Source organism: Homalodisca vitripennis, unplaced genomic scaffold (assembly GCF_021130785.1).
Source record: "Homalodisca vitripennis isolate AUS2020 unplaced genomic scaffold, UT_GWSS_2.1 ScUCBcl_910;HRSCAF=3854, whole genome shotgun sequence".
Classification (NCBI taxonomy): Eukaryota; Metazoa; Arthropoda; class Insecta; order Hemiptera; family Cicadellidae; genus Homalodisca; species Homalodisca vitripennis.
In genome coordinates, this window is record NW_025777042.1 from 43,247 (window position 1) to 104,194 (window position 60,948).

Consider the following 60,948-nt stretch of genomic DNA (forward strand, 5'->3'; position numbering starts at 1 on the left):
GATGATAGCAGTTAACTTCTTAAACATTTGCCTAATTGAAACTAAAAAAATTACCAAAGTGTCATCTGATTCATCTTAAACAGTTTTGCAACAGTTACTTGTAATTAGTACCTCAATTATGTACATAAAAAAATATAAAATAAGACCTGGCACGAATGTCCCACTGTAGCACTAATAAATCATTACTTTTCCAAATCCTTGTCTCGAGTATAATATTTACACTATTATTTAGAATAATTATTTTTAATGATAATAAATAATGATGAAATAAAACAATCCATTTTTTATACATTTTTTTATTTACATTTTTAGAACTTTTGTACATACAGCTTTAAAAAAGTATTAAATTTAATCAAGAAAACATTGATTTAATCATCTTCATCACTGCTGTTCTGGGCTATTGAAATGACCTTTTTTGAGCTTTGTAAATTACAATAAAATTGGTGATGTCCTTTAGGAATTAAGTTTTGCTGAACACAATGATAATAGATCCTTTTTCTTATTATATGAAATAAGAGGTGCTTCGGTATAAGCTTTCTTGAAAACTAACTCCTTTGCACTCTTTCTAGATTTTTTTCTTGTGTCAATTTCTTATGAAATGTTCGTCTTTATAAGACGTCTTGAAAATCAATGAATATTCATTTTCTTTTCTCATTTTTTACTATCTTTACATCGTTCCATGTACAATTCTCATCATCCTTGTTTATAGAAAAATTTTTGCCTACATCTTCAGGAAGCTTCTTCCAATCGTATGAGTCTATAGTTTTCATTTCTTTTACATTATAACGGTTCCCCTGACTTTTTGGAGGTTCTAATAAGCATGGATATTTCACTAGGAATATAAATTGGACCACTTTTAAAAATTCTTTGTTTTTCTCTTTCAATGCAGAAATGAATACTGTCTGCTACATTTTCCGTATGACGGACTATTAGGTATTTATGTGTAATACTTTCCAATATGCATGGTTTGAATGCAAAATAGGTACATGGCAAAGACATACTGTATTTGTTCTTATTTTGTGGTACAGTGTTTATCACTGTAAAATATTAAATTCTTCTTGTCTTACAGTGTTCCTTAATGAATTCATAAACGCACCTTGCAATTTCTTCATACCTCGTTTGCAATACCATCATTCCATAAATAACAATAACCTTTTCTTTGTGAAGTATCCTTATTAGAAATGTCAGCTATTGTAAAATTACAAGCATTCAATTTAGAATTGTAATAAAATAGTGATGCTTTAACCCTGTGGCAACTGGAAAACTGCCTCTAAATCGTACACTGCTAACATCAGGTTTTTGTCACTAGCACATTTTTTCCTTATCCTTTTATTTTCTCCATTCTCGAAAGTGAAAACTTCTTCTCTGTGCTTTTTCAGATGATCTTCCTTTTCTATTTTTTCTTCATCGTTCAAGGGTTTGTACTCCTCGCATTTTAAACATAAATCCTTCGTTAGCTTAAAATAACTTATATTAAACTTGGTATTGAAAATTGGTTCATACAAATATTTATTTACGTAGTTCAAACCTTTAGTCTTGTTTTCTTCTTCATACATCCTATACATCATTGATAAGTTTAACCCACCTCCAAGTATTCCTTATTAGTTCTTGCCGTACAGTAATGGGATTCAATCCGTGGGAAATTATTTATGTGTTCCATTACTGAATTTACTAATGCATCTTCAGTTTTCTTTCTGTTTCCCATGCTTTCCTCTTGGGTCTCCCCCCAGTAAAACCATTAACATCACTCTTTTTTTCAGGACAGTAGGTTATAAAATTGTTAGAAATAGCAAATGTAGATTTAAACATTAATTTACAAACTAGCTCTCTTCTACCATCTATCTCAAGATAAAACGATGCGTTGCGTTTACGAGCTGTAAGTGGTCGCTCATTATTGTTACTGGAAAAAGAAATGAGTTTTTGATAAGTAGTCTCTTTTTCTTGTAACGTCACACAGATTGTAAAATTTATCAAAGATTGTCTTGCTACATGCATTTGAAAATTTCAAATTACGCTTTTAATGCATTTGTCAGTACATGATACTCCTATAATTACAAGGTCAAAAGCATTTACCTTTCACAAGACTGACTTTTGTTTCTTCAATATCACCCAACTTTTTGGAATTATTAATTATTTTTAATGTTCTGGAAGAATCATTGCACAAATTGTGCTAAAGAAAACACTTTTATCATAAGAATAAACTAAACAGTAAGATCTTAACCTTATCTCAACACAAAAACAGCTGGTGTAATATTGGGACAACTTCGGTGCACTGAAGACAGAAACAAAGGAATAAAAGAGCAACACTGGGACAACTCCAGATATTCCACTGTTTCACTATAATATAATGGAAAAACAACTAAGTGTTCCATCAGGATATCTTTTTATATTGCTTTAATTGTTAGATATCTTGGGAAACCCACTGAAGCACTGAAATCTACATCTCCAATAGAATCAAAACCTATCATTAACCTCAAAACACTAAAAATCTCAGATGTCCCACTGTTGCACTGAGGTAGCGACATGATATAAAGGTGTTCAACCACTAGTACAAATATGCAAGGATTGTACAGCTGACACAGAGACAAAAAAAAACATATGTTGTTATATTTTGCTATCACCAGTAAATGAACAACCCTGTTCATTCACTATAATTGCAGACCTTTCTTGCTCCAGTACTTGAACAGCAAATAATTAAACTATACCTTTTAGGTTAGAGTAGTTTTATGAGTTTTAAATGAAAATTTAAACCTTAATTGCTTAATAAACATAAGGAAGGATGTATGCCTTTCTTATGTCTTTTAAATGTTACAAAGCTTTAAAATAAGTCGTGTTAGGCTCTTACCTTAGTATTTCCAGAGAATAACGTGAACATCTGAAACCATGCTGTCTTAAACGATATCCCACAGCCTTTCTGATCAGCTGAGAATATGAGAGAAGAAGAGGAACAAACACAAAGACAACAGAATGGTGTTCATTCACTGGTAGCCTAGTTTTTACCTAAAAAACCTCTTAATATTAAGCAGTATATATGGAAATATTCATTCACTGATGGGTGTTCATATACTGGATCTCTTACCCTAAAATGTTTTCGCTTTTCAATCACTGCAAAATCACGGTCGCAGTCAAGAAAAGTGTGTCCTGCTACAAGGAACTTGTGATGTACTTCCCTGTATACTCCGATTGATGTAAGGTATATCCACAAGAAAAGCAGCATCTGGTTCTTATTTTGCCCAGCGCAATTATCACTCCAGGCAATCAGTGTCTGTGATGGAGTGATTTCTTTCAATACTCTCAATAAACACGATGCTACTTCATTACCGCCCCTGCAAGATTGGCCAAAGTCATCATCGAAAACCCACTGTGAAAATGAGTGCCTAGATTGTAGGCGGACAACTGGCGCAGATAATACATGTTGCTGTGGGTAAGTGTTGGTAAGGAAAACACTTACTTGCTGAAGATCAAGAGAGAAAACATTAGTGCTACTGTTGATTGTCTGAGCATTTTTGCAATCTTCTTTCAAATGTAACCTAGCTTTCTCTACTTTTAAATGGTACGCTTGAGTTTGTTTTGGTAATGTGTTTTCTCAACTCCTACTGAAGATGCAACTTTTGCCGTTAACAAATCACAGGTTGCGCATGTATCAGTCCTAGGCCTATGAAATGAAAGTTTAGGGAACTTCTTTTTGAAAGTATCAAAGTAGTAACGTTCCGAAATATGAGATTTGGGATATTTTTGCTTAAATGCTTTGAACAGCCTACTGATGTTCAGGTCTTGAGACAAGTCCTCTTTTTCAGATTTATTTCGCCCATAATGGCTTACCTCACGTGGAATTGAATTAACATGTTCACACACCAAGTTTTCGTCCTCCAAGCTATATTTACGGTGTTCAGTCTTATTGCCCCTTTTCTCGGTATACATTGGATTACCAGTCTGTTTTAACTACCTGGACCCTTTTTGGTACTAAATCAAATATCTGTTGAAAAGTTGCTCTACATATTTGAACAACTTCACCTTCCCCATTAGGAACTGTATAAACAGCAGTAGTCTGGCGCCTACTCTGTTTGGGATCATTGTAGTCTCCGTGGCGTCTCCGTTGTACAGGTTTAACAGTAATGAGGCCTAAAAGGTAATTTTGTTGCTTAGAGAAATCTACTATGTAAAAATCTTTAAATAGTTGCAGCTTTTGTTGGTGTGAAATGTTTTTGCAATTATATTTACACTTACATTATACATTTTCAGGAGGTGGAGTTTTAGCAGCAACTAAAGTGTTGTTTTTTGTAGTGTATTCTTGTCCACTGTTTCTTAGTTTTTTCCTTTCATCACATTCTCTTCCTTCTCCCTTACTACGGCGTTTCTTTCCACTTTCATTCATTTTACCTTGGGCTGCAGGGCACATACACCTGACGCATTCTGTTGGCAATAATTGGAAGTAGTAGGAACATCTTTGGCACTTAAATCTGAATACACTTCAACTGGGTTTGTTCATAGATCATAATTCCGAGTATAACTCAAAAATGTAAAAAATGGCACTTAGACCTTTATTTACTTCAGGTCTTCAAGTATATATTTTTTCTTCGTCAGGACAAGGCAAACTCTACTATGGTATTGGAAATATCTTAGACCTGAAATATGTGATAAAGACTATAATTTAGACGCTTTTTGACCGAAGTATGTTTCGGCGACCTGTGTATTTATATTTTATTGATCAAAATAATAATGCAGGCTCAGCTGTGACATTGCAAATATAATTAATTAATTTGAACCAGAAATGCTCTTCCACGTGCAAAACATGACACATTAATTAAATTAAACTCTGTTAATATTCACCATGAACTTAAATAATATCTACTTGATCTATCCCTACTACCATCATTTTACATCATAAGTGCTTTTACTAAGTAATATAAGGACTTCGGTTCTAAACATTGCGTGCGAAGCCGTGGGTAACACCTAGTATATTTTAAAAAATTAAAAAAGGACCCAACCCAAGAATACACAAAACTTATAAATTCCACAATAACTAAATGCAAAAGTTTAACAAAAGCAGAACAATACCAACTCAAAATGATAAATCCAAAAGCTCCTACATTAAAAGGTCAACCAAAGACTCATAAACCGGATATTCCAATTAGACCAGTAGTCAACTTTCGTAACGCTCCTACTTACAAGGTATGTAAATTTTTAAATAACAAAATAAAAACCAACATGCATTTTGAAAACAGTTACAGTATATTAAATTCAAGTAATCTGGCAAATCAAATTAAAGACATTCAAATACCATTAAACTCATTCTTTATTTCCTTTGATGTTAACAACATGTACTTGAACATTCCAAAACAAGAAACAATTCAAATTTAAAGATAATCTAATAAAATACAGTCAACTTGAAATTAATGAAATTGACGATATCTTATCATTGACAAAATCTACTGTTAATCAAAATTATTTTCAATACAAAAAGGACTTTTACAAACAAGAAGATGGGTTGGAAATGGGTTCTCCTCTTTCAGGCCTTCATGCAAATATATACATGCAACATTTAGAAAACAACAAAATAATGAGTGGTACTAATCCATTTAAAGATCAAATAATTTACTGGTTTAGATATGTTGATGATATCTTATGTCTTTTCAAATGAGATGAGAAGCAAGCAGAACAGTTTTTAACATTCTTCAATTCTATATCCCCAACAATTAAGTTTTCAAAAGAAATCCAAAAAGTCAAAATTTACTTTCTTGATATAAGCATTTCTAATCTTAATGGAAACCAATCATTTGAAATTTATAGAAAAACAACCCAAACAGATCTTCTAATACCATCATCCTCTAACCATCCATGGAAACACAAATTAGAAGCATTTCACTCAATGATTAAGGGCGCGTACACATGGGCGCGACACGCCGCGCGACGTGCCGCGCGACAAGATAAGCAAGTCCGTACACATGGGCGCTGCAATGGTGACGTGTCGCGCGGCAGGAAAATATTACAACAATGATCAGAACTGAAATGGACGTTGAAGAGGCAGTATGTCTTTACATTTTGTATCGACGTTACAAGTCACGGAGACGAAGACAAAGACAAAAGTGGGTGCATCCAATTTTGAAAGATAGATTTAGTCATGGTGCTTTTTTTACTCTGTATCCGAAGCTGAGGAATTTCCGAGAAAAGTTTTTTAATTATTTTAGAATGTCAGTTGAATCATTTGATGGCCTTCTTAATATTGTTGAGGATGATTTAAAACCTTCCACAAACTTTGTGAGGGACTGTGTTTCACCTGAAGAAAAGCTAGTGATTACATTGAGGTAAGTGTATTTATTTAGGAATTTTAATTAATTAACAAATGAGATATGTAAATGTATGATAATGTAAATAAAGAACATAGTCACACTAAATGAAAAGTCTATAACACGTGTGTTGTAGTTGACATTACTCGTACAGTTCCATTAAACTTTCCTGTGACATGACACTGTCTGTAGGTGATGTAGCTTGTGTGGGATGTGGTTCGTTGAAGTTATGGGAGACTGGTACATGAGGGTTCATAAAGTTGTGTGCTGTACGTTGTAGGGCATATCCTGTCGTTGATGGACCTTGGCTGTACGGATTGCGGTTGTAGGGTGGGTTATGTGGAGTAGGAGCGTATGCTTGTGCAGGGCCCGATTAAGGTTTTTGGCGCCCGTAGGCTATCTTGTACTTCGCGCCCCCCCCCCCCAACGGTTTCCGGCCGGCTTCCCCTCTGTCAATATTTTCAATAATAAAAAGTGTTCTGCTGTATAGCGGCCATATTATATTTTTGTAATAAAATTTCAACTTACTTAAATTTAAAGACCATTACAGAGAGAGACCATTTAGAGTATTAAACTTTAGGAAAAGAACAACATTCAGCAACTAACTATAAACTTTTAATTATTGTTCAAAGGTCTAATGATACATGTATGTATAAAACTGCTATGTAATATGTTCAAATTCAACGGTTAAAAAGAACTATGCTGTTTGCTGTCATTTCCTAAAAACACACAAACAAACGAACAAAAACAGCAAAATTATAGAAAAGTGCAAACTTGCAAAGGGAAAGGATGCTTACTGCTGAGCATTTATTTGTACAGTATCTTTAAAATGGAATATGGTCTATTGTTGTAGACTTGTAGGTAACATTCTTTAAAGAGAATCAAGGGTTCTTATTTACCACTGGTTTTGTAGGACATACAAAAATGTGTCCTAGCTACAAGCCAAACCTTACATGAGTTTTTAATTCTTATACATTATTTTTGTAGATTACTATCATTAAATAGTCACAAAATTCAAAGTTCAGCACTTTGTAATGTTACTTTCAAAAAATCTGTAGGCTTATTTTTTTCAAAATAAATTAAAATGCATACTGTAATTTTAAGGCTGTTAAAATTATGTGAATTTTTAATCTCTTACTTCAGTATAAATGCTGCCATAATAATGGAGATTTTATTGTTGTCCATTTTAATAAGAAAGCTTAGTAGCTACGTATAGCCTGTTTAATTAGCGTTTTAACTGTAAAATCACTGAAAAGGATTTATAATAAATCAATGAACATGGTCAAATTGGTCATCAACTTTCTCTGGTTTATTCAAGTACATTATGTTACATAGAAATGACATTAGACTTTGGTATACAACTTGGTGACTTGAACATTTAATCACAATAACAAACAATGAGCTAGAACTATAAAATTATTAGGCCTACTGTTAACAAAAGAACTATTTTTATTTTCTCATGACGATATATTCCCTGATTAAACAAAGTCTTTCTTCCGTGCTTTTTGATGAGGCAAACGCATCGATCAAGTCATCAAACGGAACGAGCTGTACATAGTCACTTTCTATAAATAAGAGAGCGAGTGCCTGGAGTTTTTCTTGCCGTAGAGTCGACCTCAAATAATTCTTGACTCGAGTAAGAGCAGAAAAGGATCTTTCTTTCTCCGCTGCAATTAGACACCGCCATGCTCAAGAAGATCCGCAATGCCACTTCCACGTTCGGAAAAAGAGATTCAAGTTTTTAGGGTTTTTACATGTTTCAATAGCCTGTAGGCTTTAGTCCCGGTCGTTTGACTTTCTTCTTTTCCTCCATTCTGTCTGACAGTACATTTTCCTCTTCATAGAATGTATTATCATCTTTTAAAAATTTTTGAAGATACAAACACTCATCTGGAAAATGAATCATCTAGGTCTGTTGAATATTCATTCATTAGCTTTGTTGCCTTTTCCTTCAAGATTGAACTCTCAATTTTATTCAAATTCCATAAAAAGTTGAAGGAGTCTCGTAGTGTGACATAAATTGATTTTCTCCTTGTTAGTTGCCCTAGGAGTGTATCAAATTGCTTTGTAGTAACAATTTATCAGGAATGATTTCCGCCCATCAAACTCAGTGTGCCCCTCTTTGCTTTCTCCAAAAGGGATTTTTGGTTTCTTTTTCCTTGTATTGTCTTGTTTGTACTCTTGAGAATTGCACATAAGCTTTGCCTCACTTTCAAAGTTAGAAAATTGTTCCTCATTTCTTAATGAACTTAGAAAAGACTCTAGGAGCTTCGTACGAAAGTGCTGTCTGATCTAAGTCTCCATCTTCAGATTGAAGTCGTACACTGATGTCATGAAACTTCATGAGTACTTTATTCCAAAAAACAAATCATCATGGTCATTTCCAAAGACTGGAGCTTCTCTATCAGTTGTTTTGGCTTCAAGTCGTACGTCTTTTTTTATTTTCTTTCGTTTGAAGTGATGTCTTTGTAACGCTGCGATTATTTGTTTATATGACTTGTGCATGGCTTTACTGGCATCTGCTCTTGCACTCCAGCGAGTTTTCGAAAGGGTCTTGACTGTCAAACATTCTTTGTCATATTGCGACAAGAGAATTTCCCATCTGTGTGTAGTATGAATGGAAAAAGTTGTACATTTGCTGTGCCAGGGCAAAATATTAAACAGAACTACTACTACTTTCTGCAGCGGTCGAACCTACTAGCTGTAACGAATGAGCTGCGCAAGGAACGTAGTGAGCAAGAGGATTTTGCTCTTTGATTCGATTTTGAAAGCCCCTTGTAACACCCAGACATGTTACTTGCATTGTCGTAACTCTGACCTCTACAGTCACTGATATTTAAGTTCAAACTTTCAAGAGTATTTATCACAGCCTTCTCCATATCTTCCCCTTTATGGCCACAATTTGGGATGAACGTTATGAACCGCTCATTAGGTGACCCGTCAGGTGCTACAAAACGAATGACAAAAGTCAATTGATCCACATTGGAAACATCTGGAGTAGAGTCGACAATAATCGAAAAAATACTTAGAATTCTTGATATCTGACGCGATTTTGGATTTAACATTGTCAGCTAACAGAGTAATAAACCGTTAACGATCGTGAAGATAAGTATGAGGGCACTCCTTTACCTTTATTTCCGAAACGAGCAACATGGTCAGCCATGAAAGGATCAAACTTGCACAAAAAGCTCGATACAGCCAAGGAAATTACCATTACTGGTTGACCCCAAAATTTCATTTTCACCATAAAACGGAAGCCCTCGAGAAGTTAAATACTTAACTACTTCCAACAACTCTTGACAATACATCTCTCCAATACTTCACTTCTACTTGATGCTGCTCAAGTAGTTTTGCATCAATTCTCTGAGGTGCATTCATCCGGGTCAAATATTTGTTCACACATTCTCTGTGCTCTAGACTATTATCATGTTTCTTGAATTTTGTGTGAATTTTTCCAATCATTAAAGCCGCATGTAGCTAAGGCAGTCGTCCCCCCCATAGAGCTTACAAGTGAAGCACAGTATACATAGCCAGTTGATTTGGAATAAACTAAATGAGTTCTTTTTACAATCTCTCTCCATTTACAAGTTTTTTTGAAAAAACAAGCTTTGTGTTCAAATAACGGTTTTGGTCAGAATACTGCCGCTTTGATTGGGAAAAATCCCCACTGTCATTTTGATTGATGCTGTGCACTGCAAAGTATTCACGCAATGCCTCATTTACCAGCCATAAAGCGGGATCATCAAGATTATTTGAATCGGTTACCTCTTTATTTGCTGGTACACAATCTTGCAACTGATGTCCCAAATCTGCTATTTGCTCGGTTGATGGTGGTGAAGGGACGTGTACAGGTGCAATTTCCGTTGTGGTGTCTGAGACATCGGTAAGCAGTGGCACTGGCAGGCTGCTGAATCACTTCCACTTCCACTATAACACCGCTGTCCTCACTCACAACGTTTTCGTTCAGTTCCCGTGACGACCGGCAATGTCTCAGCAGAACAACTAGGGAGTTTCGGGTTTATTGAAAAAATCGTCTAGTCTATGAAATTTTATTTAGAAGAGCACTTTCCCGTTCGTTACGCTCCCGGGCCCGTTTACGGTATTCGGAACCACTTGGTTTTTTACTCATAATGTAGCCTACATATGTAAAACAAGCAGCAAACCACTGCTTCTTCTAATAATTTCAGTATCAAACACTCTACTCGACTTACGAATAAATGTCAGTGTTTTATAATAACGAGCAATGACACCAATTAATCACAACGAAAGTCCAAATAATTCATAGGCCATAGGCCTAAAACAAACAGTGCAGACGAGGAGACGACTGACTGCAGCTGCAGCTACACTCTGTCTTCTATCTGTCAGAGAGCGTCAGTGTTGCAAACGGCGAAGGGCGGCGGCCGGCGGCGCCCCTCGCGCGAAGCAAAAATTTCCCTTTTAGTTTCCCTACCGTTACGATAATTACTATGCGTTGTCACTAATCGCTATTAATTAATTTCTTTTTCTACTTAATAGTTTATTTTTAAGTTAAATGGAGTAAATCTAAGGTCTAGGTAGATGTGTAAATAATGTACAAAAAATGTATAGTGAAGTTTTAGACCATACCATTTTATTTACTACATATAAAAAGCACTTCATCTTGAACTCCGAAGCGCCCTCTAAAATCGTCACCGGTCTCGCGCCCTAGCTGCAGCCTTACTTAGCCTACTGGTTAATCGGGCCCTGTGCTTGTGGTTGTGTGTGAATGTCTTGTGCACGTTGAATTACTTCTAGTAGTTGTATCTTAGTCCTTATCCTTACATGCTGTGGTACTCTTTTTAGTTCTTTATACAAGGACAAGCAAAAAAGCTTATCTTCATCATCACTTTCTGGCAACGTCTGACTTTCTCTCAAGGAAATGCTCTTGGTCAAGATATCAGAGAAGTGCTTGTCCACAGGGTTCATTTTAGGTCTTTTAATTCCACTGCTAAGAGGTCGTTGAGGCATGGTCAAATCTTCATTGTCTGATCGTTCATCTACATCTTGCAAGACGGTGGTTTCATCTTCCTCGATGCTACTTTGAGTTTCCTTATTTCGCATGGTGTTTTCCAAAAACATCAATCTTTGAAAATATATGTAAGGTGTGCTTTTTACTGCTGCTGACCCTGACTTAGTCGTCTTTTTCTTTCTCAGCTCCCTTGCAAAACTGTCTCTCAAATTCTTCCATCTTTTTCGAAGTGAAGCACCTAAAAAAAAAAACACATACACTAACATAATTGTTTAGAAACATTTCTTTACTAATGCGAGTGTGTTTATTTTCAGGTATTTAGCTACTGGATGTTCTTTCGTTGAACTGCACTACAACTATAGATTGGGAAAGTCTACAGTATGCAGCGTGGTCAAGCAAGTATGTGCTGTAATCTGGAACAAACTCAAATGTATTTGCATACCAACAACCACAGAAGAGAAGTGGAAAGAAGTAAGTGACGAATTTCTCCGCTATGCCAATTTCCCTAACTGTCTTGGAGCTGTAGACTGTAAACACATTAGACTACAGCAACCTGAACATACGGGGTCACTTTTCTACAACTACAAACACTATTTCTCAATGATCCTGCTAGCTGTTTGCGATGCAAACTATAGTTTCTTGTTTGTTGATGTTGGAGCCTACGGAAAAAGTAATGATTCTTCTATTTTTCAAGAATCCACATTTTACAAAAAGCTTATACAAAACAAGTTGAATATTCCTGATCCGAAACCAATTTCAAATAGAGACGCAACACCTCTACCATATGTATTGGTTGGTGACGATGCCTTTGGTCTCAGCAAAAACATCATGCGCCCATACGTTGGAAAGATGTTAGAACACTCCAAGCGAATATTCAACTACCGACTTTCCAGGGCTAGAAGGTACATAGAATGCACTTTTGGAATTTTAGCAAACAAATGGCGAATTTTCCATAGGCCTATTAATGTGAACGTAGACTTTGCAGAAAACATTATTTTGGCGTGTTGTATGCTACACAACTATGTTCGTCAGCGAGATGGTTGTAGATACGAAGATACCTTGTATGCAGCACCGTTTGTCAATGTGGAAAACGTAGTACAACGCCCAAACACATACGCGAAAGAAGTAAGGGATAGATTTCGTCATTACCTCATCACTGAGGGAAGACTACCATGGCAAGACAAAATGGTGTAAATGACCTGTAGTGTAAAAATAATTGTGAATCATACGTTATATAATCACCCTTGCAGTAAAATGATGTTGCAACTAAAATAGGATACATTGTTTTGAGCCATAATTATGTATAGTTTCACCCGCCCGTTACCTATTACACGAATTGGCTTTGTGATGTTGTTAATTGCCATTATATAATCAACCTGTAGACCTTTTAATTTTAGATTACAATAATTATTGTTGTTCTACTTATCTTTTTTCATGAATCCTTTGATGTGCTAAACCTTTATTTACAGTTTTAATAAGAAAATTACATACATAAATACATTTGTATTCCTCATAACATTATTTTATCGTTAGACTAATTTAAATTAAGTTTAGGGATAGAATGCAGATTTTATTACAAATAAAAAACGTTAACAAGTTTGTAACTGAACATTATGGGGTTTAAAAGGTTTAGATGTGTTCTGTGTTGTCCAGACCTATTAACCTATGTACGAATAATCATTATAATAATCATCAAAAGTAATGATTTAACAACAATATATGAGTTTATTTAACAATATATGAGTGAAAAGAAACGCCAAATCAATACATTATATCCACCTCTCCAGGGTTAACTAAAAACCACTTACCGTAAATCTTCTTCTGTTCCACTGTAGCATCCTTCTCAAAAAACAAGTCCACTAACTCTACCCAGGCCGACCTTTTCAACACCCGATTTTTGTAATCTTCACTCTCAAAGTCCCAAATGGCACGCCGTTTTTCAACTTCATCAATGAAAAGCTCGGTATCAAAACTTTGCTGTAACTCCATCTTCGTTCAGGTCGCGCGACAGACTGAGGGCATGTGTACGTTTCCGTATGGAACAATAGAACTCGAGCCGCGCTGCAACCTAGCGGTTGACGCGGAAACCTAGAGTCGCGCGACGAGCCGCTCGTCATTACCGAATAGGCGACCGCATGTGTACGCTTCCATTTAAACTACGAGTATGTTTAGTCGCGCAGCACGTCGCGCGGCTCAAGTCGCGCGGCATGTCGCGTCCATGTGTACGAGGCCTAACAGAATGTTAAATATACCAATGAGTGATGAAAATAAAACTAAAGAAATGAAAATCATAAAGTATCTAGCTGTCAAAAATGGATATCAACCCCATATTGTAGACAAAATGATTCAGAAGAAAACAAGAAAAATCAATAAAACCAACACAATACGGCCTAATCCTAATAATAATGAAATTCAGAAATATATATGTGTACCTTTCAATACTAAAATAAACAAAGCTGTTCGAAAAACCTTTCAAAATTTCAAATTTTCCATCAGTTACCAAACAAGAAATAATACGTTGAAACTAATTGAATGCAAAGTAAACCAAAAAGATGACAAACAAGATTTATATAAACAATGTGGAGTATACAAAATTAACTGTAGTGACTGTGAAAGCTATTAATTCGGACAAACTGGCAGAAATTGTAATAAAAGGGTTAAAGAACATATACAAGCTTTGAAAACAAATAACATGTCTACAATAAAATCAAATTTCGCTGAACATTTATTAGAAACTGGACATAACTACAAAAGTATTGAAAAGAACATGGAAATTTTGGACATTGAAAGGAAAGGAGAAAAAAAATTAAACACGAAAGAAGAACTACATATTTATCTAAATTATAACAAAGATCCTTACAACATATTAAATAGCAATTTAAAAAATAAAACATATCCTATCTTTGAAAAAACACACAGAATACTAATAAAAACTACAACTGTGTCATATAAATTGAACATCTGTTTAAATAGTCGACAGGTGTATATTTATTTGTTTTGTTTATTATTTAGTTGGAGATTAATGTTCACACTGAAGATGGTTTATACCGAAACACGTGTCTGAAATAAAAGAATTTTAAAGGGTTTTAGTTTACAATTTATTATTCTAATATATATATATACAAGCTGTTGAATTATAAATTATGAATATTATATATATGGTAATTCTAAGCAATATATGGGTCAACCTCGATTTTTCTCATATTACAATATAATGTTCCAATAGTCAATTAGAAAAGGAAATGACTAGAATTTCTTGCCGGAAAGCAGTTATAGGGAGCAGGCAACCGCCAGACGGTCATATATTGCTTAGAGTTACCTATTAGTGATCAGGGGCACTGACGTGATCTGGGCTTCAAATTTGGAACTACTCGAGTTAATTTTTTTTTCTAAAAGAGCAAGCAGCGCGAAGCGCTGCGCAGCGGGCAGGCATCGTGCGTGATCCTTTTTTTTATTAAAAATTTCTGATAAATTGTTATTACATATTACAATATAATGTAGGTAATGTATGTAAAACAATTTTAAACACATAATTACATGCTGGAAAGCAAAGTAAACCAATATAATCCGCCCAATACAAAATCTCCGTAAAAATCTGGTAAAGGAATCTGTGTCATTCCTTTGGCCTGAATCAATTCAGTATAGATGAAGATCACGCACGATGCTTGCCCGCTGCGCAGCGCTTCGCGCTGCTTGCTCTTTTAGAAAAAAAATTAACTCGAGTAGTTCCAAATTTGAAGCCCAGATCACGTCAGTGCCCCTGATCACTAATAGGTAATTCTCGCGGTTGCCTGCTCCCTATAGCTGCTTTCCAGCAAGAAATTCTAGTCATTTCCTTTTCTAATTGACTATTGGAACATTATATTGTAATATGAGAAAAATCGAGGTTGACCCATATATTGCTTAGAATTACCATATATATATATATATATATATATATATATATATATATATATATATATATATATATATATATATATACAAGCTGTTGAATTATAAATTATGAATATTATATATATATATATATATATATATATATATATATATATATATATATATATTATAAACTTCTTAACTTCTAGCACAAAGCTCATGGGCCCTTAAGCAAGAGGAACAGCGTATCCATTGCCCCCGTGAATGTAATTTTTGAACGGTTCAGTACAAAGAGCACTCTTCATTGTCACTATCTTCGTCATCAGTACTTACCAGTGGAACTACAACATCGGATGAAAATTGAAACTTCTTCTTTTCTTTCTTTTGCATCTTTTCTTTGATACTTTTTTCTTTTGCTTGAATTTTAGATTCATATACTGTACAGCTGGCGTTTAACACAGCCTCTTTCAATTTTCATGTGCTCTTTTTCTCGGGTGTCCGTTACAATCATGGTTTTCTCACGTTTTCTCTTGTAGCTTTTCTAGGTTTTGCTTATGGGTAAAGGACGATCTTCTCAGGTATTAGGACTAATTTATTTTATCCCCCTTTTGATATGTTTAAAGTGTTTTAACCATGGCCACGGTAACCTTAAGTCCATACTGATCACTGCCAATGCTAACGTAGAGTTAATCTTAGATTTGTTTGCTAATAGATACAAATTTTGTATTACATCACTGGGAACATTCATCTGCATTTGTGCTAGTATGTTTATATTTTTGGCAACTCATTAGACCAATTTATTCAGAATGTTTTACTCAGTGTTAATACGTCTGGTATTTGTATTATCGTTATTTAACTGTTATATATTAATTCTTGTTATTGTTGTTGTTACTTATTTATTTGTTACAGATATCTATCGTGATTTGTCGTCAACTATTACTATTTATCATTTTACATCATCCATACACATTTTATTACATTGCTGTTGTTAATTTGTTGTAAAGTTATTAATCATTGTTTTGAGAGCGCATGAATATGAACTTTTAAATTGTTATTTTTAGTATTTATCCTCTATTTAATATATTTAGTATTACTTTAATGCTTCATTGTAATTGGGCAATGCCTGTAATGTAAGCATTTCTTCAATACACGAATTATGAATATTATGGCCAAAAGTCTTCTTCAGAGATGACTGGTTCCTGTCAAGAGAGACGATTCCAGATTTTCAATCCATTACAGATGTTAACTTGAGTAAAAGCTCGTGGATATGCTTACCAACTACTTGTTCAATAGAATAAATATCAAGTCTTGCCAGGATTGCCGACCAACCATCCTATTACTAACTGGTTATAGTTGCATTAAATGGGCCCGTAGATTGACAAGTCTAACGGTGAAGCTTATGAAATGTGTGAGGAGAATGTAACTATGACAACGCCACACTATGAAGTAAAATTACGTGTTTTTAAGGATAAGCGACTTTCATAATAGTCTATGAATAACAGTACACGTTCGGTTTTTGATAGTTTCAAACTTTTAATGAATTGAGTGATGAATTGGAAGAAGGTATCTGTATTTGACCACCCTGTTTTAGTAGCAGCTTCAATTGACCCTGTGGAGCACAGAGTAACATCCTAACTTTAAAGTTTACGTGAGGAAAGATATACATAGGACCTAAGTGATTTGCAATTGCTTTTATTGTTCTGATAACTGTAACTAAATTGCAACCTTCAGCGGATTTTACACTTTCAACTTGTCGTATTCCTTTAGGTGCCAAAATCTTTCCTGGCGTTTGTACCGTTCACGTACCAGTCTCGCCAATATTCCAGATCCGTTCAGCTGGAATGGGGTCACAGTAGTTATACACACTTTCAACATTATCAAAGAAAGCTTTTATGTTTGTTTGATTGAAACTGCTTGATCTGCTTAAGCTAGTTGTTTCCGGAGTCTTACAGATACCTCTGGGTGTCACTTCATTAATGCGCTCGTTCATGCCGTACCAGCACTTCGATTCTCATTCCATGAATCTGGGTAAGCTATATTAATCAATGCAGCGAACTTAAATGAGAGTTCCCTGAACTTTTTCTTTGACATACCATAGTTCATTTTTGCTGCTGTTATTTAATATTAAAGTCCCCAACGACAATAGTTCTCTGGTTTGGTTTCGCAAATGACTCCAGACATTCATTAAAATATTCAATCTATATATTCCCACTATCAACAGAGTTACGTAGAGGTCTGTAGACGGCAAGTCCTTCAAGCAATACCTTCAAAATTATAACTAATAGCTGACATTTCACATATGCCCCAGAACAAAATGTTCCTACATCAATAGTCTGGAACGCTAAGCTATCTTCAATTAAAATACGTACACCTTCTTTAGAGATAGAAGTGCGATAAAACCCAGAAGCTGTCGTGGACCCAGGGAGACTAAACATTTTTAATTCGGCTTCAATAAGGAAATGTTGAGACAGAGACTATTACATGAAATGAGCTCAATAAATACTTCAAGAATACTAAGTTTAGCTAAGACGCCTTGTATATTCGGATGTGCTATCCTCAATGTATTGGGTCCAATATTCCCAGAGGTATAATTCAAAATTGCCTGTACCTCGTTTGAAGTTTGGAATTAAAAAATACTCTGTACATGTGTTTTATGATATCTGGTGTTGTTATATGAATGTTTGTACCATTACGAGATGTTGGAAATGTAAACTGAAATATGTTGTATAAGCTCGGAATCAGACGTGGGCCTGAAAAAGTCAAAGAACATATCAGCGATCCGCCTCTCCCCAAACATATTATAGTGTAAGCCATGTCTTGTATAGAAATACGGCTGTTTAACTGATTCCGGTGACAAGAAACTAGCATTGCTTTCAGGTGTAACGGCTCGTGAGATCTCATTAATGAGCGCAATTGAATGCCCGGAAAGAAAAAGGGCCTCAGTCCAATTCATCAAACTTTCGGAAAATCGTAAAAAAACTGTTCACAATAAGTTTTTAGAGTTAAATAAAATTTTATTGCTGTTTTTTATTTATAAATGACTCCTTTTGATAGGGCAACACTTATTCTACTTTTAAATTTAATAATTTGGGCAAACAAAAAAATATTTCGCCTTATTTATAAGGTGGACTAAGGCCCTTTCTCTGTAAAACGTAATTTATTTATTTTATCTTTAATATATAGACTAATTTCTGTACCTCAGAGCCAGACGAACGTAGGGGAAAGGTGGGCATAGTGGCCACCCTAAAGGAAAACTTATTTTTTTCAAGCTGTTATAATTGTTCAAAAGAAATGAAAATTATTTTATAAGATACCATATATAGTTACACTCATTAAAAAAAAAATAATATATACCTGTATCTTAGTTACTTTTTTTAAACATAATTTTTTTTTGTCACGCCCTACCAAATGGCCACTTTGCCCGTTGGGGTAGGGCAAAATGGCCACAGGGTGGCTACTTTGCCCGATGTCAAAAATAATACTACAAATGCATTTTAAATACCAAAGTATGTATGTATTGTTACAAAATTTAGTTATTATTTACATTGTCTACATATTTTGAAACGTGTAAAGTAGAAAATAATACAATAAAAAATTACTTTAGGCCTACAACTTTTTGCGATTTTGTTGTCTTTTGTTTGCAGTCTATTTACATAGGTCACAAATGAATTCATTATCATCCTCTTCACATCCGGCACACGCTTCATGTGCCCATTTGTGGCAACCCGAACACCGTATCCACCCTTCATTACTTTTAGATTTTGAGAACAAGTTCTGGCAGTACAAAACAATCCGCGTCACTTTCATCACTATCTGATTCGTTCAGAAACAAAGCACGTTTTGCCACTTTTGGTTTCCTTTTCTCTTTGACAGGCTTCTTTTTTTTGTTCGCCAACTTCTTTTTTCTTCTTTTTTTCTCCAGTTTAAATTTTCTTCAGTCTTTCTTTGTTTTCCTTTTCTGCCTTCGGCTGCCTCAAGTTCAGCCTTGTAAGGGCTTGAGGTTAACACTGCAGCCGAACCCTTTTTCCTCTTATTTTGTCGTTTGATGATGTTTGTTTTAGGAATCGGGATAATTTTCTTGAGGGCTTACAACAAATGATGTACTGGGTATGGCGGTTGGACTTAAAGCAGATGAGGTAGGCCTACTAGGCATGGAGCTTAAGGCAGATGAGGCATTGGGTTTTAATGGACGTTCATTGCTTGAGGTATTTGGGCTTGAAGAGACGAGAACAAATAATGTTGTGGGGTCTCCCGGAACCTAATATAGGCCCTGAGGTTGTACTTGCATTGGGATCGGATCAACAGGCCCTGATGTTGCACTTGCATTAGGGTCGGATCAACAGCCCTGATGTTGCACTTGCATTAGGGTCGGGATCAACAGTCCCTGATGTTGCACTTGCATTGGGATCGGCATCAGCAGGTCCATCTTTATCAGGGGTCCGGTGGAAACTGGATTGATGTCAGCTGTTGGGTGTGACTGAGATGGATTGGGAATTTCCGTTGTTGTAGAAGCAACAAAATCTGCATCAGTGAACACATCCCTGTTGATTGGCACTATGCCACAACCTTCTAAATCCCTTAAACCGCAACAGTAGGAGTAGCAGCACTTAAAAATGATTCCCCGAGAAGACGAGACACTTGGTATTGAGTTACTTGCCTACCAGGGTTATTTCGTAAAAATCTCTCTCGATTGCTTGGACATAATAGGTGTTGAATGGCCCCATAAAACGCTACGTCTAACGGCTGGAGCTTGTGGCTGCAATGAGGGGGGATGCAAACCACAGTTGTATGGTTTTTTCCTAGCCTTTTTCGATAAAGTCAAGGTTTCCTTGTGTGAGTTGCATGTCCATCAAGTACCAATAAGACGGGGTCGTCTTTTGAAGGCTTAGCAAAGCGCAAAAAGTGCTCAAACCATTGAGTGAAAATGTCCGTTTGCATCCACCCTGATGGATGGCAGGCAAAAACTGTCCCTGGTGGAGAACCATCTTGCAGCTCAACTTTCATTCGCTGCCTTGGAAATATGACCATAGGAGGTATAAAAGTCCCTCCTGCTGACATTGAAACTACAAATGTCGAGAGAACACCTCTTTCAGCAGATGTGAGTGAGCCAACTTGTCGTCTGCCTTTAAGTGCAAAAACCTTTTGACGATTTAGTCTGGACAGTCATAAGTCCTGTTTCGTCGACATTGAAAACCCTGTGAGGTGGATATAAGTGGTTTTTCTGGACATCCTCTAAAATGTCAAAGAACTTTGTAACATTTTACTTTGTTTAAAAGCCTGGGCTCTTGCTGCCGAAGTAGCCTCTGGTACTCTCAACACCATTTCAGGGTGGCGCTGTCTAAAGCCCCTAAACCCAATCTTTCCCAGCTAATTTTGTTTCATGGTTGAAATTTATGTGTGATATTATTTTGCTCTGCAAGTTTGTAAGCAAGACTACGCAAATCATTTAAAGTGATTCCAAAAAATCGTACCTCCATTTCTAAAAGATATTCTACAAGATGCTGTTCTTGTTCTGCATTAAAAACAGGACGGTAGTGGCCAAGAACTTTGTTTGTTTCCTTAGCATGCTGGTTCTTATTTAAAACCCGGCGTTTTCAACGTATTTCTTGGCACATTGAAGTTTTTTAGCAGCTGTTTGCATTGGCAAACCATCTCTCACGGCGTTGATAGCTCGTTGCATCGCCTGAGGGTCCCAAGACTGCTGCTCGGTTTTCCGTTTGTATTTGGACACCATGACTCCAACTAAAAAAAAAAAAAATACGTTGTAGTTGCATACAAGTGAATACCGTTCTAGGTCACCTAAATTGGATTTGGGCACATCGACAATTAATATATTTTTAAATATAAAACTAAATACTTGCTTTAGGGCACCTAAACTGGGTTTCGGAACAAGGTAAAACAAATAATATTTTTGTTTTTATATTATATAAAATAAAGTATATTTTATATTAAAAAACTAAATATTTGATGTCGGGCAAAGTGGCCACGGCGGAGGGCAAAGTGGCCACGGCAGTGGCCACTTTGCCCTTTCTGACGCCATTACCAAAATAGCGACCTTGCACGTACATCTGTAAACACCCAGCTCTTACTCCTACACATGAATTGATAGCCTAAATCACACTCTTTTTAATGGTTATTGTCAGCATTACTTACTAGGGTCGTAGTTATAGTTATAACAAGTAAAGCAGACCACTTACCTTACATCAGCAACTTGAAAAACAACACATTTGATGATAAAATCCGAACACGTAAACTGACCACCTTCACAAAACGCTACAGAACACTAATGGAGGTCTCGCGCAGTAGTTGAGGCGTTGGCCGCTGCGTAGCAGCACTGCGTGGCAGAGAAATCGGCCGTGGCCACTATGCCCGCAGTGGCCACTTTGCCCACCCTTCCCCTAAGTCACACTTGGCCAACTTCTCAGGAGAGAGCAAAAACTAAAAAAAGTTACCTTAATGCTTACTTACAAAGCTGTCATTTTAATTTAGCCTCAAACTATTGTTTGTATTATTAACAAATAAGTATCCTTTATTAATTGTTGGTTTTCTTTACAAAATATCCCATTTTGTAAGAAATGGACTTAAGTTATTGTAGCTCCACACAACACCCGACTGTAGGACTTACTCCTGGACTTGCGTTATTTTGGCTCTACACAAAAACCTTGTGTAGGACTTGCTTATTATTTTGGAGAAGGTGTTTAGAAATAAACTTCGTGTGTTACGATTACAATACATGTAATTATTAAAAAGCATACATGAAAAAATAGCTTTAGTCAATGTTTTTCAATTAATTTTGAACATTACTGCCAAAGAGGTAGGCCTAAAAAGAAAAAAACTTTTTCCAGAGCAGTCGAGTTATCGTCAGGGAAGTTGCTTTCGTGTTCACCATGTGGAAGGTTTTGAAAGAAAGACTTGTATTCCTCAGGGATCCATTGCATCAAGTTCATGAGGTCGTTGTACTTCTCATTGCTTTTTTTGTGTGCCCGTATTTGTGGAAGTTCCAATGGCATAATGATCCTTTCTTGCCTCCGATTTCTTTTCAATTCAACACTTTTCATAACTCCTCAAACCTCAAAACTGGTTTTGTAGTACAGCTTACTGTCCCCTTTTCTTAGCTGTAACCACACCGCATTGGATATCAGAAATGGTTCATTGTTTATGTTTTTCTTCCTTGATATAAATGGGGCGTTTTTGTTCCTCAAGAAGAGAAAATCAAGAAAGTCTTTAATGCATATCCGTCTGACAACAAATGGATTTTTTTTAGCATGTAGCAATAAAATTTTCCCAATCATTTGTAGTGAAAATGGTGTTACTTTTTATTTGTTTTTTAGCTCTCTCTATTATGCTGTGTTTTCCATCGACCTCCATGTGGGTGTGGCCGGCCAATAAAAACTTGTGGTAGACTGTCTTTACAGTAGGGACTTTTTCCAAGAGCCACAAATACATAAATACCATGTTCATATTTCTATTTTGCCCACTGCAGTTGTCTGTCCAAATATTTAGTACATCAGTAGGCTGGTTATTAGTAATTTCTTCACTTGCCCATGTAAATAAGCAAGACCTTATTTCATTTCCTCCTCGACCCCCTGTAACTTCGTCCCAGATCATGCACCAAGTTTTATCAGTTCTTGCATCATAAATGGTACTATTTAACGTCCAGAGTTTTCTTGAGTAAAAACTTTGGGAATTTTTTAAGTCTGGTGTTGGGAGGCACTTTTGGATATCTGACATAATCACTCTTGATCCCATGTTAGCACGACTTTCAAGTTCGCCTTTTTTCTTCAACTCATATCTGTTTTTTTAAATATTTTTTTTAAATTTTAGTTCATTGAGTTGTTCATCATTTTTTTCATTTTTTATTTCACAATCTAGTCTATCACAAAAATCTCAGGTATCATTGTCTGGTGAATGGAAAGACAAGTTGAAATCTTCATTAAATCTTTTAGAATAAATCCACTTTTTTCTGGTTTTATTTGTTTTTTACATTCTTCCTCATACAATGAGTACATTGTTGAAATGTTCAGGTGATTTCCCAAATATTTTCGTTGAGACCTTTCCCTGCTATAGTGGCTTTCATAAACAGGGAACTTTGAAATATGATTTTTGATTTTTTGTAGGCTATCTATAGGTATTTTATTACCTGGTATATGTTTTCCCCTATGGTCTGTAGTTACCAATCCAGATGCACTGCCCTTTTTTATGGCAACTCTCATGAAGGTTTCTGAAATTGAAAGTGTATTTAAGACAAACTTCTTGCAAATTACTTCCTCTTTTTGATGTAAATTAAAAACAAATTTATGACTTTCAGATTTGTTCTTTCTTGTCCCATCTCTTTGACGTTGCCTTACAACTGGCTTAGTTCTTATACAAGACAATACAAACTGCCATTTTGAGTCCCAATTTCTTTCAGCATTCCAGTGTATTTTTAATCTGTCTTCATCTGTAAACCTCTGGTTGCATTTTAGGCGACACTTATCATGACAAGGAGGCTTTATTGATCTTTTATTAACAACCATATTTTTTGTGTTGACATATTCCTTCCCGGCTAGTCTATTCTTCATCCTTTTATTTTTTTCCAATTTTGTTCATGTCTTACTCGCTTTTTGCCTTTTTTCTGATTTCTTATGTTTGTATTGTCTTCTGTATCAGAGTCACTATAAGGGACCAGTTGAACTGCATTCACCACAGGGCTATTCAAAAGTGTAGGCTTACTTACCATGGATGCAGAAGAATCACTACTTGATGTAGATTCATTATCTGAAACTGCTCTAGGAGAGTAAGAAGGATCATTTATGTCATTATCTGCAATTTCAATTTCGGAACTAGACAACTCTCCATCTTCACAATCATTTTGCAAGTCAGTGGAAGGTACCGGTACTGCAATGGGAAGATCAGCACCAACTGGTCCTGTAAAAAAATAACTTTCATACAGTGCAAAATATTAATAGATTATATTTCAAAGTAATTGAGATAAGTATATCTTGAGATTCCAGACTGGAAAGTGCCACCTAGATGATAAGTTCCCAGAATCGTAAGAGAAATGCATCATTGAACTGATGCCAAATTGAACTTTGCGGTTTGACGGATTGTTTCTGCCTCTCGTTTCTTCCGAAACGCATGATTTTTTTACAAAATTCTTGCCACCAATTTTTGTAGCATACGATGTCCTCTGTCTCAACTTCTCTTACTATGAATTTGGATGCATTTGTATAGGAAGTTATGATTAGACTGGTTATTTCATGAAGTGAATAAAAGCGATCAATTCTGGTTAGCCTTCGTTTAATAACCCCAAAGTCCCGATCGCACGGCATAAAAGAATGGCCGCGGATCGGAAAATACTGTTCGATACGTTTGACTCTGTTCAAATCAGTCAAAGCAAGCAATAATCTGCACAAATCATGATTTTTATTTTGTCCTGAACAGTTGTCGGCATAAACAGTGACAGTTTTAGGTACTTCTGAAAGGTATTCCATCAAAAGAGAACATACTTCATTGGGCCCCTTTTTTGCTTGGCCCTCGTGATACAAATAAATGTTTGCTTGATCGGTCTGAATGTTGTGAATGCCCAAGACGTTCAATGTTAACTGACGCATGTAAAACGTTTCCTGAACAGGGATGTTTGGCAATGAAATATTTTGCATATAATCAATGCTTATTGCTAATACATGGTTTTTCTCTTTTTCAAGTTTATCATAGAACTTGTTAGCCCTTCTTTTGTGAACGAGTAACTTAGCTGTTGCAACTCTTTTTCCTGCATCACAAAGAAACGGATTCTGGATTTTTACTTTAAGTTCCTCACAAATCCCACAGCAGTCTACCTGAGATCTGCCAAATCTGAGATTGTAGTTTTCATTTAAAAACATTCTAAATGAGCTGTAGCTACATTTCAGACTGGGGTGCTTAGTTTTAAACATGGAATACATTATTTGAATATTTAGCCTAGCATCTTCACAGTTTTATTTGAGTAGTGACTTTCTTTAGTTTCAAAAGATTCAATATGTTGTTTCATAAGAATTTTAGTTTCTCGAGGAATTGCATTTCCTTTGTCGTTGTACCCTCTCATGTCTTTTGGACTTTTTCCCAGAATGGCTAGTTTTTGAAGTCTTTTGATTCGTTTTACGGTTACTCCATGAGCTGCCAAAAACGTTACTCGACATATCTGTATTTTTGTGTCTCCAATTAAAACATTGTAAGTGAATGTTTTTGGTTAGCTCGATCACTGTCAGGATCCCTGGGACGACGTCGTCGTACATCATGCAGGTCGATCAAACCCTGTAGGTAGATATCTTGCTCGTTCTTGGACACCATACTGTGAAGTCGAGCGAATATGATATCAACGTTGTCACCAATCTTCTCGCTGCAACTCATCCTGCATCTGTAAGAAATTATTAAAATGTAAAATACTGTTTAATAATACTGATTACGAATTCTCCTGGTATTACATTCCTTAGATAAATCAAAGATATTCCGTTTATAGGGTCGGTCGGGGTAAAATGGGTACAAAAACATGCTCTTTTTAACTTTAAGGCCTTTTAAAAAGTTTCTTGAAATAATTACAAAATAATTACAGGTTCCAGCTTATCATTGTGACCTCTTAGAATAGTTTAATATGTAATAAAAGTTAATAAACTATTTAGTATAAAAGTAATTATTTTTTTTTATAGTATACCTATTTTACCCCATGGTTTGGGGGAAAACGGGTATAGTAATGTTTTCATAGTAAAACACAATAATTACAAGTGCTGTACTTATTTTACCCCAGTATTTGTGTAAAGTAGGCACAGTAAAAATAACTAATGAAATATTTTGGTCACAAAAAATTTATTATTACTAAAAATATCAGTTAGACAAGTAATTTATTTAAAAAATTAAAACATAGAAACAGTTCGTTGAGAGGGGCACTTCACACAAACTTGAAAAATCTTCCATTATAATCTGGTACAGAAAAAACATTAGAAATTTGTCCTAAATCAACCCACTCAATGTCTTCTTTATCAGGAAAAATGTAACGCTCTCCTTCACCTTTGCATTTTGTCAAAAACTTTACGGAATATCGCTCCTTGTTGCGAAGATCTTGTGCAGTAATTTGTCCCCTGTACTCCTTCACAACCGTGCCACATTCACTTTGGTAGTTTATACCTACCCATGATCCTACAGTGGGTTCAGTAGGTTTTACGTTTTTAGGTAGGCTGCTTTCATCGTCACTTTCTGCCGTATCAAATAAGCGTTTAGTAGCTCTAGGTTTTTTTTGCGGCTTTGCTTGGACCAATCCAGGCTCTTGTTTTATTGTTTTTCCTAAGGCTGTAATGGGTTTAGGCCTATTAGTTTTACTTTTTATTTTCTCTTTTCTGGCATCTTCTTCTTCTTTCAGTCTGTCCATTACTTCATTTGTTGTCATTACTTCACCACAACTTCCTTGAACTCGTCGCCTTTTTGTCTTAGAATTTTTCAATGCATCTTTTATACTTGATGACTGTTCAGGTGACAATGTACTTAAAATTGCTTCTCTCAGTTTCTTCATTGGTGAAGGAGAAATTTCAGGTAGGCCTGCTACAGAACTTGATGGGTTTCAGTTGAATGAACTCCACCGCCGAAGGGTTTCATAAGGAATGTTATATTTTCTTGCTGCAGCATATACTGAGCTTCCATTGTCAACTTCCTTTACTGCTTCCTTCAAAGAATCTTCATCATATTTTTGGGTTTTTTTCTTTATGTATGTGCGTGGCATGATCTAAAACAAAAAAGTGAGGTTAGTTTTCAGTTTTTAAAATATTATACCTATTTTACCCCATGTTAACAAATTATGAATAGCATAAAACCTATTAAACTTTAAAACATTAAACAAGTTAAAAGTTAAAGTATATATGTGTAATGTATACATACCTGAATTTGAAACTTCTATTTGATTAGGTTAACTTTTAACAATGTCATCAGTTAGGTTGTCTTGGTTACACTGACTCCTGTGAACATATGTTTTTTTCATTTTAAGAAGCTACCAGCAGTTTAGCCAACTCACTTTCAGTATAATATCATATAAGATGATGTTATACATTTATGGTATTTTTTTCTGATCCAAAACATCAATAACTCAAGTTTTATAATATAAAATAATGTTTATACCCGTTTCACCCCAGTATACCCATTTTACCCCGACCGACCCTATCACATGTTTATGTATGAGTATTATTATATTGTGACTAGCCTACAAACAAGAACAATAGAATAGTTTTGTAAATTACCTGCAAAGTGGTCCAGGATTTACAGCAGAAGCTTCTATCCCTCTTGAGTTGATATAGGATTCACCTTTAATTCTAGACATTTTCCTTTAATTGGCTTTCCATAGCTCTGGTTGACTCTTTCTCTTCTTTCCTTTAGGTTCTTCATCCATTGCTTAATCATATTAAAGGTAAAGTTTAACTTTGTACAATTAAACCTAAAACTTCCTGAATAGCAGATAATCAAACTACAGTAGACAGTAAACAATAAAATATTAAGTTTAACTTTGAAACTATTGATCAATAATCAATACCGGTAATTAATTTGTAAAATTTAACCTCAAACTCACTGCATAACACATAACCAAACAACAGTAGATACAGGAATGCCGGGAATGAACAAAACAGCTGTAGAAGTCATGTTTTTCATTGGAACATGTGATAGGCATAGAGTAAGAAAACGAAGAGAAAGGACCTCATTCCCGGACTATAATCTTATTTTTTATAATCGGAGTTTACATAATTTGTGCCCCCAAATACAATTAGTACGTCATTAGTGTCCAGGTCTTTCAAATATATTCCACATTGTCAATAACCTGTTCAAATTTAGCATTAGGTCTAACAACACAAAATACATCCAAGTCTGGACGTTCACTGATCATAATGTCATAAAAGTGACCATGATTTTCAGACATAAGTATTGACTTTTTATGTTTTGTACAATATTATATATATTTTTGATAAGGATATAATTTTATATCCTTATCACTATTATTATTTACATCTGCACTGTCACTGACCTTAAAAGTAACCTTATTATTTTTAGAATGTTTTAAGCCATGATGATCTACTTTATTCGCTTTAGACGTCTTACTATAACACATATCTCGGTTCATTCGTTTTGTACTAAATTTATCCTTATTTACAAGGGATCTGTATAGTCTATCAGACTATTAATCTCCAAAGACAAATTATAGATCCAGATGTTTCAAATGTGGTTTGCTCCATAAATACTAATGCTGGAGATTATAAATAAAATTAATATTACTAGCAGTAACCCAGTCACATGTGATTAATCTTAAGACTATATTATACACATGTAAAACATAAATTCGTACACCGCCGGGTCTGCAGGCGCTGAAAATGGGCACGAACTCACTCTGCCCATCTACCATATATAGTAATGATCTAACAGTACAAAACGCATTGTAGGTTTAATGATATTGTTATATTCCACAATTTATTTACTGTTGCAAATCTTAGTAGCTGCTTTTTACTGTGGATTTTTATTTTGTCTTATAAACAACAGAATATCGTTACATCAAAACAACTGAGATGTTGACTAGGTATTTTTCTTATAAAGGCGGTAACGAATACTACAGACATTACAATATGTAGCAGGTGAAAAACTCCTTTTTATTGATTGTTATTTATTTCAAGCTTGTACATAAAATGTACAAACATGACATACATAATTTTCGTGTTGGTAAATAAAATTATTTTGATTAATTCTTACCTTATTCCTAAGTTGGATATTTTTATGTCCTAAGTTTTCTGTTTTTCAATGTGATGATATGAGAAGGCACCACGGGAAAAAGGGGGAATGTAAGATTTTTCAAATTTTTCAGGAATAGCAATTTTCTCCTTAATTTTATTGTACCATTTACATTTATTTCCTAATCTATATGAAACTTATCTATGATTTAGCCTACCTTATATTAAACTTATGCATTATGTACTAATAACATCAGTTTACCATTTTAATAGTGAAATAAATAAATATATTATATGAGTACAAAATATTTTCGCTAAAAAGGGGGAATGTCATTAATGTTTTAGGAAAAAAGGGGGAATGTCACCAAGGTTATAACTACTTCTAGAAACCAGTACTAAATTAAATAGCATAAAACGTATATATTTAAAATTGTCTTCTTAAATATGGTTCCAAATAAGAAAAAAATACACATTTAAGTTAAAAAAAGCCTTTATTGATAAAAAAGTAAAATCGGTACATATTACCTTGAGAAAAATAAAACATGTTTGAAATCAAACAATTATCAAATAGGTAATTTTTATTGGTCCTTTTTTCCACTCTATTATTATTATTTGTCTTTTTAGACTTAGGAAAAACTTCTTTGTCAATGGCATTTCTTTTGTTCCTTTTCTCTCCTTTCTCAAGTTTTGGAAGAAGTGTATAAAAATTACTGGTTTCTACACCACAGAACATCTTTAAAACTGGTAGATCTGTGTACTTTTCATGGGTAATAGGAAGAGCCCCTAAAACAAAACAATTTGCTGAAGCATGTTGTTGAAACATTTAACAACATTTAAGTCCAATTTTCTATTAGGAATTTAAATTTTATTTTAATTTAGCTATCAAGAAAAATGTTAAGATTCATTCAATATAATTAGGTTGGATTATTAATAAATTATTTATTAATAACTATAAAAGTGGTAAAAATATTATTTTTATCACATTTTGATTACTAGCACTGAGTAACAGTAAAGTGGAAAAAGTTTTACCCTCATAGGCATAGTCGGGTAGAAAAAACTCTCCTTCAGGCAAGGGTTGGTCTTGTGGTAGTGAACCTGGTTGGTTAATGACATGGGCCTCCCAATGTCCATGGAATGTTGCTCGGTACTTCAGGAAACGGGGATGTTCTTTAAGAGCTACTAACTCTCTTATCGGCCTTGAAAGAAATGGGCACTGTGAAAAATAAAATTGATCTAAGTGTGAAGACCAGTTCCGTACAAACTCCCTCTCTACTTAGATTACATGGAATGGTGAGGGTTTGACTCTAGCACCTTCAATTTCATCAATCCAATCTTTAGGCGTTTCACTTCTTTTGATTGATGCTAGCCATATTACGGTCACACTCTAAATACGAGTGACCACGAATTGGAAAATTCATCTGAATTTTGTCTACTCTCTTAGTGTGATGGACAATGTAGTGGATAGTGCGAAAAAGGGTCCAATTCTTGTTTTGACCCCCGCAAGAATCACAAAAAATGTCCAGTTCTTTGACAGAGGGGTCAAGAATTGTCATCACAAAGTAAAGCAAGAAAGAAGCCACCTCATTGGCACCCTTGTACGCCACTGTTTCATCGTAAACAAAGACAAATTATTCGTCTGTGGACAGTATATGTATATTGAACATACAAAGTGTTAATTGTCGCTTATAGTACACATCTTTAGTTGTTATATGTGGTACTGGCAAATTCTTTTGGAAGTCCATTGCAATAGTTTCAACCTCTTTTGATTGTTGACTTCTTTGTTTAGAGGCACGTTTGCGAATGTAAAAAATATTGGCTTTTAACAAGTGTAGTTTTTTTCTGATGTCAGCTCTTTCAATTTCTTTTCTGATTTTACCCTTGCTATAGTATTTTCTATATGTTCTATATATATGTTCTATAGCTCGAATCTCAGCAGCGAGTTTGTCACATGAACTACAAGTATCCATTCTTGGATAGCCAAAACTGATGTTGAATTCTGAATTGAAAACGGTTCTATATTTCTCTTATGATACTTTTTGGCCTGGGTACGCTATCCTAAACAATTCAAACATCTTTTTTATATTTAAGTCTGCTGGAAGATAGATACGGTTAGAAGAATTCGTGCTGTAGTGACTTCGTTCACCTTTAAACGAATCAATATGCTCGTGAATCGCCTCAATTGCCTCTTCTGACAAGCAGTGTTTACGATTTAAGTGTTGGCCTCGACCATCCTTAGGAGTTCCTCCTTTTTTAAATAGTTCTGTATTACTTCAACCTTTTTTTGTGATTCCATGAAGCGACCGATAAGCTTTTACACAAACAGGAATTTCTACCACAGATTCCTCCCTATGAACTCGAACACGATATGAATACGAGTTGTCATGAAATTTAGCATTCTCTTCTGGTTGCCTAGATCTCCTTTGTGAAACTGTGTTTACAATAACCAAACCGGTTAAGTAGGAATTCTGTTCATTTACGTTCATTTGGTTGAAATTGGATATAATAGTAGCACGTTTTGCAGGTACAATCATTTGAAAGCATATTAACCTCAAACAGTAACAATCAGGTCCTATTTCATGTGTGGATGCTAGTAGCTTTTTCTTAACATCACTTAATAGTAGCACGTTTTGCAGGTACAATCATTTGAAAGCATCTTAACCTCAAACAGTAACAATCAGGTCCTATTTCATGTGTGGATGCTAGTAGCTTTTTCTTAACATCACTTAAACGACCAGTTACCTTTCGTTTCTTTGAGGTATTAGATGATTTGGAGCTGTTACCTTCACCTTAAGATTCCATAACTCACTAATTAATTAGTAACACACACACAACATCTTAAGCTCTTACAAATTATCACAAAACATAAACATAGCCTCAACAATCAACAGTGCACAGCTACAACTTCACTGACTGCAGCTGAGTGAAGCATAATAAAATAAAGACAGTGCTGCCAACTGACATTCCCCCTTTTTCCCGTGTTTCACAATGACAGTCCCCCTTTTTTCCGTGGACTTCGTATTTTCAAACGTCAATATCTTGCTGACTATTCCCGTTCTTTCCATGGAAACCAAATATACAAAACGAGATTAATGAAAAGTTTCCATAAATACAAAAAAATTTACATTCCCCCTTTTCCCGTCGACCCTTCATATATTATTTTAAAAAATAGTTTAGTCACCGTTTTAATCAAAGTAACTTGTGGCTTCCACAATTCGTCATTTCTTAAATGTCCCTTGAAAACACTGCCAGTAAAATGGTTACAAACTCTCAATGTCAATTCAGATGTGGTAGCATTTGATTTAAGTCATTTTAGCAAATAACAATATTTACCATTTTCAATATATCATCACTTGATCTAATGAATTTACTCTTAGATTTAAAACCTGTAAAAAGTGAAATAATAATCAGTAAAATAATTTCATAGGCTTAGGTAAGTAGAGTAAAGAAAAAAAAAAAAAATGAAAATGATGACACTCTGTGTTATTCTGATTAATCAGTTTCTATGTTTTCTGGTCCATCTAATGGGCAGTTCACACATAGCTTTAGCCCTGTATGCTCGCCGCAGATGTAGATCCTGCAACGTTCACATCTTACTCTTACTCTTATTTTTTGTTTTGTTTCCATGTACATAACGAACATCATCCATGACTTGTTCCTTCCGCCAGAGCTTCTTCTAGACGAGGAGCTGGCACCCCGACAAGGGCTCTAACTTGTGTCTGAAGTTGGCGAGGAAGGTTGGTCAATGTAGCTCTGACTTTCAAGAGGTCCCACAATTCCCAGCTGAGAGTTTTGAGATAAAATCTTCTTGCTACTTTATTTCGAGTATTTGATCTCCAAATGATGAAGCTTTTGACTCCTCGGATATTCAGAATTCCGAAGAAAACAACGAGAGGCCACCGATTAGTCATTCTAGCCACTGAATAAGTTGCCTTCAATTTCATCGAGGTTATCTACACCTACCTTCATAGTGTGGAGGGTCAATATTTCTGGCTTTTGGGCATCCCCAGATGATTCATCGATTCTGTCGTCAAAATGCATGGACGATAGAAGGAGAACGTTTCTATTCTTCTTTAGTACATATGATACAAGTGCCATGTCGTCACCAAAGGAAAACAGGCTTGTCTGAGGAGTCCTTTGCTTAGTTTCTACAAATAAAGGCGGTACCTCTCTCTTATTTTTCCTCAAAGTACCGACAAGTGATAATCTATGCTGATTCGTCCGTGTCCTTACTAAAGGGATGAACGTGAAACAGTTGTCCACAGTGACATTCCTTCCTGATCCAGAGATAGGCTGTACTAGAGAAAGAACCACTTTAGATGGGGAATTGTTTACTTGATATGGCCCTGGAGGCTGTTTTGTCCCATATATCTTCATCTTTAGAGCCTATCAAACTCTAGCGGCCGTCAAGGCAAATATCTTGATACCATATCTGACTTGCTTCGACTTTAAGTATTGTTTGAAGCCACATCTACCTCTAAATGGCTCTAACATCTCATCAATAGTAGTGTAAGCAACTGTAGTGAAAATTGCATTGTTCGTTGAACTGCTGAAAAACTTCCCTTATAACAGTTAATTGATCTAGATCTGTACGTACATCTCTTGCTATCTTCAAATTGCTAGAAGAAGCAATCTCAACCTTCTTTGAGACAAAGTTTCTGAAAAATTCTACTCCATTACCGTCCTTAGCATACAGGTCTTCCAGATTTAAATGAGACGATCGCAAGACCCCCCATGTATAGTAATCCTAAGACAGCTTTGATTTCTGCAACGTTTGTTGGAAGGGCATCTCTTACCCTAGAAAAACTTTACTCTATGGTCTTCAATCCATTGGTTAGTATGGGTCACAAGGAGCTCTATCATGGTTTCTGGGAATCGCAGACCAAGAGGTAAACAAAACCCCTCCGCTGCAGTCAAGGTCACACAAAAGACTGCTTTTACGGCATGGATAGGTGAGGGGTTCTAGAACTCAGCTAGACAAAAGAACATTGCATTTTGCCAACCCCAACAAGAGTGGCATCAAAAATTCCCTCGTTGCGGAATCACGGACCGTGCGCGACCATCGCAGGGTTAATGTGGCAGGGTTTGGTAATATTAAGTGTGAAACCAGTTGTATAGCAAACTTTTTAACTCTTTAAGAACTTATTTGTGAAAAGAAATGTGGCTACCCATTTGGACGTGCAGTTGTACGCAGCTTAACTCTTTACCATGTCATGAAATTACAAACATTGACAACTAAAAAATGTGTATTTAAAAAACTAGTTAAGTTCCTCATAGCAAGACGTCTTGACGTACTAACCACGAAAATTAGCCAACAATGCAAAATCCCGCGTTAAACGTTGATTCGTGTTTCGACAAGTAAAGGCGGGATGCCGTCTTGCTCCGATGATTGTCGCACACCGCGGTGAGTTCTTGCCCACTTTGAGCGCATGCGAGCCCGTGGATACATCCACGACGAACAGTTGTATGCGACCAGGAAACACAGCATACGGCTTATGGGCGCCGTATGCTAGTGATCGTCTGCTAGTGGTGGAAGGTGGACGTACTGGTGGCACACGCTCCGCAGTATAATTAATTTAATTTCGAGTGGTTTTTACTGATAGTGACAAGTTTCAAATAAGTAAATATAAACTAACTAATCAGTTCCAATATATCTGTGAATCGGACATTAACTTTTGTTATCTAGTAAGTGATTGCTGGCTATAAATCTAATCGCTACTCTAACAAGGTTAGACCTGCTCACAGGAATACAACCATGGTTTTATCGAAGTGCCGAGCGCCGCACTTAATCAACAGGTTCTCATCGAACCCTTATCAGCAGCATAAGTGGCTAAAACTTTTTTTCCTTCTATTTTATTGCCGAATTAATTTTTTGGCAAAAGGCTCGGAACAATTATTCCACGTAGCCTATTTAAAAACTTCTATGTTATGGTTGCCACTATAGTTAATTTGTTAGTGCACATCTGCTTATAATTAATTCCAGAGGTTCTTTTTATTTTCTTTCTCTATTTATTTTTTTTATCACTTACAATGCACTAGACATATAAGTTTCACAAGTGTTACTTTAATATTATCTCCACTCATCTATTAATTTGGGGTTTGTGTTTTTGTCCTATTAGTGTAGGTTAATGTTAGTAAAAGCAGGGATTTCTCTAAGGATTTTTTATCCATAGGATACTTAGGATTGGAAAGGCTGAGGTTAGTCTTCTCACCTTGGGCCTGTCAGGTATAGCCTAACCCGAAATTGGTGGGCCACGGAATAAATACTTCAGGATACCAGGAAACATTTATGTTTCCTAGTGTATCAGTGTTTAATGTATGTTGTTTTTATTATTATTATATATTTTTATTGATTACTGATATAAATTTTAAAATCTCATTATATAACTCCATATCTAAACTTCGTAGAATTTCTATTAATTTCTCTTCATTGGATAAATTGGGTTTAATTTTGTTAATTTTTTTAAAGCATTGCTCTCTAGCAAAACGTTGCTTTGGACATTCCATGATTAGATGGCCTACAGTTTCTTTTACTCCCATAGTACACTCTACGCATAATGGAGTAAAATATTGTTTAATTCTAAAGAGATGGTAATATACCCTAGCATGTCCAAATCTTAGTCTACATAAGTTTATTACCTTCCATCTTTGTAATTTATTGTTTTGAAACCAAGGATATTTAGAAAATTTAGGTTGAACTAAATTCAACCTTACCATTGACCTAATTCAACCCTTGAACGCTTGGCGCGAGAAGACCGTCCCGCCGTGCCGAAGCAAGCGACGGACGCCCTCCGCCCAACCGAGTAAGTAAAGAAACGATGAAAGTAGTGGTATTTCACCGGCGACACGGGTTGCCCCGATCTCCCACTTATGCTACACCTCTCATGTCTCCTTACAGTGCCAGACTAGAGTCAAGCTCAACAGGGTCTTCTTTCCCCGCTGATTTTTCCAAGCCCGTTCCCTTGACAGTGGTTTCGCTAGATAGTAGATAGGGACAGAGGGAATCTCGTTAATCCATTCATGCGCGTCACTAATTAGATGACGAGGAATTTGGCTATTTGTTTTTTAAGGCTATTTGTAAGCGATTCCTCCACAGGAGTGTTGTATTTGTATTGTTTTTCTATCTTCTCCTATTTCTGGATCTTATCTTTGTTTTCTTTTGTTTGTCTATCTTCTTTGTTATGTCTACTATTTTTCCACTTTTAATCTTCTCTAGCAGCGCGGAAGCTTGCTTTTTCGCTTACAAATGTTTTCTTTACTTCTGTTCCTACTGTTTCTCTTATTTTCTTCTGTCTCTCTTTACTTTACTTTTTCTTCTTGCCTGTTCTTGTGTGCATCGCCTCTTCTGTATGAATCTGTTACTTATTTATTTGTTCTTATATCTTCTTCATCTTCTTTCAGGCTCTGATTTGCTTCTCTCTTTGTTTCAGCCGTAGTCCAGATGCCCTCTGCAGATATCGATCGATGTCCTGATGGCCATCAGGGTGAAGTCCATCAGCGTCCGTCTCTCGGTGATGCCCAGCTTCTTCAGCCCGGTGACGGTGGCTTGAGGGAGGGCTCCACGGGTTCCGACGACCACGGGGATGACCTCCCGTCGTGGCCTGGAAATCCCTCTGGATCGTGGGGAGCAGCGGCTGGTAAGTTGTCACTTTCTTCGGGGGCGCTGCGGACAGTGACGCGCCGTTCTCGTAGGGGAGGGTGACATCGACGATGAGGACACGGTCTCGCTGGTTGACCACGAGATCCGGCCTCAGGCGATCCTCCCCGACGTTGAACTGTTGCTCCCTGGCCACGGTCCATCCTCTCTTCTTACAGTTCTCTTCGATGGCTCCCACGATTCAGTTGTATCTATCCTCGCTCGCTGTCCCGCTGAACACTCACCGATGACGTGTCCCAGAGTTTCCGGTTTTAGACGGCACCGCCGGCACAAGGTGACGTTATTTTTGGCTGTTCGGTTTATCGCCGTCCTGGTCCCGAAGGTGTTGGTTCTCAGTTTGAGGGCGTCAATGTACTGCCCCGGCCTCAAGGCGTTCTGGTTGAGGAGCCAATGGTTCCCCAACGGGTTGTTTCGGAACCAGTTGACTCCCTAACCGTGGGCATGCTGAGTCGTCCACCTCCGGAACTCTTCGTCCTTCCATTCCTGCTTGGCCGTAATCAGGTCTTTGGGTATCGGAGGATATGGGATCCGGAGTTGCCCGGCAAGCCTCTCCACGTAGGCCGGCCAGCCGCCACGCCGTCCCAGCTCCTGAAGCAGGGGGTCCTCCATGGCCAGAAGTGCGGTCGCAGCTCGAAGTCCGCACAGCCGGGCCTGCTGCACCAGATGGGGAAAACCAAGTCCTCCGTCCTTTTTCCGGGTGTAGAGCAGGCTGTCGGTGGTACTCGGGTGGAGATGCATGATCTTCTTCACATCCTGCTTCAAGTGAGTATTAACTCGGCTGAGTTCGTTCTGTGACGGCGTGTCGATGGCTAGACGGTAGGCAAAGGCCGGTACCACAAACTGCATCAGAAGAGTGACCTTCTGGTGCGGCTTCAATGACAGACGTCGGACTCTGGTCGTAGCCTTGCAGAGAATGTCCAGATGTTGTTCGTTCTGGAACCCCTTCCTGATTCCGAAGGTTAGGCCCAGGTAGCCGAAGGTGGAGCCGGCAGTATAAAGCTGTAGGGGCTGCCCCTGGATGGTAAAGTCCACAGGCAGAGTTACCCAAGCGTCCCCTTTCCGTTGTATGTAAAAAGCCCCACACTTTCGCGCCGAAAGGCTCATCCCGACGTCCTGCAGATATTCCTCCGTTCTGCGAAGCAGCAACCCCATACTCTCCTGGGTGTCGGCTAGAAGTGTCAAGTCGTCCGCGTACGCCATGGCCGCCAGTTTCCGGTCCCCGATGGAGAATCCTCCCCCAGACGTCTGCAGCTCCTCCAGCAGCGGGTCCAGTACCAAGTTGAACAGGAGGGGGGAGAGTGGGTCGCCCTGCTTCACTCCCCGACGGATCGAGATGTTGGTTCCGAAGTCTCCCAAGGTAGTCGTGCAGCCGGCGTACATCCCGGCGACGGTCCGCTGCAAACAAGGCGAAACCCCGTGACCGCGCAGTACCTCCGCGATGGCGTCGTGAGATACAGTGTCGAACGCCTTGGGCCTGTCAGGTATAGCCTAACCCGAAATTGGTGGGCCACGGAATAAATACTTCAGGATACCAGGAAACATTTATGTTTCCTAGTGTATCAGTGTTTAATGTATGTTGTTTTTATTATTATTATATATTTTTATTGATTACTGATATAAATTTTAAAATCTCATTATATAACTCCATATCTAAACTTCGTAGAATTTCTATTAATTTCTCTTCATTGGATAAATTGGGTTTAATTTTGTTAATTTTTTTAAAGCATTGCTCTCTAGCAAAATGTTGCTTTGGACATTCCATGATTAGATGGCCTACAGTTTCTTTTACTCCCATAGTACACTCTACGCATAATGGAGTAAAATATTGTTTAATTCTAAAGAGATGGTAATATACCCTAGCATGTCCAAATCTTAGTCTACATAAGTTTATTACCTTCCATCTTTGTAATTTATTGTTTTGAAACCAAGGATATTTAGAAAATTTAGGTTGAACTAAATTCAACCTTACCATTGACCTAATTCAACCCTTGAACACTTGGCGCGAGAAGACCGTCCCGCCGTGCCGAAGCAAGCGACGGACGCCCTCCGCCCAACCGAGTAAGTAAAGAAACGATGAAAGTAGTGGTATTTCACCGGCGACACGGGTTGCCCCGATCTCCCACTTATGCTACACCTCTCATGTCTCCTTACAGTGCCAGACTAGAGTCAAGCTCAACAGGGTCTTCTTTCCCCGCTGATTTTTCCAAGCCCGTTCCCTTGACAGTGGTTTCGCTAGATAGTAGATAGGGACAGAGGGAATCTCGTTAATCCATTCATGCGCGTCACTAATTAGATGACGAGGAATTTGGCTATTTGTTTTTTAAGGCTATTTGTAAGCGATTCCTCCACAGGAGTGTTGTATTTGTATTGTTTTTCTATCTTCTCCTATTTCTGGATCTTATCTTTGTTTTCTTTTGTTTGTCTATCTTCTTTGTTATGTCTACTATTTTTCCACTTTTAATCTTCTCTAGCAGCGCGGAAGCTTGCTTTTTCGCTTACAAATGTTTTCTTTACTTCTGTTCCTACTGTTTCTCTTATTTTCTTCTGTCTCTCTTTACTTTACTTTTTCTTCTTGCCTGTTCTTGTGTGCATCGCCTCTTCTGTATGAATCTGTTACTTATTTATTTGTTCTTATATCTTCTTCATCTTCTTTCAGGCTCTGATTTGCTTCTCTCTTTGTTTCAGCCGTAGTCCAGATGCCCTCTGCAGATATCGATCGATGTCCTGATGGCCATCAGGGTGAAGTCCATCAGCGTCCGTCTCTCGGTGATGCCCAGCTTCTTCAGCCCGGTGACGGTGGCTTGAGGGAGGGCTCCACGGGTTCCGACGACCACGGGGATGACCTCCCGTCGTGGCCTGGAAATCCCTCTGGATCGTGGGGAGCAGCGGCTGGTAATTTGTCACTTCCTTCGGGGGCGCTGCGGACAGTGACGCGCCGTTCTCGTAGGGGAGGGTGACATCGACGATGAGGACACGGTCTCGCTGGTTGACCACGAGATCCGGCCTCAGGCGATCCTCCCCGACGTTGAACTGTTGCTCCCTGGCCACGGTCCATCCTCTCTTCTTACAGTTCTCTTCGATGGCTCCCACGATTCAGTTGTATCTTTCCTCGCTCGCTGTCCCGCTGAACACTCACCGATGACGTGTCCCAGAGTTTCCGGTTTTAGACGGCACCGCCGGCACAAGGTGACGTTATTTTTGGCTGTTCGGTTTATCGCCGTCCTGGTCCCGAAGGTGTTGGTTCTCAGTTTGAGGGCGTCAATGTACTGCCCCGGCCTCAAGGCGTTCTGGTTGAGGAGCCAATGGTTCCCCAACGGGTTGTTTCGGAACCAGTTGACTCCCTAACCGTGGGCATGCTGAGTCGTCCACCTCCGGAACTCTTCGTCCTTCCATTCCTGCTTGGCCGTAATCAGGTCTTTGGGTGTCGGAGGATATGGGATCCGGAGTTGCCCGGCAAGCCTCTCCACGTAGGCCGGCCAGCCGCCACGCCGTCCCAGCTCCTGAAGCAGGGGGTCCTCCATGGCCAGAAGTGCGGTCGCAGCTCGAAGTCCGCACAGCCGGGCCTGCTGCACCAGATGGGGAAAACCAAGTCCTCCGTCCTTTTTCCGGGTGTAGAGCAGGCTGTCGGTGGTACTCGAGTGGAGATGCATGATCTTCTTCACCTCCTGCTTCAAGTGAGTATTAACTCGGCTGAGTTCGTTCTGTGACGGCGTGTCGATGGCTAGACGGTGGGCAAAGGCCGGTACCACATACTGCATCAGAAGAGTGACCTTCTGGTGCGGCTTCAATGACAGACGTCGGACTCTGGTCGTAGCCTTGCAGAGAATGTCCAGATGTTGTTCGTTCTGGAACCCCTTCCTGATTCCGAAGGTCAGGCCCAGGTAGCCGAAGGTGGAGCCGGCAGTATAAAGCTGTAGGGGCTGCCCCTGGATGGTAAAGTCCACAGGCAGAGTTACCCAAGCGTCCCCTTTCCGTTGTATGTAAAAAGCCCCACACTTCCGCGCCGAAAGGCTCATCCCGACGTCCTGCAGATATTCCTCCGTTCTGCGAAGCAGCAACCCCATACTCTCCTGGGTGTCGGCTAGAAGTGTCAAGTCGTCCGCGTACGCCATGGCCGCCAGTTTCCGGTCCCCGATGGAGAATCCTTCCCCAGACGTCTGCAGCTCCTCCAGCAGCGGGTCCAGTACCAAGTTGAACAGGAGGGGGGAGAGTGGGTCGCCCTGCTTCACTCCCCGACGGATCAAGATGTTGGTTCCGAAGTCTCCCAAGGTAGTCGTGCAGCCGGCGTACATCCCGGCGACGGTCCGCTGCAAACAAGGCGAAACCCCGTGACCGCGCAGTACCTCCGCGATGGCGTCGTGAGATACAGTGTCGAACGCCTTGGGCCTGTCAGGTATAGCCTAACCCGAAATTGGTGGGCCACGGAATAAATACTTCAGGATACCAGGAAACATTTATGTTTCCTAGTGTATCAGTGTTTAATGTATGTTGTTTTTATTATTATTATATATTTTTATTGATTACTGATATAAATTTTAAAATCTCATTATATAACTCCATATCTAAACTTCGTAGAATTTCTATTAATTTCTCTTCATTGGATAAATTGGGTTTAATTTTGTTAATTTTTTTAAAGCATTGCTCTCTAGCAAAATGTTGCTTTGGACATTCCATGATTAGATGGCCTACAGTTTCTTTTACTCCCATAGTACACTCTACGCATAATGGAGTAAAATATTGTTTAATTCTAAAGAGATGGTAATATACCCTAGCATGTCCAAATCTTAGTCTACATAAGTTTATTACCTTCCATCTTTGTAATTTATTGTTTTGAAACCAAGGATATTTAGAAAATTTAGGTTGAACTAAATTCAACCTTACCATTGACCTAATTCAACCCTTGAACGCTTGGCGCGAGAAGACCGTCCCGCCGTGCCGAAGCAAGCGACGGACGCCCTCCGCCCAACCGAGTAAGTAAAGAAACGATGAAAGTAGTGGTATTTCACCGGCGACACGGGTTGCCCCGATCTCCCACTTATGCTACACCTCTCATGTCTCCTTACAGTGCCAGACTAGAGTCAAGCTCAACAGGGTCTTCTTTCCCCGCTGATTTTTCCAAGCCCGTTCCCTTGACAGTGGTTTCGCTAGATAGTAGATAGGGACAGAGGGAATCTCGTTAATCCATTCATGCGCGTCACTAATTAGATGACGAGGAATTTGGCTATTTGTTTTTTTAAGGCTATTTGTAAGCGATTCCTCCACAGGAGTGTTGTATTTGTATTGTTTTTCTATCTTCTCCTATTTCTGGATCTTATCTTTGTTTTCTTTTGTTTGTCTATCTTCTTTGTTATGTCTACTATTTTTCCACTTTTAATCTTCTCTAGCAGCGCGGAAGCTTGCTTTTTCGCTTACAAATGTTTTCTTTACTTCTGTTCCTACTGTTTCTCTTATTTTCTTCTGTCTCTCTTTACTTTACTTTTTCTTCTTGCCTGTTCTTGTGTGCATCGCCTCTTCTGTATGAATCTGTTACTTATTTATTTGTTCTTATATCTTCTTCATCTTCTTTCAGGCTCTGATTTGCTTCTCTCTTTGTTTCAGCCGTAGTCCAGATGCCCTCTGCAGATATCGATCGATGTCCTGATGGCCATCAGGGTGAAGTCCATCAGCGTCCGTCTCTCGGTGATGCCCAGCTTCTTCAGCCCGGTGACGGTGGCTTGAGGGAGGGCTCCACGGGTTCCGACGACCACGGGGATGACCTCCCGTCGTGGCCTGGAAATCCCTCTGGATCGTGGGGAGCAGCGGCTGGTAAGTTGTCACTTTCTTCGGGGGCGCTGCGGACAGTGACGCGCCGTTCTCGTAGGGGAGGGTGACATCGACGATGAGGACACGGTCTCGCTGGTTGACCACGAGATCCGGCCTCAGGCGATCCTCCCCGACGTTGAACTGTTGCTCCCTGGCCACGGTCCATCCTCTCTTCTTACAGTTCTCTTCGATGGCTCCCACGATTCAGTTGTGTCTATCCTCGCTCGCTGTCCCGCTGAACACTCACCGATGACGTGTCCCAGAGTTTCCGGTTTTAGACGGCACCGCCGGCACAAGGTGACGTTATTTTTGGCTGTTCGGTTTATCGCCGTCCTGGTCCCGAAGGTGTTGGTTCTCAGTTTGAGGGCGTCAATGTACTGCCCCGGCCTCAAGGCGTTCTGGTTGAGGAGCCAATGGTTCCCCAACGGGTTGTTTCGGAACCAGTTGACTCCCTAACCGTGGGCATGCTGAGTCGTCCACCTCCGGAACTCTTCGTCCTTCCATTCCTGCTTGGCCGTAATCAGGTCTTTGGGTGTCGGAGGATATGGGATCCGGAGTTGCCCGGCAAGCCTCTCCACGTAGGCCGGCCAGCCGCCACGCCGTCCCAGCTCCTGAAGCAGGGGGTCCTCCATGGCCAGAAGTGCGGTCGCAGCTCGAAGTCCGCACAGCCGGGCCTGCTGCACCAGATGGGGAAAACCAAGTCCTCCGTTCCTTTTCCGGGTGTAGAGCAGGCTGTCGGTGGTACTCGGGTGGAGATGCATGATCTTCTTCACCTCCTGCTTCAAGTGAGTATTAACTCGGCTGAGTTCGTTCTGTGACGGCGTGTCGATGGCTAGACGGTGGGCAAAGGCCGGTACCACATACTGCATCAGAAGAGTGACCTTCTGGTGCGGCTTCAATGACAGACGTCGGACTCTGGTCGTAGCCTTGCAGAGAATGTCCAGATGTTGTTCGTTCTGGAACCCCTTCCTGATTCCGAAGGTCAGGCCCAGGTAGCCGAAGGTGGAGCCGGCAGTATAAAGCTGTAGGGGCTGCCCCTGGATGGTAAAGTCCACAGGCAGAGTTACCCAAGCGTCCCCTTTCCGTTGTATGTAAAAAGCCCCACACTTCCGCGCCGAAAGGCTCATCCCGACGTCCTGCAGATATTCCTCCGTTCTGCGAAGCAGCAACCCCATACTCTCCTGGGTGTCGGCTAGAAGTGTCAAGTCGTCCGCGTACGCCATGGCCGCCAGTTTCCGGTCCCCGATGGAGAATCCTCCCCCAGACGTCTGCAGCTCCTCCAGCAGCGGGTCCAGTACCAAGTTGAACAGGAGGGGGGAGAGTGGGTCGCCCTGCTTCACTCCCCGACGGATCAAGATGTTGGTTCCGAAGTCTCCCAAGGTAGTCGTGCAGCCGGCGTACATCCCGGCGACGGTCCGCTGCAAACAAGGCGAAACCCCGTGACCGCGCAGTACCTCCGCGATGGCGTCGTGAGATACAGTGTCGAACGCCTTGGGCCTGTCAGGTATAGCCTAACCCGAAATTGGTGGGCCACGGAATAAATACTTCAGGATACCAGGAAACATTTATGTTTCCTAGTGTATCAGTGTTTAATGTATGTTGTTTTTATTATTATTATATATTTTTATTGATTACTGATATAAATTTTAAAATCTCATTATATAACTCCATATCTAAACTTCGTAGAATTTCTATTAATTTCTCTTCATTGGATAAATTGGGTTTAATTTTGTTAATTTTTTTAAAGCATTGCTCTCTAGCAAAATGTTGCTTTGGACATTCCATGATTAGATGGCCTACAGTTTCTTTTACTCCCATAGTACACTCTACGCATAATGGAGTAAAATATTGTTTAATTCTAAAGAGATGGTAATATACCCTAGCATGTCCAAATCTTAGTCTACATAAGTTTATTACCTTCCATCTTTGTAATTTATTGTTTTGAAACCAAGGATATTTAGAAAATTTAGGTTGAACTAAATTTAACCTTACCACTGACCTAATTCAACCCTTGAACGCTTGGCGCGAGAAGACCGTCCCGCCGTGCCGAAGCAAGCGACGGACGCCCTCCGCCCAACCGAGTAAGTAAAGAAACGATGAAAGTAGTGGTATTTCACCGGCGACACGGGTTGCCCCGATCTCCCACTTATGCTACACCTCTCATGTCTCCTTACAGTGCCAGACTAGAGTCAAGCTCAACAGGGTCTTCTTTCCCCGCTGATTTTTCCAAGCCCGTTCCCTTGACAGTGGTTTCGCTAGATAGTAGATAGGGACAGAGGGAATCTCGTTAATCCATTCATGCGCGTCACTAATTAGATGACGAGGAATTTGGCTATTTGTTTTTTAAGGCTATTTGTAAGCGATTCCTCCACAGGAGTGTTGTATTTGTATTGTTTTTCTATCTTCTCCTATTTCTGGATCTTATCTTTGTTTTCTTTTGTTTGTCTATCTTCTTTGTTATGTCTACTATTTTTCCACTTTTAATCTTCTCTAGCAGCGCGGAAGCTTGCTTTTTCGCTTACAAATGTTTTCTTTACTTCTGTTCCTACTGTTTCTCTTATTTTCTTCTGTCTCTCTTTACTTTACTTTTTCTTCTTGCCTGTTCTTGTGTGCATCGCCTCTTCTGTATGAATCTGTTACTTATTTATTTGTTCTTATATCTTCTTCATCTTCTTTCAGGCTCTGATTTGCTTCTCTCTTTGTTTCAGCCGTAGTCCAGATGCCCTCTGCAGATATCGATCGATGTCCTGATGGCCATCAGGGTGAAGTCCATCAGCGTCCGTCTCTCGGTGATGCCCAGCTTCTTCAGCCCGGTGACGGTGGCTTGAGGGAGGGCTCCACGGGTTCCGACGACCACGGGGATGACCTCCCGTCGTGGCCTGGAAATCCCTCTGGATCGTGGGGAGCAGCGGCTGGTAAGTTGTCACTTTCTTCGGGGGCGCTGCGGACAGTGACGCGCCGTTCTCGTAGGGGAGGGTGACATCGACGATGAGGACACGGTCTCGCTGGTTGACCACGAGATCCGGCCTCAGGCGATCCTCCCCGACGTTGAACTGTTGCTCCCTGGCCACGGTCCATCCTCTCTTCTTACAGTTCTCTTCGATGGCTCCCACGATTCAGTTGTGTCTATCCTCGCTCGCTGTCCCGCTGAACACTCACCGATGACGTGTCCCAGAGTTTCCGGTTTTAGACGGCACCGCCGGCACAAGGTGACGTTATTTTTGGCTGTTCGGTTTATCGCCGTCCTGGTCCCGAAGGTGTTGGTTCTCAGTTTGAGGGCGTCAATGTACTGCCCCGGCCTCAAGGCGTTCTGGTTGAGGAGCCAATGGTTCCCCAACGGGTTGTTTCGGAACCAGTTGACTCCCTAACCGTGGGCATGCTGAGTCGTCCACCTCCGGAACTCTTCGTCCTTCCATTCCTGCTTGGCCGTAATCAGGTCTTTGGGTGTCGGAGGATATGGGATCCGGAGTTGCCCGGCAAGCCTCTCCACGTAGGCCGGCCAGCCGCCACGCCGTCCCAGCTCCTGAAGCAGGGGGTCCTCCATGGCCAGAAGTGCGGTCGCAGCTCGAAGTCCGCACAGCCGGGCCTGCTGCACCAGATGGGGAAAACCAAGTCCTCCGTTCCTTTTCCGGGTGTAGAGCAGGCTGTCGGTGGTACTCGGGTGGAGATGCATGATCTTCTTCACCTCCTGCTTCAAGTGAGTATTAACTCGGCTGAGTTCGTTCTGTGACGGCGTGTCGATGGCTAGACGGTGGGCAAAGGCCGGTACCACATACTGCATCAGAAGAGTGACCTTCTGGTGCGGCTTCAATGACAGACGTCGGACTCTGGTCGTAGCCTTGCAGAGAATGTCCAGATGTTGTTCGTTCTGGAACCCCTTCCTGATTCCGAAGGTCAGGCCCAGGTAGCCGAAGGTGGAGCCGGCAGTATAAAGCTGTAGGGGCTGCCCCTGGATGGTAAAGTCCACAGGCAGAGTTACCCAAGCGTCCCCTTTCCGTTGTATGTAAAAAGCCCCACACTTCCGCGCCGAAAGGCTCATCCCGACGTCCTGCAGATATTCCTCCGTTCTGCGAAGCAGCAACCCCATACTCTCCTGGGTGTCGGCTAGAAGTGTCAAGTCGTCCGCGTACGCCATGGCCGCCAGTTTCCGGTCCCCGATGGAGAATCCTCCCCCAGACGTCTGCAGCTCCTCCAGCAGCGGGTCCAGTACCAAGTTGAACAGGAGGGGGGAGAGTGGGTCGCCCTGCTTCACTCCCCGACGGATCAAGATGTTGGTTCCGAAGTCTCCCAAGGTAGTCGTGCAGCCGGCGTACATCCCGGCGACGGTCCGCTGCAAACAAGGCGAAACCCCGTGACCGCGCAGTACCTCCGCGATGGCGTCGTGAGATACAGTGTCGAACGCCTTGGGCCTGTCAGGTATAGCCTAACCCGAAATTGGTGGGCCACGGAATAAATACTTCAGGATACCAGGAAACATTTATGTTTCCTAGTGTATCAGTGTTTAATGTATGTTGTTTTTATTATTATTATATATTTTTATTGATTACTGATATAAATTTTAAAATCTCATTATATAACTCCATATCTAAACTTCGTAGAATTTCTATTAATTTCTCTTCATTGGATAAATTGGGTTTAATTTTGTTAATTTTTTTAAAGCATTGCTCTCTAGCAAAATGTTGCTTTGGACATTCCATGATTAGATGGCCTACAGTTTCTTTTACTCCCATAGTACACTCTACGCATAATGGAGTAAAATATTGTTTAATTCTAAAGAGATGGTAATATACCCTAGCATGTCCAAATCTTAGTCTACATAAGTTTATTACCTTCCATCTTTGTAATTTATTGTTTTGAAACCAAGGATATTTAGAAAATTTAGGTTGAACTAAATTCAACCTTACCATTGACCTAATTCAACCCTTGAACGCTTGGCGCGAGAAGACCGTCCCGCCGTGCCGAAGCAAGCGACGGACGCCCTCCGCCCAACCGAGTAAGTAAAGAAACGATGAAAGTAGTGGTATTTCACCGGCGACACGGGTTGCCCCGATCTCCCACTTATGCTACACCTCTCATGTCTCCTTACAGTGCCAGACTAGAGTCAAGCTCAACAGGGTCTTCTTTCCCCGCTGATTTTTCCAAGCCCGTTCCCTTGACAGTGGTTTCGCTAGATAGTAGATAGGGACAGAGGGAATCTCGTTAATCCATTCATGCGCGTCACTAATTAGATGACGAGGAATTTGGCTATTTGTTTTTTAAGGCTATTTGTAAGCGATTCCTCCACAGGAGTGTTGTATTTGTATTGTTTTTCTATCTTCTCCTATTTCTGGATCTTATCTTTGTTTTCTTTTGTTTGTCTATCTTCTTTGTTATGTCTACTATTTTTCCACTTTTAATCTTCTCTAGCAGCGCGGAAGCTTGCTTTTTCGCTTACAAATGTTTTCTTTACTTCTGTTCCTACTGTTTCTCTTATTTTCTTCTGTCTCTCTTTACTTTACTTTTTCTTCTTGCCTGTTCTTGTGTGCATCGCCTCTTCTGTATGAATCTGTTACTTATTTATTTGTTCTTATATCTTCTTCATCTTCTTTCAGGCTCTGATTTGCTTCTCTCTTTGTTTCAGCCGTAGTCCAGATGCCCTCTGCAGATATCGATCGATGTCCTGATGGCCATCAGGGTGAAGTCCATCAGCGTCCGTCTCTCGGTGATGCCCAGCTTCTTCAGCCCGGTGACGGTGGCTTGAGGGAGGGCTCCACGGGTTCCGACGACCACGGGGATGACCTCCCGTCGTGGCCTGGAAATCCCTCTGGATCGTGGGGAGCAGCGGCTGGTAAGTTGTCACTTTCTTCGGGGGCGCTGCGGACAGTGACGCGCCGTTCTCGTAGGGGAGGGTGACATCGACGATGAGGACACGGTCTCGCTGGTTGACCACGAGATCCGGCCTCAGGCGATCCTCCCCGACGTTGAACTGTTGCTCCCTGGCCACGGTCCATCCTCTCTTCTTACAGTTCTCTTCGATGGCTCCCACGATTCAGTTGTGTCTATCCTCGCTCGCTGTCCCGCTGAACACTCACCGATGACGTGTCCCAGAGTTTCCGGTTTTAGACGGCACCGCCGGCACAAGGTGACGTTATTTTTGGCTGTTCGGTTTATCGCCGTCCTGGTCCCGAAGGTGTTGGTTCTCAGTTTGAGGGCGTCAATGTACTGCCCCGGCCTCAAGGCGTTCTGGTTGAGGAGCCAATGGTTCCCCAACGGGTTGTTTCGGAACCAGTTGACTCCCTAACCGTGGGCATGCTGAGTCGTCCACCTCCGGAACTCTTCGTCCTTCCATTCCTGCTTGGCCGTAATCAGGTCTTTGGGTGTCGGAGGATATGGGATCCGGAGTTGCCCGGCAAGCCTCTCCACGTAGGCCGGCCAGCCGCCACGCCGTCCCAGCTCCTGAAGCAGGGGGTCCTCCATGGCCAGAAGTGCGGTCGCAGCTCGAAGTCCGCACAGCCGGGCCTGCTGCACCAGATGGGGAAAACCAAGTCCTCCGTTCCTTTTCCGGGTGTAGAGCAGGCTGTCGGTGGTACTCGGGTGGAGATGCATGATCTTCTTCACCTCCTGCTTCAAGTGAGTATTAACTCGGCTGAGTTCGTTCTGTGACGGCGTGTCGATGGCTAGACGGTGGGCAAAGGCCGGTACCACATACTGCATCAGAAGAGTGACCTTCTGGTGCGGCTTCAATGACAGACGTCGGACTCTGGTCGTAGCCTTGCAGAGAATGTCCAGATGTTGTTCGTTCTGGAACCCCTTCCTGATTCCGAAGGTCAGGCCCAGGTAGCCGAAGGTGGAGCCGGCAGTATAAAGCTGTAGGGGCTGCCCCTGGATGGTAAAGTCCACAGGCAGAGTTACCCAAGCGTCCCCTTTCCGTTGTATGTAAAAAGCCCCACACTTCCGCGCCGAAAGGCTCATCCCGACGTCCTGCAGATATTCCTCCGTTCTGCGAAGCAGCAACCCCATACTCTCCTGGGTGTCGGCTAGAAGTGTCAAGTCGTCCGCGTACGCCATGGCCGCCAGTTTCCGGTCCCCGATGGAGAATCCTCCCCCAGACGTCTGCAGCTCCTCCAGCAGCGGGTCCAGTACCAAGTTGAACAGGAGGGGGGAGAGTGGGTCGCCCTGCTTCACTCCCCGACGGATCAAGATGTTGGTTCCGAAGTCTCCCAAGGTAGTCGTGCAGCCGGCGTACATCCCGGCGACGGTCCGCTGCAAACAAGGCGAAACCCCGTGACCGCGCAGTACCTCCGCGATGGCGTCGTGAGATACAGTGTCGAACGCCTTGGGCCTGTCAGGTATAGCCTAACCCGAAATTGGTGGGCCACGGAATAAATACTTCAGGATACCAGGAAACATTTATGTTTCCTAGTGTATCAGTGTTTAATGTATGTTGTTTTTATTATTATTATATATTTTTATTGATTACTGATATAAATTTTAAAATCTCATTATATAACTCCATATCTAAACTTCGTAGAATTTCTATTAATTTCTCTTCATTGGATAAATTGGGTTTAATTTTGTTAATTTTTTTAAAGCATTGCTCTCTAGCAAAATGTTGCTTTGGACATTCCATGATTAGATGGCCTACAGTTTCTTTTACTCCCATAGTACACTCTACGCATAATGGAGTAAAATATTGTTTAATTCTAAAGAGATGGTAATATACCCTAGCATGTCCAAATCTTAGTCTACATAAGTTTATTACCTTCCATCTTTGTAATTTATTGTTTTGAAACCAAGGATATTTAGAAAATTTAGGTTGAACTAAATTTAACCTTACCACTGACCTAATTCAACCCTTGAACGCTTGGCGCGAGAAGACCGTCCCGCCGTGCCGAAGCAAGCGACGGACGCCCTCCGCCCAACCGAGTAAGTAAAGAAACGATGAAAGTAGTGGTATTTCACCGGCGACACGGGTTGCCCCGATCTCCCACTTATGCTACACCTCTCATGTCTCCTTACAGTGCCAGACTAGAGTCAAGCTCAACAGGGTCTTCTTTCCCCGCTGATTTTTCCAAGCCCGTTCCCTTGACAGTGGTTTCGCTAGATAGTAGATAGGGACAGAGGGAATCTCGTTAATCCATTCATGCGCGTCACTAATTAGATGACGAGGAATTTGGCTATTTGTTTTTTAAGGCTATTTGTAAGCGATTCCTCCACAGGAGTGTTGTATTTGTATTGTTTTTCTATCTTCTCCTATTTCTGGATCTTATCTTTGTTTTCTTTTGTTTGTCTATCTTCTTTGTTATGTCTACTATTTTTCCACTTTTAATCTTCTCTAGCAGCGCGGAAGCTTGCTTTTTCGCTTACAAATGTTTTCTTTACTTCTGTTCCTACTGTTTCTCTTATTTTCTTCTGTCTCTCTTTACTTTACTTTTTCTTCTTGCCTGTTCTTGTGTGCATCGCCTCTTCTGTATGAATCTGTTACTTATTTATTTGTTCTTATATCTTCTTCATCTTCTTTCAGGCTCTGATTTGCTTCTCTCTTTGTTTCAGCCGTAGTCCAGATGCCCTCTGCAGATATCGATCGATGTCCTGATGGCCATCAGGGTGAAGTCCATCAGCGTCCGTCTCTCGGTGATGCCCAGCTTCTTCAGCCCGGTGACGGTGGCTTGAGGGAGGGCTCCACGGGTTCCGACGACCACGGGGATGACCTCCCGTCGTGGCCTGGAAATCCCTCTGGATCGTGGGGAGCAGCGGCTGGTAAGTTGTCACTTTCTTCGGGGGCGCTGCGGACAGTGACGCGCCGTTCTCGTAGGGGAGGGTGACATCGACGATGAGGACACGGTCTCGCTGGTTGACCACGAGATCCGGCCTCAGGCGATCCTCCCCGACGTTGAACTGTTGCTCCCTGGCCACGGTCCATCCTCTCTTCTTACAGTTCTCTTCGATGGCTCCCACGATTCAGTTGTGTCTATCCTCGCTCGCTGTCCCGCTGAACACTCACCGATGACGTGTCCCAGAGTTTCCGGTTTTAGACGGCACCGCCGGCACAAGGTGACGTTATTTTTGGCTGTTCGGTTTATCGCCGTCCTGGTCCCGAAGGTGTTGGTTCTCAGTTTGAGGGCGTCAATGTACTGCCCCGGCCTCAAGGCGTTCTGGTTGAGGAGCCAATGGTTCCCCAACGGGTTGTTTCGGAACCAGTTGACTCCCTAACCGTGGGCATGCTGAGTCGTCCACCTCCGGAACTCTTCGTCCTTCCATTCCTGCTTGGCCGTAATCAGGTCTTTGGGTGTCGGAGGATATGGGATCCGGAGTTGCCCGGCAAGCCTCTCCACGTAGGCCGGCCAGCCGCCACGCCGTCCCAGCTCCTGAAGCAGGGGGTCCTCCATGGCCAGAAGTGCGGTCGCAGCTCGAAGTCCGCACAGCCGGGCCTGCTGCACCAGATGGGGAAAACCAAGTCCTCCGTTCCTTTTCCGGGTGTAGAGCAGGCTGTCGGTGGTACTCGGGTGGAGATGCATGATCTTCTTCACCTCCTGCTTCAAGTGAGTATTAACTCGGCTGAGTTCGTTCTGTGACGGCGTGTCGATGGCTAGACGGTGGGCAAAGGCCGGTACCACATACTGCATCAGAAGAGTGACCTTCTGGTGCGGCTTCAATGACAGACGTCGGACTCTGGTCGTAGCCTTGCAGAGAATGTCCAGATGTTGTTCGTTCTGGAACCCCTTCCTGATTCCGAAGGTCAGGCCCAGGTAGCCGAAGGTGGAGCCGGCAGTATAAAGCTGTAGGGGCTGCCCCTGGATGGTAAAGTCCACAGGCAGAGTTACCCAAGCGTCCCCTTTCCGTTGTATGTAAAAAGCCCCACACTTCCGCGCCGAAAGGCTCATCCCGACGTCCTGCAGATATTCCTCCGTTCTGCGAAGCAGCAACCCCATACTCTCCTGGGTGTCGGCTAGAAGTGTCAAGTCGTCCGCGTACGCCATGGCCGCCAGTTTCCGGTCCCCGATGGAGAATCCTCCCCCAGACGTCTGCAGCTCCTCCAGCAGCGGGTCCAGTACCAAGTTGAACAGGAGGGGGGAGAGTGGGTCGCCCTGCTTCACTCCCCGACGGATCAAGATGTTGGTTCCGAAGTCTCCCAAGGTAGTCGTGCAGCCGGCGTACATCCCGGCGACGGTCCGCTGCAAACAAGGCGAAACCCCGTGACCGCGCAGTACCTCCGCGATGGCGTCGTGAGATACAGTGTCGAACGCCTTGGGCCTGTCAGGTATAGCCTAACCCGAAATTGGTGGGCCACGGAATAAATACTTCAGGATACCAGGAAACATTTATGTTTCCTAGTGTATCAGTGTTTAATGTATGTTGTTTTTATTATTATTATATATTTTTATTGATTACTGATATAAATTTTAAAATCTCATTATATAACTCCATATCTAAACTTCGTAGAATTTCTATTAATTTCTCTTCATTGGATAAATTGGGTTTAATTTTGTTAATTTTTTTAAAGCATTGCTCTCTAGCAAAATGTTGCTTTGGACATTCCATGATTAGATGGCCTACAGTTTCTTTTACTCCCATAGTACACTCTACGCATAATGGAGTAAAATATTGTTTAATTCTAAAGAGATGGTAATATACCCTAGCATGTCCAAATCTTAGTCTACATAAGTTTATTACCTTCCATCTTTGTAATTTATTGTTTTGAAACCAAGGATATTTAGAAAATTTAGGTTGAACTAAATTTAACCTTACCACTGACCTAATTCAACCCTTGAACGCTTGGCGCGAGAAGACCGTCCCGCCGTGCCGAAGCAAGCGACGGACGCCCTCCGCCCAACCGAGTAAGTAAAGAAACGATGAAAGTAGTGGTATTTCACCGGCGACACGGGTTGCCCCGATCTCCCACTTATGCTACACCTCTCATGTCTCCTTACAGTGCCAGACTAGAGTCAAGCTCAACAGGGTCTTCTTTCCCCGCTGATTTTTCCAAGCCCGTTCCCTTGACAGTGGTTTCGCTAGATAGTAGATAGGGACAGAGGGAATCTCGTTAATCCATTCATGCGCGTCACTAATTAGATGACGAGGAATTTGGCTATTTGTTTTTTAAGGCTATTTGTAAGCGATTCCTCCACAGGAGTGTTGTATTTGTATTGTTTTTCTATCTTCTCCTATTTCTGGATCTTATCTTTGTTTTCTTTTGTTTGTCTATCTTCTTTGTTATGTCTACTATTTTTCCACTTTTAATCTTCTCTAGCAGCGCGGAAGCTTGCTTTTTCGCTTACAAATGTTTTCTTTACTTCTGTTCCTACTGTTTCTCTTATTTTCTTCTGTCTCTCTTTACTTTACTTTTTCTTCTTGCCTGTTCTTGTGTGCATCGCCTCTTCTGTATGAATCTGTTACTTATTTATTTGTTCTTATATCTTCTTCATCTTCTTTCAGGCTCTGATTTGCTTCTCTCTTTGTTTCAGCCGTAGTCCAGATGCCCTCTGCAGATATCGATCGATGTCCTGATGGCCATCAGGGTGAAGTCCATCAGCGTCCGTCTCTCGGTGATGCCCAGCTTCTTCAGCCCGGTGACGGTGGCTTGAGGGAGGGCTCCACGGGTTCCGACGACCACGGGGATGACCTCCCGTCGTGGCCTGGAAATCCCTCTGGATCGTGGGGAGCAGCGGCTGGTAAGTTGTCACTTTCTTCGGGGGCGCTGCGGACAGTGACGCGCCGTTCTCGTAGGGGAGGGTGACATCGACGATGAGGACACGGTCTCGCTGGTTGACCACGAGATCCGGCCTCAGGCGATCCTCCCCGACGTTGAACTGTTGCTCCCTGGCCACGGTCCATCCTCTCTTCTTACAGTTCTCTTCGATGGCTCCCACGATTCAGTTGTGTCTATCCTCGCTCGCTGTCCCGCTGAACACTCACCGATGACGTGTCCCAGAGTTTCCGGTTTTAGACGGCACCGCCGGCACAAGGTGACGTTATTTTTGGCTGTTCGGTTTATCGCCGTCCTGGTCCCGAAGGTGTTGGTTCTCAGTTTGAGGGCGTCAATGTACTGCCCCGGCCTCAAGGCGTTCTGGTTGAGGAGCCAATGGTTCCCCAACGGGTTGTTTCGGAACCAGTTGACTCCCTAACCGTGGGCATGCTGAGTCGTCCACCTCCGGAACTCTTCGTCCTTCCATTCCTGCTTGGCCGTAATCAGGTCTTTGGGTGTCGGAGGATATGGGATCCGGAGTTGCCCGGCAAGCCTCTCCACGTAGGCCGGCCAGCCGCCACGCCGTCCCAGCTCCTGAAGCAGGGGGTCCTCCATGGCCAGAAGTGCGGTCGCAGCTCGAAGTCCGCACAGCCGGGCCTGCTGCACCAGATGGGGAAAACCAAGTCCTCCGTTCCTTTTCCGGGTGTAGAGCAGGCTGTCGGTGGTACTCGGGTGGAGATGCATGATCTTCTTCACCTCCTGCTTCAAGTGAGTATTAACTCGGCTGAGTTCGTTCTGTGACGGCGTGTCGATGGCTAGACGGTGGGCAAAGGCCGGTACCACATACTGCATCAGAAGAGTGACCTTCTGGTGCGGCTTCAATGACAGACGTCGGACTCTGGTCGTAGCCTTGCAGAGAATGTCCAGATGTTGTTCGTTCTGGAACCCCTTCCTGATTCCGAAGGTCAGGCCCAGGTAGCCGAAGGTGGAGCCGGCAGTATAAAGCTGTAGGGGCTGCCCCTGGATGGTAAAGTCCACAGGCAGAGTTACCCAAGCGTCCCCTTTCCGTTGTATGTAAAAAGCCCCACACTTCCGCGCCGAAAGGCTCATCCCGACGTCCTGCAGATATTCCTCCGTTCTGCGAAGCAGCAACCCCATACTCTCCTGGGTGTCGGCTAGAAGTGTCAAGTCGTCCGCGTACGCCATGGCCGCCAGTTTCCGGTCCCCGATGGAGAATCCTCCCCCAGACGTCTGCAGCTCCTCCAGCAGCGGGTCCAGTACCAAGTTGAACAGGAGGGGGGAGAGTGGGTCGCCCTGCTTCACTCCCCGACGGATCAAGATGTTGGTTCCGAAGTCTCCCAAGGTAGTCGTGCAGCCGGCGTACATCCCGGCGACGGTCCGCTGCAAACAAGGCGAAACCCCGTGACCGCGCAGTACCTCCGCGATGGCGTCGTGAGATACAGTGTCGAACGCCTTGGGCCTGTCAGGTATAGCCTAACCCGAAATTGGTGGGCCACGGAATAAATACTTCAGGATACCAGGAAACATTTATGTTTCCTAGTGTATCAGTGTTTAATGTATGTTGTTTTTATTATTATTATATATTTTTATTGATTACTGATATAAATTTTAAAATCTCATTATATAACTCCATATCTAAACTTCGTAGAATTTCTATTAATTTCTCTTCATTGGATAAATTGGGTTTAATTTTGTTATTTTTTTAAAGCATTGCTCTCTAGCAAAATGTTGCTTTGGACATTCCATGATTAGATGGCCTACAGTTTCTTTTACTCCCATAGTACACTCTACGCATAATGGAGTAAAATATTGTTTAATTCTAAAGAGATGGTAATATACCCTAGCATGTCCAAATCTTAGTCTACATAAGTTTATTACCTTCCATCTTTGTAATTTATTGTTTTGAAACCAAGGATATTTAGAAAATTTAGGTTGAACTAAATTTAACCTTACCACTGACCTAATTCAACCCTTGAACGCTTGGCGCGAGAAGACCGTCCCGCCGTGCCGAAGCAAGCGACGGACGCCCTCCGCCCAACCGAGTAAGTAAAGAAACGATGAAAGTAGTGGTATTTCACCGGCGACACGGGTTGCCCCGATCTCCCACTTATGCTACACCTCTCATGTCTCCTTACAGTGCCAGACTAGAGTCAAGCTCAACAGGGTCTTCTTTCCCCGCTGATTTTTCCAAGCCCGTTCCCTTGACAGTGGTTTCGCTAGATAGTAGATAGGGACAGAGGGAATCTCGTTAATCCATTCATGCGCGTCACTAATTAGATGACGAGGAATTTGGCTATTTGTTTTTTAAGGCTATTTGTAAGCGATTCCTCCACAGGAGTGTTGTATTTGTATTGTTTTTCTATCTTCTCCTATTTCTGGATCTTATCTTTGTTTTCTTTTGTTTGTCTATCTTCTTTGTTATGTCTACTATTTTTCCACTTTTAATCTTCTCTAGCAGCGCGGAAGCTTGCTTTTTCGCTTACAAATGTTTTCTTTACTTCTGTTCCTACTGTTTCTCTTATTTTCTTCTGTCTCTCTTTACTTTACTTTTTCTTCTTGCCTGTTCTTGTGTGCATCGCCTCTTCTGTATGAATCTGTTACTTATTTATTTGTTCTTATATCTTCTTCATCTTCTTTCAGGCTCTGATTTGCTTCTCTCTTTGTTTCAGCCGTAGTCCAGATGCCCTCTGCAGATATCGATCGATGTCCTGATGGCCATCAGGGTGAAGTCCATCAGCGTCCGTCTCTCGGTGATGCCCAGCTTCTTCAGCCCGGTGACGGTGGCTTGAGGGAGGGCTCCACGGGTTCCGACGACCACGGGGATGACCTCCCGTCGTGGCCTGGAAATCCCTCTGGATCGTGGGGAGCAGCGGCTGGTAAGTTGTCACTTTCTTCGGGGGCGCTGCGGACAGTGACGCGCCGTTCTCGTAGGGGAGGGTGACATCGACGATGAGGACACGGTCTCGCTGGTTGACCACGAGATCCGGCCTCAGGCGATCCTCCCCGACGTTGAACTGTTGCTCCCTGGCCACGGTCCATCCTCTCTTCTTACAGTTCTCTTCGATGGCTCCCACGATTCAGTTGTGTCTATCCTCGCTCGCTGTCCCGCTGAACACTCACCGATGACGTGTCCCAGAGTTTCCGGTTTTAGACGGCACCGCCGGCACAAGGTGACGTTATTTTTGGCTGTTCGGTTTATCGCCGTCCTGGTCCCGAAGGTGTTGGTTCTCAGTTTGAGGGCGTCAATGTACTGCCCCGGCCTCAAGGCGTTCTGGTTGAGGAGCCAATGGTTCCCCAACGGGTTGTTTCGGAACCAGTTGACTCCCTAACCGTGGGCATGCTGAGTCGTCCACCTCCGGAACTCTTCGTCCTTCCATTCCTGCTTGGCCGTAATCAGGTCTTTGGGTGTCGGAGGATATGGGATCCGGAGTTGCCCGGCAAGCCTCTCCACGTAGGCCGGCCAGCCGCCACGCCGTCCCAGCTCCTGAAGCAGGGGGTCCTCCATGGCCAGAAGTGCGGTCGCAGCTCGAAGTCCGCACAGCCGGGCCTGCTGCACCAGATGGGGAAAACCAAGTCCTCCGTTCCTTTTCCGGGTGTAGAGCAGGCTGTCGGTGGTACTCGGGTGGAGATGCATGATCTTCTTCACCTCCTGCTTCAAGTGAGTATTAACTCGGCTGAGTTCGTTCTGTGACGGCGCGTGTCGATGGCTAGACGGTGGGCAAAGGCCGGTACCACATACTGCATCAGAAGAGTGACCTTCTGGTGCGGCTTCAATGACAGACGTCGGACTCTGGTCGTAGCCTTGCAGAGAATGTCCAGATGTTGTTCGTTCTGGAACCCCTTCCTGATTCCGAAGGTCAGGCCCAGGTAGCCGAAGGTGGAGCCGGCAGTATAAAGCTGTAGGGGCTGCCCCTGGATGGTAAAGTCCACAGGCAGAGTTACCCAAGCGTCCCCTTTCCGTTGTATGTAAAAAGCCCCACACTTCCGCGCCGAAAGGCTCATCCCGACGTCCTGCAGATATTCCTCCGTTCTGCGAAGCAGCAACCCCATACTCTCCTGGGTGTCGGCTAGAAGTGTCAAGTCGTCCGCGTACGCCATGGCCGCCAGTTTCCGGTCCCCGATGGAGAATCCTCCCCCAGACGTCTGCAGCTCCTCCAGCAGCGGGTCCAGTACCAAGTTGAACAGGAGGGGGGAGAGTGGGTCGCCCTGCTTCACTCCCCGACGGATCAAGATGTTGGTTCCGAAGTCTCCCAAGGTAGTCGTGCAGCCGGCGTACATCCCGGCGACGGTCCGCTGCAAACAAGGCGAAACCCCGTGACCGCGCAGTACCTCCGCGATGGCGTCGTGAGATACAGTGTCGAACGCCTTGGGCCTGTCAGGTATAGCCTAACCCGAAATTGGTGGGCCACGGAATAAATACTTCAGGATACCAGGAAACATTTATGTTTCCTAGTGTATCAGTGTTTAATGTATGTTGTTTTTATTATTATTATATATTTTTATTGATTACTGATATAAATTTTAAAATCTCATTATATAACTCCATATCTAAACTTCGTAGAATTTCTATTAATTTCTCTTCATTGGATAAATTGGGTTTAATTTTGTTAATTTTTTTAAAGCATTGCTCTCTAGCAAAATGTTGCTTTGGACATTCCATGATTAGATGGCCTACAGTTTCTTTTACTCCCATAGTACACTCTACGCATAATGGAGTAAAATATTGTTTAATTCTAAAGAGATGGTAATATACCCTAGCATGTCCAAATCTTAGTCTACATAAGTTTATTACCTTCCATCTTTGTAATTTATTGTTTTGAAACCAAGGATATTTAGAAAATTTAGGTTGAACTAAATTCAACCTTACCATTGACCTAATTCAACCCTTGAACGCTTGGCGCGAGAAGACCGTCCCGCCGTGCCGAAGCAAGCGACGGACGCCCTCCGCCCAACCGAGTAAGTAAAGAAACGATGAAAGTAGTGGTATTTCACCGGCGACACGGGTTGCCCCGATCTCCCACTTATGCTACACCTCTCATGTCTCCTTACAGTGCCAGACTAGAGTCAAGCTCAACAGGGTCTTCTTTCCCCGCTGATTTTTCCAAGCCCGTTCCCTTGACAGTGGTTTCGCTAGATAGTAGATAGGGACAGAGGGAATCTCGTTAATCCATTCATGCGCGTCACTAATTAGATGACGAGGAATTTGGCTATTTGTTTTTTAAGGCTATTTGTAAGCGATTCCTCCACAGGAGTGTTGTATTTGTATTGTTTTTCTATCTTCTCCTATTTCTGGATCTTATCTTTGTTTTCTTTTGTTTGTCTATCTTCTTTGTTATGTCTACTATTTTTCCACTTTTAATCTTCTCTAGCAGCGCGGAAGCTTGCTTTTTCGCTTACAAATGTTTTCTTTACTTCTGTTCCTACTGTTTCTCTTATTTTCTTCTGTCTCTCTTTACTTTACTTTTTCTTCTTGCCTGTTCTTGTGTGCATCGCCTCTTCTGTATGAATCTGTTACTTATTTATTTGTTCTTATATCTTCTTCATCTTCTTTCAGGCTCTGATTTGCTTCTCTCTTTGTTTCAGCCGTAGTCCAGATGCCCTCTGCAGATATCGATCGATGTCCTGATGGCCATCAGGGTGAAGTCCATCAGCGTCCGTCTCTCGGTGATGCCCAGCTTCTTCAGCCCGGTGACGGTGGCTTGAGGGAGGGCTCCACGGGTTCCGACGACCACGGGCATGACCTCCCGTCGTGGCCTGGAAATCCCTCTGGATCGTGGGGAGCAGCGGCTGGTAAGTTGTCACTTTCTTCGGGGGCGCTGCGGACAGTGACGCGCCGTTCTCGTAGGGGAGGGTGACATCGACGATGAGGACACGGTCTCGCTGGTTGACCACGAGATCCGGCCTCAGGCGATCCTCCCCGACGTTGAACTGTTGCTCCCTGGCCACGGTCCATCCTCTCTTCTTACAGTTCTCTTCGATGGCTCCCACGATTCAGTTGTGTCTATCCTCGCTCGCTGTCCCGCTGAACACTCACCGATGACGTGTCCCAGAGTTTCCGGTTTTAGACGGCACCGCCGGCACAAGGTGACGTTATTTTTGGCTGTTCGGTTTATCGCCGTCCTGGTCCCGAAGGTGTTGGTTCTCAGTTTGAGGGCGTCAATGTACTGCCCCGGCCTCAAGGCGTTCTGGTTGAGGAGCCAATGGTTCCCCAACGGGTTGTTTCGGAACCAGTTGACTCCCTAACCGTGGGCATGCTGAGTCGTCCACCTCCGGAACTCTTCGTCCTTCCATTCCTGCTTGGCCGTAATCAGGTCTTTGGGTGTCGGAGGATATGGGATCCGGAGTTGCCCGGCAAGCCTCTCCACGTAGGCCGGCCAGCCGCCACGCCGTCCCAGCTCCTGAAGCAGGGGGTCCTCCATGGCCAGAAGTGCGGTCGCAGCTCGAAGTCCGCACAGCCGGGCCTGCTGCACCAGATGGGGAAAACCAAGTCCTCCGTCCTTTTTCCGGGTGTAGAGCAGGCTGTCGGTGGTACTCGGGTGGAGATGCATGATCTTCTTCACCTCCTGCTTCAAGTGAGTATTAACTCGGCTGAGTTCGTTCTGTGACGGCGTGTCGATGGCTAGACGGTGGGCAAAGGCCGGTACCACATACTGCATCAGAAGAGTGACCTTCTGGTGCGGCTTCAATGACAGACGTCGGACTCTGGTCGTAGCCTTGCAGAGAATGTCCAGATGTTGTTCGTTCTGGAACCCCTTCCTGATTCCGAAGGTCAGGCCCAGGTAGCCGAAGATGGAGCCGGCAGTATAAAGCTGTAGGGGCTGCCCCTGGATGGTAAAGTCCACAGGCAGAGTTACCCAAGCGTCCCCTTTCCGTTGTATGTAAAAAGCCCCACACTTCCGCGCCGAAAGGCTCATCCCGACGTCCTGCAGATATTCCTCCGTTCTGCGAAG

At 41.6% G+C, this 60,948-nt stretch overlaps 2 protein-coding genes across 2 annotated transcripts; one reads left to right on the forward strand and one right to left on the reverse strand.

Annotated features, from left to right (window-relative positions):
- Positions 1-10,991: 10,991 nt before the first annotated feature.
- LOC124371089 lies at positions 10,992-13,263 on the reverse strand. The gene is made up of 2 exons (XM_046829402.1): positions 13,083-13,263; positions 10,992-11,512 (listed from the first exon to the last, which is right to left on the reverse strand). Exons 1-2 carry the CDS (start codon positions 13,261-13,263, stop codon positions 10,992-10,994), a joined length of 702 nt encoding a protein of 233 aa, XP_046685358.1.
- A 22,640-nt stretch (positions 13,264-35,903) lies between these two features.
- Positions 35,904-60,241, forward strand: LOC124371090 (collagen alpha-1(III) chain-like). Its single transcript, XM_046829403.1, has 10 exons — positions 35,904-36,490; positions 39,196-39,402; positions 42,109-42,315; positions 45,021-45,227; positions 47,933-48,139; positions 50,845-51,051; positions 53,757-53,963; positions 56,668-56,874; positions 59,582-59,788; positions 59,844-60,241. Exons 1-10 carry the CDS (start codon positions 36,295-36,297, stop codon positions 60,239-60,241), a joined length of 2,250 nt encoding a protein of 749 aa, XP_046685359.1. The 5' UTR covers positions 35,904-36,294.
- The last annotated feature ends 707 nt before the right edge of the window (positions 60,242-60,948 follow it).

What these genes read in the sequence shown, in the direction of transcription:
- LOC124371089 (XM_046829402.1), bottom strand. Translation starts at nt 13,263, where the DNA reads ATGGAGTTACAGCAAAGTTTTGATACCGAGCTTTTCATTGATGAAGTT. An exon ending in GGAACAGAAGAAGATTTACG is followed by an intron (nt 11,513 to 13,082) that starts GTAAGTGGTTTT and finishes TTTTTTTTTTAG; the next exon opens with GTGCTTCACTTCGAAAAAGA.
- LOC124371090 (XM_046829403.1), top strand. Translation starts at nt 36,295, where the DNA reads ATGCCCTCTGCAGATATCGATCGATGTCCTGATGGCCATCAGGGTGAA. An exon ending in ATCGTGGGGAGCAGCGGCTG is followed by an intron (nt 36,491 to 39,195) that starts GTAAGTTGTCAC and finishes TCTTTGTTTCAG; the next exon opens with CCGTAGTCCAGATGCCCTCT. An exon ending in ATCGTGGGGAGCAGCGGCTG is followed by an intron (nt 53,964 to 56,667) that starts GTAAGTTGTCAC and finishes TCTTTGTTTCAG; the next exon opens with CCGTAGTCCAGATGCCCTCT.